The sequence below is a fragment of the Rhododendron vialii genome, chromosome 10a (genome assembly GCF_030253575.1).
Source record: "Rhododendron vialii isolate Sample 1 chromosome 10a, ASM3025357v1".
NCBI lineage: Eukaryota > Viridiplantae > Streptophyta > Magnoliopsida > Ericales > Ericaceae > Rhododendron > Rhododendron vialii.
The window spans coordinates 19,502,120-19,574,208 of record NC_080566.1 but is presented as its reverse complement, the minus strand read 5'-3'; the positions used below and the strand labels follow the sequence as shown (position 1 = coordinate 19,574,208).

Here is a 72,089-nt window from a genome sequence, read left to right as displayed (position 1 = left end):
CTCCAGACCTGGAAAACCAGGTATTGCAAATGGCACGAGAAGAAAACCACCTTGTCGAGCTGGAAGACTACTCGTGAAGCGATCCTGCTCATTGACTTCAACAAAGAAGCTCCCTCAGGCAAAGCAAACCAACTTTTGGAGCTGGAAGAACAGCAGAGGCAGCTAACCGGATGACTGTCCTCACATATACTTGAATCTTAGAACCTGGGGTTGGCGACCCCGTAGCTCAACGTCGAAGTACAACGATCTATTTATATTATAGACTAACAAACCGAACCACGCCTTCACGCACTAGCTGCAGGAGAAAGGATACGTAGGAGAATTGATAGATTCGGAAGTGAATTCGGCGGGGGATACCCGGGATGGGGGTACTGGCGTAGACTTCACTCTTAGAAACCTTGGGCTACTTTTTATTTAGTATCTGCCATAGCTAGGCGGAGGAGTGAGACCCGCGACACCCATCCTACAATATCTGATTATCCACGAACTCTCGCTATGGGATTCCGCATTTAATCGTAACCATACTTAAACATTAGCCCAGATTAGAATAGATTGTATTAGGGATATTGGGTAGCTATATGTCACTACGGTTGTTTCGGGAGACAACTGGGGCACCTTCTTACTTGAAGTTTAAATCAAGATGGAACCTATTATAAGAAATAAGATCCACGCACTCTCTTGCCGGGCTGCTAGGGGCATGAAGGTTGGTCTACGATCTACAGCTTTATAGATGTTTCCAAATTCCTCTCGTTCTGTAGTCTTAGGACTGGCTCTCTGCCCGCCTCTCTATGGATGGATAGGTCAAGCCTGCTTAAGTTAGAGAAGGACCTCTTGGCCATTGTCTCAAGAGCAGCTACCGATGCGTCATTGCTTTAGCGAATCAACCGTCTATTATGATAATAGCAGCGGCATCTTACAACCTATTTATTATCCTATGCTTATCTCTCTCTCCTACGCTCTTCGATAGCAGCTTGGCTTACAGGAACAACCATTCGACTAGCTACGAGTGATCGATCTAATCCATTCTAATAGAGCCTGGCGTGCTCGAATCCTACAGTTCGGACCATTACCGTACTCTTCTATGAAACAGTTATGGTGAAGAAGGGGGACGCTACTAGATCTCGTAACAAATGGAGTAATTGTAAACCTTTTTTTTCATTTTTTTAAACTTCGTTTCATTAGAACATGTGTTGTTATTTACACTCTTTTAAACATTACCATATATGCATCGATGAAAATATTATGATGTTAACCAAACACATCGCAAACTGGAGTTTTGTGTTCCTTTTTTTTTTGTCACTCATTTAATATTATGGGAGTCTATATATATCTTTAAAATGCTTTCTGTTGTTATTCCCCTTATAACTTTTGACTATTACTCTCTTTCAAATGTCAGATAACTTCTTGGGACTTAACTAATCATGGACAATCTAAGCGTCTATGGCCATGTGAGTTGAACCGTTTCATTTTATACCTTGGTCGTAATAATCAAATTAATTGTTTCCTATGCATTCGGTGAATTCTTCATTTTCTTATGCAGCTCGACGGTAACTTGCAGAAAATGTAAGAACTATTTACTCAATTGCATTGCTTAATCTGATTTTATATATTTGATTCATATTTGCTTTGTTTTATTTTTCAGTACAAAGGTTACGTGTCTTCGAGAAAAAAATGTAATTGTGGTGATTCATAATGAGCAAGAAGTTAATCGTATTTTTATGCATGTGGTATGCCTACCAATGCCATTATTACTTTACTCCCTCTGTACTATAAGGGGTCAACGAATTGATAAAAGGAATGTGGTGTCATACAATACATACCTTTCGAGAAAATATAATTCTCATATCAATGTGGAAGTTTGTCCTGGAATAAAATCTGTTAAATATATTCACAAGTACATCTAAAAAGGTCATGATCGTACCATGATGGTGTTGCGAGACGAATAAACAAGATATAGAATTAAGGTAACTATTATTAGTCATCATTTTACTTTTACAAGAAGAAATTCTTACTCATTAATTATTTTTTTAGGCTATTATTCATGTTCCTAATTGTACTTTTTGGATGAAATAGATATGCGTTGGTACAAAAACTCTTGAGAGGTAGATGGAGAGACAAATTTCAAGACAATAAGATCTATGTTGAACACCTTTTTTTCCCCTACGTAGTGTATCAGATTTGACTCTATATAAATTTTTAGATTTTTTATGCATGTTAAAATTGGATTCTATGAATGCAACATGGTATTGGTTTTGAGTTTTGTGGTTTGGATTAATATAGTTCAGTGTGTATCCTATCAATGCAATTAATTCGGTATATGTGATTAGGATTATCATTGGTAGTGATGTACACACGGGTAGAGGCTTAACAAATAAAACTTTTTGTTGCGGAGTGCTGCAGGCATAGGTAATTAGCATATAAAGTTTTGCAACAACAAAAATATACCGTATTTTACTTTGTTCCTACCCATTTTTTTCAACATGTCATCCCTTTGCTCATTGCTCGACCCGGAGCTTTAGTTGTCTTCAAAATGTGTTGCGCCGTGCCTTCAGGCACGGGTATTCACTAGTACCAAGATAAAACATGAAAATAATAAGGAAAAAGCATATAGAGTCAAAACAACACCTCCCGCGTTTCGATCAAGAAACCTCCTGTCTCGATTTTGCTGCACCTTGCCCGCACCACTCAGCTGTAAGTGCTCCTTAGTAGAAAATGGACAACTTAGATATATATATATATATATATATATATATTATTTGAACATTGAGGCCCTACTTTTCGCGTAAAATCGGGAGGCCTAAAGCGGCCACACCTCGGGCTTCACCTTAGGGCCGGCCCTATATATATAGAAGAACTCTCACTTGAGTTGGTGAGAGAAAATTCCAAATCAAACACTACGTACGTACGTGTGAAACTTGCCTTCCAAAGCCATGGCTAGCTACTGAATCTTCATCATCATCCATGCACAATGATATATCGATCTCTAGTACGTCCACCTACATCTCACTTCGGCCAGTACCCTTAATTCCCTTTCTAATGCGCGCCTATCATTTTCTCTCACGCACTCAAGCTCACTACTACCAATTATTTGTATCGGAAATACCAAAATGGTTTCGTACCTTAATTATTAGTAGTCAAGACCTTCTTGGCTTTGTTAATTGATGAATTGCCCACCCGCCAACACTAAACAATTAAGCTAGGCAATGTTGAAGTGGTAAATCCTGCATATCGCGCCCTTGGGTTCATCAATATCATCTCTTGGTCATGACCATAGTCCATATATGTTAATTGCTAATTCCCTCTCTAAAGAAACCTTGCCACTTCTTGTTGACCTTGCAACCTCTTCTCAAATTTGTAGTATTCTGGAGCCATCACTTGCATCGACTTCCAACGCACGAATTTTACTCCACATGCATATCCAAAATCTTTTTTTTTTTTTTAATTTATAGGCGATAAAAATTTTATTAAAATTTTTTTTGATAAAGAGAACATCAAGTTGGGGGAAAAAGGATGGGAATCCGACCGACTATTGAATAAAAACAGCAAAAAGGACAAAGCCCAAACACCAAACGGGCCAACCCCAAAACACCTGAAAGGGTGAAGCCCTAACAACCCCCAAAGGTCAAGCCCAAACAAGGGCAAGGCCAAAATAAAACACCTGATGGGCCACCCCAAACCCAAAAAGAAAAACCCTAAGCCTCAAACCCTACATAGCACCAACCACCAGTTGCAGCCTCTAAACACCACCACCCATCGCCGGCCACCTTAGTACCACCACATCCAGAGGCTTCACCGCAGCCACCACCGACCAGCAATCACCACCAACTGAAGAAACAGAGAAGATCCAAACTAATAGCACACAGAAGAACCAACGTAAACCTGCCATTAATGACCATCTGTAGTGCCCCGGACCACCCAACACCGTTAAGACCAAAACCGGGTGCACCCAACAGTACTGACAACCGACGGCGGTACAAGCGCGCCGCGAACTTTATCAAATGAAAGGTTTCAATCCTTAAAGTGGGCCTAAGTAGGACGCAAAATGTCAAAATTGGGCGATTTAGTTTTTTTCTTCAAGATGTGGAGAATCCTGGTTCAAGAGTAATAAAAGATTAAAGATTACTTATGCATGGTCAAAATTTTAAGTAATTAAAGGCATTTTTTCAATACCTCTAGCTATGTGATCAGCAGAGTTTTTGTTTATTTCATTTACTCCACGTATTTGTTTTATTGGTTCGAAAGAACAAGTTTTGGTCAGAGCTAGCATCGTTGTCAGCCTCTTCAAATTAATGGGTTTCCAGACTGTTTTTTGCGAGCTAGCTAATAGCCGAAAACCAACCTACATCAACCCTTGTTATATGGAGTAGTCCGTAATTGCTAGCTATAATACCTTAATTGCTTGTTTTATCGATATATCTCGGAATCCAATGAGGGATCCCGCAAGGCCTTACCGTGCGGGACTCCCCTTTTCCGATTGAATTGTAACGATCCGAGCCGCTCAAAGTGTGCAGAACGTGATTTTAAGGGTGCTCACGAGAAATCAGCAAAAAAAATGATCGGGAAGAGCTTGATCTGAGCAATTTTTTACTGAACCGTTCAATAAAAAATTGTTCGGATCAAGCCCTTCCCAATCATTTTTTTTGCTGATTTCTCGAGAGTACCCTTAAAATCACGTTGTGATTACTTTGAGCGGCTTGGATCCTCGCAATTCGATCGGGAAAGGGGAGTCCTTCACGGTAAGGCCGTGCGGGATCCCTTAGGAGATCCGGACTGTGTATATATATAGTGCTACATTACCTTTACCTTGCTTGTTTTATCGAGATAGCTAGGTCTCATGCATGTGTTTATTATTTCTCGAACCGTGCTACTTTTTATATATTTTTCAACATGTTTCTAAAACAAATAGTTTTAATTAAGAACAGTTTTTATTTTTTTGCAAAAATATATTTTTTCAAAATAGTTTTTTTATTAAAACTGTTTTCCCCAAAATTATTTTTTTTGGAAAAACAGTTTAATTCAAAAAAAGAAAACTTTTTTTTCATAAATTGTTCTTTTAAAAAAAACTTTTTTTATTCAAAAACTGTTTTTTGTTTTTTTACTTTTTCCAAAAAACTTTTTTTTAAATTAAAGTTTTTAAAAAAAAAATTCTCTTTTTCTAATAACCTGTTTTTATTAGTTTGAAAACTATTTTAAAAACATTATTTTCTATGTCACAATTTCTAGATTTTTATAAGTTGAAAAGGTAATGTGACAAGTTTTGGTTATTCAATTTTGATTGTACCATTGTGGATCTCTACATTGTTAACCTTAACAACCCTTTAAATAAATAACCAAAAGATGATGTGACAACTTTTGATTATTCCACTGTGGATGCTCTTAGACCTCTATGCTTATTGATTTGGTTATTGTCACATTTTGTATCGTGCATAACACAGAAAATAATTTGGCTGAAAGCCATGGAGCAGATTGGTACATGTGCAAGCCCTTCAGGCCAGAGAAGTATAAGAAATGTATGATTGACTACCCTACGGGGAGTCCAAAGAACTTTTGGAGCCCAAGTGCCCAATACAGATTTTGACCTAGATAGTGTTTGGCATGTTACTGCAATGAGCTGGGTGGTAGGCTACAGATGAAATGTTGTTCAGAATGACTCAGTTTGATTTTCTATTCTCGTTTATTGAGTATATTCTTATTGTTAGACAAGTTAATTATCCTCGTATTACTATATAGGCATTATATATTTTTCAGGTGCATAACAAGTTAGTGGGGACCAGAGTTGATGTCACGCCCTCAATTTTTAACATAAATAAATATTTCATTTCAATAAATGATCATTGCATAATATATATTATACCCAAAAGAGAATTCCTAAAAGATCACTTACAAACCAAGTCTCCGAATTTAGAGATTTACAACATTGGCACTACAGCCCAAATTCCATAGTTAGTTAAAGACAATAAATTTAGAGGTTACATAATATCTGAAGTTAACAGAGTTCAAATAAATTTACAATTCAATCCTTTCGAAAGATCATACAAAAAATGATAGAACCACTACCAATGCGGCTTTCAAAAGATATGATATCAAGCATGCACACCATGCACTCCACGTCAAGATCCTTGAGATGTACCTAAAAATGATAGGTTGAGCTACATTAGCCCAGTAAAGAATTTTATACTCAAACTATATGTAAATGCGAATAAATATGCTATAAGAATGAATGATTTCCAATGAACGATCGAAGATACCAAAGGCACAATGAACCGACGAACAATGACTATGGAATTCAATACGTCTTATAGATATCCCTAGCCATTCGTACAACAACTAGGAGCAGCTTTAAGCACAAATCAATCTAATTAGCCCAATACTGATTCTCAAATCATTTTAAGACTCCTCAAATGAATGCCACATTTATCTTTCCTCATTTCTTATCATTTACCATCAAGCCTCTTTTATAAAAAGAAAACATTTTCTTTTGGTTGCCAAAATAATTTTGAAAAAATTCTCGACCTTTAAGGGTCAAGCTCCGTTGATTAGCTTGAATATCGGAATCCGTTAATTTGTGCCCAAATACCGAAACCGTTGATTCGCTTAGGAATACCGAAGGATTTTTAATAAAAATCCCTTTTTCCAAGACCAAGTTTCTTTCTTTCAAAAACTTTAATGAAATCAATTGTTATTTTCCTTTTTCAACAATTAAAATCTCAAGCAATACATGGCCCAAACAAAAACATGAACTTCAATAATCAGTCAAAACTTCATTCATCATGCGAAACATTCAACTGTATTACCACACCTTGCGTTACAGTAAATTCTCTCCACCTGGGTTTCCGCATTACCACACCTTACATTGTGGGCCCTCTAGAGTCTCCGCATTACCACACCTTGCATTGTAGGACCCTCAATTCAAGATTCACAACTCACACAAACATATAAGCATTAATAATCTGAATATAAGAAGACAACACTTCCCAAGGTCACAGTCTTTCATTCATCATCATTTAATGTAATATAAACACACACAAAATGTTCTTTTGTACATTATTAAATACCTTAAGTTCACATTATCCCTCAAAATCTATCGCAACGCCCTACGTCATATACCAAACCCATAATGACTCCACAACACACCACCCATTAGATCCTAAACGAAAATATTATAAAATGAGTACCCAAGGAAGCTAGAAAGATCAACAAGACGAAGCACGAGAATACGGGTTACCCTATTTTCATCCGAACCGCTAGGAAAACCCCCACAGATCAACTATGCACCCCATGATATACTTTATAGCCTACGATATTCTATAACGGCTCGATAGTACATTTTTCAATCCACCAATCATCATGTCATGTTATAGTGCTTAACAAGTTTATATCGATTATTGAGACATGCCACAACATCTACTTCAATAAACTAAAAGCATAAATAATGCATGACTATCCCAATCATTTAATTCTACACTTTTCTAAGTTATGACGAGAGTCCAAGGAGATTGATTGGTCAATGAATCTTTCGAGGTACAAACAATCAAGCTTGGAAGTGATTTAAAGCTATTCAAAAGGTGTTTAAGGTGTTCGAGGTTCGAACGGACACGAGAAGAAACAAATGAACCAAATCTGCCCCGAACAGAAGGGGGATATTGATACCCCTGATGGAGGTATTGATACCTGGCCAGAGTCTGTCCAGAGGAGAGCGGGGTATCGATACCCCTTTTGATGGTATCGATACCACGGAATTTTTTTGCAAATTTTTCAGCTTTTCGACAACGAAACCTCAACAACAAACAACGAATCAAGGCACGATCAAGACACATAATCAACCCATAAACACATAGAGAGAGTAAGAAATTCTTACTTTGAAGTGTAAACACGAAGTTCCAACCCAAACACGAGAGCCCTAGCTTTCAAACTCGAAACTCACCGCGAAACTCTTCCTCCGAGCCCTACCCACGCAATCCACGAGTCAAGAACACTTCCATACGGTGGAGAGGAGATGCATCTTCAAGCATTCGAGGTGTATTGCAAGTTTTGAGGTGGAACGAAGAGAGAGAGAGATGTGCCGAGAGGGGGAGATGGCATCGAGTGGTAGAGAGAGAGGAAGAGCCGGCTAGAGAGAGAGGGGAAATGGGATTTATGATCCCCTACACACCCACCCACCTATATATACTAATACATATACAAATCACATGTATACTCTCTCAAATAACAATCCTTTCATTTAGGCTCCAAATCAAATAAACTCACAAATTTCTCATTTATTCAATACTTTAGCATTTATAAAACCTTCAAATCATTTTTCAAAAATACGGGTCTTTACATCCTATCCTCCTTAAAGAAATTTCGTCCCCAAAATTTGTTAAGCCAAGTTCAACCAAATCACCAATCGCAATACATAACCTCATGCCACATTTCCATAACCATAACTTCATCCTCCTTTCCCTACGTAGACCTCCCCTTACCCTTTTTGCTCCACAAAACTCCTCAATAACGGTATGGTCCTACCACTCAACAGTCAATCTCGTATGCCTGGAATGCTCTCTGGTTTCACTCAAGAACTACACCCACCTCTAATCGCTCTCTTGAAATTTCAACCTTCACAGACACTCAAAATCACTCTCTCCAAGATTCAACAACTTATACTCTTTCATTCCCCAAACTCGGAATTCTACGTTTTCCTTTCTCAATCAATGCCAACTATCAATCTAAAAAATTTCGAGTAATCACTACGGTAACTAAACCAAGGAACCCAAAAATTCAACGATTAGACCACGCAATAATCATCACCCTCTATTCAGTTATAACATCAACTCTGTAGAGACCCGTATTTTTGAAAAATCGTTTAAAGGTTTATTAATGTTAAAATATCGAATAAATGTGAAATTTGTTGAATTTATTTGATTTGGGGTCAATGTGATAGGGTTGAAAGTAGAGGGAGTGCAAGAGTGGTTGGTGTGTGCCCTAGTATATATGTGTGTATGAGGGTGTAGAGGATAAAAAAAATCCCCAATCCTCTCTCTCTTCCCGATCTCTCTCTCTCTCTCTCTCTCTCTCTCTCTCTCTCTCTCTCTCTCTCTCTCTCTCTCTCTCTCTCACACACACACACACACACACTCCAACACCCCAAAATACTTCGAACCCACCTCAATCCGTCGTAAGGTTTTCGCATTCAAGTGTTCTAGAGCTTGGAAATTCGTGGGTTTGAGCTCGAAGAGAAGTATTCGGTTGATTCAAGGTTTTCGGAGCTAGGACTTGCTTGATTGAGCTTGGGTTTTGTTCTTCGACTTCGAGGTAGGGATTTCTCACCTCTATTATATGTTTATGTGTTGATTTGGTGTTTGAATCGTCCCTTAGATCGTTGGTTTCGTTGTTAGAATTGTTCTCGTGAAATCTGAAAATTGTGCATTGGAAACCCATGTCCTACGGGTAGAAACGTTGTTGAGTAGTGTCGTTTTGTGAAATTCTGGTCTCCCACCGATAGGAGATTGTGTCCTACCGGTAGGAAATGAAAATTTTGAATTTTTTGTAAAACTCGAACGAGCATAATTTTTTCATTCGAATTTCATTTTGGGCAAATTTTTTATCAAAATTCATGTACCGAAAATCTACTTTCCAATGGTGGTGGTCTCATCTCCTAATTCTTAACCGATAAAGTTTGGTAGCCAAAATAAGATAGACATGTTCGTATACATTGGGTATTCCTTTTTCCTTAGAATCGTTGAGCGAGGCACGGATGTTCTTAAGTACGCTTGAGTACATAATTGAATAATTAGACGAGGTTGGTGATATGCTTAAGGCTTTATAGTGGTCGTTGGGTTCCGTATGAGTCTATTGATACCGAAACGAGGGTTTAGAGAATATAAGGAACATGGGTAAGCAAAGGTTGTATGTGTTGACATGCTATGTGAAAAACGAACACGTAGGACACTCATTTGAGTTAAGCAACGCTAGGCGTGGGTCCGTGAGACATTTTCCTTATGTTTGATATATGGTACATTTTTTGCGTAACTTGTACGGTTTCATGAGTTGCAAGGTGAAAATCTATGAACCGTTGTGAGAGAATATCCTTTGATATGTAAATGCTTATATGAAGAATTAATGGTGTAATGATTATGAGTTGACTGAAGTAGAATTATCCTTATTACTACTACTGCTACTACTATGTGAATAAGTCTTCGTTGTGAGTTCACTATATGTGATTGAGAAAAATGACTAAATTGTAAAGTGTATCGGAGGAATTGTGGTATGGTGATCTAAAATGAGTGATTTGAATTAGTTCCATCAGTGAGGGAGGTACTAGCAGGGGGTATCAGGATCCCTTAAATGGTTCGGCAGGAGCTTTTGCTCATGACACAGAATAATAAGGAAATTGTTGCACGATGTGAATAAAAAAGGGCTATCATTGTGAAAGTGTGAGTGGTATGAAAGACATTGGCGTTGCGATTCTTTGATTATGATAGTTTCACAAGTCAAGATCGTATTGGTGATTCGAAATAAAATGAAGGGCAGTGGCAGTCATGAGATAACCGTATGGATAGTAGGTCCTCGTGGTTGAACTAGAGTCTTGGTGTGTAGTCACGGTACTTCATTTATGTCGTCGATGTTGGGACAATCACTAGTCATGTTTTGTTTCTCTTTTGAGATACCTTACCTTATTTTTGTTATTCATTCTACCTGTCATCACATTTGCATATAATAGTTGTGTAGATTTTTCTACTGAGCTAATGTAGCTCAACCTATCATTTTTCAAGTGTGACCCCGGAGCAATAGTATGAAGTGAAGTACATGCATTGTAGTCCGTATTCTCAGAAGAGGCGGAAAAGAAGACTCATGGACTTTTTGGTAAAACATATTTTGGGAATGTAATAGAACTTTAACTCTATTTCTTTAAATGATGTAATTTGTTCAAATTCTTGGAGTTGGATCTGTAATTTAATGATTAGGATATGGTGAACTCTTTTGGGATATTATGTATGACAATGTGAGGAGTTTTATCTATGAAAAACTATCTTTATTTATGTTAAAAATCGAGGGCGTGACAAACTCGCTAAATTAAACTTCTCACATCTCCAAGCTATTGACATCCTTTTTAACTCCCAAAGTAAACACATCCCATAATCGATCCAATTCTATTAATAGTACTAAGGATTGACACCGACACCAACCATACGTATAACAAACCAAACGTACATAAAACAAACTGTTTGCCACGATCCCCAATACACACCTCTATCCACTCACCTAACTCTTTCTTATGAACTCTGCACAAACCTCAACGCCCCCTTGTCCATCTAACATTCAAACATTATCACTTGGATTTATCATCGATTTCTACTTTAGAAGACTAAACTCACTTCTATCGTAATGTGTCCTCCCTACGCATCTTAATACGACTCAATCTTGAAACCATTCATACAAACTCTCAAATCCACCATTCTTCTTACCGCCATCCACTAACCACTTCCCAACTATAGGTTGACTTATCACGGAAATCTTTCACCTCTAATTCTCTAATTGTATCATATATAGGAGTAGGAAAGACACAATATATACATGAAATTAAGTTCTACCCTTTTTAAACTTTACATCTCACTATGGTTTGTAAAAGAAAAGGACACACGCTAGATTTCAACAAAAAATTCATCTCCTCGTAGTACATACCCACACACCTCAGTGTCTAGTCTGTACCATATACTAAGAGCATATTTCACACATAAAATACATAACAAGTCAAGCATGCAAGTTACAGTCAAAATAGCAGCACATGTCACTCACAAAATATCTCAATAAACCAACCATACAATTTGATAGCTTACACAACACCGGCCATATTCACGATCAACAAACTCACTCAGTATTCAACAGACTCACCAAGAATCCACGGATTCACAAGGTATCCAACACTTCACAATTCATAGCTTTAGGAAACCCAACAATCATCTTATTTTTTCAACCTCGTAATACCTCACACGATGTCTATTCACTTTACCAATCTCGAGCATTCTCATTCATTTAGTCAAATCGAATCACATATTTCTCATATTCACAGTCTTAAACATCACATCACAAGTACACGTATTATCAATTCTAATTATTCCTCTATTTCAACAACTTTACAACTTAACAGCATGTCTATACTTCTCATTATATTCTAAGACTCCAACTACTTCATTATTTAAGAATCAATCTCACTCGCACCAACAACCTCTAATAGTTTCGCTCACCACAAGCTTCACCCCTCACAATTTCTCTCAACTAAGTAATCATATCAACTGTAGAGATCTGTAAATTTTTTCTATTTTCTTTAATCTTTAAATATGTATAAGATCGTATTTATATTAAATTATATGTTTATTAATAAGGTTATACAGATACGCCTCCTGTTGTTTACCGGACACTCAGAGAATAATTGAACTACGAGTTTTGATGTTGTAATAATGTGTGAAAGTGTTGGTAGCAATCGAGGTTTGATTCGTTGAATGTTGGCAAAAAATTCCAAATTTGTCCGTGGTGTACAGGTACAGCTTTTCCCAATACAGGCACACCTCGACCAGAAATGAATGTTGAATCTTCTAGGTAGCTGTACCGATACTGTCATTTTCCAGTACCAGTACACCCTTTAAAATTTTGAAATTTCAGCACGAGATTCAGACCACTATAAATACATCCCTTTACCATTTTTCACACCCAAACCCACGAAATAACCCTAGAAACACATCCTCTCACCTACCCCACTCCAATCTCACTCAAATCCTTTGATTTCTACCTCAAATTTTCAAGATCCAAAGGTTTTCTACCTCAAGCTCACTTGATTCTCACATTTGGTGAACAAATGGTAAATTTTGTGTTCTTGTTCTCACTCCTTGGCTCTCAATCACATTTTTCTCTCTCTCCTCTCAATCACTTGTTGATCCATGCTTGTTTATCTTATTTTTGGGTTATATACACTCTAGATTTTGTAGCAAAGCTTGGGAGAAGCTTATTCTTGGTAGATTCAAGCTTGTAGCACTTTGTGTACTTAGGGTTTTGCTCAAAACCTATTGTGGTAGAGATTTCTTACTCTTGTTATACATTTATATGATGTTTATGTACTTAGATCGTGCTTTGTCTCGTGCTTGAGGTTGGGTTTTATGTTTCTACCAAATCTGAAAAATCTGCTTGTTTTCTGGGTTCAACCCAACTTTGAACAGCCATAACTTCTTCGTCCGATATCCGTTTCATGCAAACTTTATATCGATTCGAAGGTCTTAAAGTCAGCTTTCATTTGCCACCGAAATCACCTTAAAACTCTTAGTACACAAAAACCCTAAAAATACCCCTCTCACCTACCACACTCCAATCTCACTCAAATCCTTTGATTTCTACCTCAAATCTAAGGGTTTTCTACCTCAAGCTCACTTGATGCTCACATTTGGTGAACAAATGGTAAATTTTGTGTTCTTGTTCACATTCCTTGGCTTTCAATTACGTTTTTCTCTCTTTCCTCTCAATCACTTGTTGATCCATGCTTGTTTATCTTGTTTTTAGGTTATATACACTCTAGATTTTGTAGCAAAGCTTGGGAGGAGCTTGTTCTTGGTAGATTCAAGCTTGTAGCACTTGGTGTACTTAGGGTTTTGCTTAAAACCCATTGTGGTAGGGATTTCTTACTCTTATTATACGTTCATATGATGTTTATGTACCTAGATCGTGCTTTGTTTCGTGCTTGAGGTTGGGTTTTATGTTTCTACCAAATCTGAAAAATCTACTCATTTTCTGGGTTCAGCCCAACTTTGAACAGCCATAACTTCTTCGTCCGATGTCCGTTTCATGCAAACTTTATATCAATTCAAAGGTTTTAAAGTCAGCTTTCATTTGTCACCAGAATCACCTTAAAACTCTTAGTACACGGAAAGTTATGACCATTTAAGTAGATGTGTGTCAGTCTGCTGATGTCTATAGCTACTCCTATGGTTGTTTTCGTTCTATGTTATGACTCCCTATATGATTAGAACATATTTAAGTTATTCTTGAGTATGATTGCTTGTGTCCTAATGGCTCGTTGTTCGATCTTGTCTATTGGCACTCGTTAGAGTATAATGTTAGTGTCGTCTGGTAGGGAACGTACTGTAAGATTGATAGGAGTACCATGGACGATAAAGGGTAATGTGGTGAGTGTTATGGGTGGATATGAGCTTGTCCAGTGATCCGATGAGTAGTATTGTGACTCGTATCCTTGTGACTCATCATGTTGAGCTCCCTAGGTTCCTTTGGCACTCGTTCTATAAGATTCTCGTTTAGAACCTAGCCGGTGATGTGTCGTGGAGTCATTGTGGGTTTGGTACATGACGTAGGACCTCGTGATAGACTTAAAAGAATAACTTGGACTTAAAGTATTTATCAATGTGCAATGGGGGTATGATTATGAGTTTGTAATACATTGTTGACGATGTATGAACGAATGTGAACTTGGAAAATTATGTCTGCTTATATACGGATTGACAATGTTTTTATGTTTACTTGAGTTGTGAATTCTGAATTGAGGGTCCTACAATGCAAGGTGTGGTAATGCGGAGACTCTAGAGGGCTCGCAACGCAAGGTGTGGTAATGTGAAAACTTAGGTGGAGAGAATTCAATGTGACGCAAGGGGTGGTAACACAGTTAAATGTCTCGCATGATGAAGAGAATTTTGATTGACTTCAGAAGTCTAGGTTGATGTTTGGATTGTTTGTTGATTGAGATTGTGGTTGTCGAAAAAGAGAATGAAAGGTTGATTTTATCAAGGTTTTATCAAAAATCCTCCGGTACTCTTGAGCGAATCAACAGATTCCGGTATTCAAGCTCGAATCAATGGAGTTTAACCTATAATGGTCTTGAGTTTTCTCTAAATTATTTTGGAAATCAAAAAATAAACTGTTATGAAATGAGGCTCTATGGTGAATGGTATGAGTTTAAATGTTGCTTCTAGTTGACGTATGAACGGTTAGGGACATCTGTGGGACATCCAGGATTCTCCAGTCTTAGTCTGTTTGTTCGTAGTGGTAACTCTTGTATCTCACGTTCATTTGTTGGAATTCATTTACTCTAGTTGCATGCTTCATCGCATTTTCATATAACTTGAGCATAGATTTCTTTACTGGGCTAATGTAGCTCAACCTATTATCAATTTCAGGTACGTCTCAAGAATCTTGACGCAGAGTGTATGATGTGCATGTTTGACCTCGCATCTTTTCGAAAGCCATCATTGAGAAGTGATTCAATCATCTTTTGTTTGATCTCTTGAAAAGATGTAATTGTAAATTTATTTGAACCATTTTAACTTTAGATATCATGTACCCTTTAAATTTACCGTCATTGGCTAACTATGAAATTTTGGGCCTTCGTGCCAATATTGTAAATCTTAAAACTTAGGGACTTGATTTTGTAAGTGATCACACGAGAACTCTCTTTGGGTACTATCTATGTTATGCGAAGTTCTTTTATTGAAAAGGATTATTTATTTATATTAAAAATCGAGGGCGTGATATCAACCTCAATATTCCCCCACGGTATTCGCCACATCTACACTCAACTTCGAGACCAACAACTTCCATTACCACCACCATCTCTGCTATCACTATTATTATCACTATTATTTCTTAATCTTTCTTAATCAAACTTATCATCTCAATAGCACACCTGAACATGTCATATACTGTCATTAGTCTAGCCTACATACCCGGTTATACCCCACACACGATCTCTACACTCCGATCCTTCAATTTACAACATATTATTTCTCCACATGTCTATCACTTCAAGGTTCCCACCATTCCCACTCAGGACACCATTTACATTTCACCTCATTGTAAACCTCAACAGTTCACATTTGTATCGCCCTCACTCCAAACAAGTTTTCTCACCACACACTTACTTCAATCACTCGATTCAAGTCACATCAATATAGTTCATCTCAAGTCTTGTTGTCTATCTCACAAAATAATATCTTCACTATTCCCTATCAATCTGTCATAACGACACCATCACGACATTCACCTCAGCAATGACAACTACAACACTATGACTCTTCTCAAGCCTAGAGATCTAGCCCCTATACATAATCCTAGTGTCCAATTGACTTTTCGAGACTTCCATTTAGAAGGAGTGATGATCAAGCGCCTCTTCTAACTGGATTTCATCGGTAGTCGCCTGGTATCTAGAAGACACATACCGTATCTTGACACCCTACCTATAACTTTCATCTTCCTAAATCAACCTCAAATACATATAGCTCCCTATGTGGGCTCAACTCGCCTTACCTATACTCACAGTCATCATCTCGGATATCTATAATAACAATAGCTAACCACAATTAGTATCACAAGAAGTCGTACCCTTTTTCAACACATGCAAGGCACACGCTAACTCACCTATTAGCTATGGTACATCCCACTCGCTTTCCGGACAAACTATGTTTTCTGTGACGTAAAAAAGAAATATTACCCTTCGTATACTTACACTCAATGTGGCTTACATCACATAAGATTTGACTAACGTAATTAAAGCCCGATATGTAGTCCACACAATTCAAATAAAGCAAATCCAACACTTAGCTCATAAATCTTATTAATAGTCTAGTACTTCTATCATATACTAACAGATATCAGCTTTCGCATATCGGTTTCGGAGCTACACACACCATTGCACCGCAATCCTTCACGGCTTTCCAGCTCATCTAAAAGGCACCTAACCATATAAAATCCGAGAACAAGACTGCTAACGACAACTACAACAATAGCAACAAACATTGTTACAACCACTACGCATAGGCCAAACTCTCTTCTTTTCTTTTGACACGGGCCAACAATATTCCACCAATCCACATGAACATAGATACAATGCTACATCGATGATCATACGTCGGTCATGCAAGCACACACATGTTTTTGTTAAAATATGAAATGATTTTTGAACCCATGAGACTAAGTCTCCCCACGGTCTCTAGGTATTCAAACCTACGCTCTAATATCAATTTGTCACGCCTTTGATTTTTAACATAAATAAATAATCTATTTTAATAAATGATCCTCGCATAATATATATTATACCCATAAGAGAATTCCTAAAAGATCACTTACAAACCAAGTCTCCGAGTTTAGAAATTTACAACATTGGCACTACGGCCCAAATTCCATAGTTAGTTAAAGATAATAAATTTAGAGGTTACATAATATTTGAAGTTAACAGAGTTCAAATGAATTTACAATTCAATCCTTTCGAAAGATCATCCAAAAGATAATAGAACCACTTCTAGGGCGGCTTTCAAAAGATATGATGTCAAGCATGCACACCATGCACTCAGCGTCAAGATCCTTGAGATGTACCTAAAAAAGATAGGTTGAGCTACACTAGCCCAGTAAAGAATTCTATACTCAAGCTATATGTAAATGCGAAGAAATATGCTATAAGAATGAATGATTTCCAATGAATGATCGAAAATACCAAAGGCACAATGAACCGACAAACAATGACTATGGAATTCAATACGTCTTATAGATATCCCTAGCCATTCGTACAGCAACTAGGAGCAGCTTTAAGCACAAATCAATCTAATCAGCCCAATACTATTTCTCAAATCATTTTAAGACTACTCAAATAAATGCCACTTTTATCTTTCCTCATTTCTTACCATTTACCATCAAGTCTTTTTTATAAAAAGAAAACATTTTCTTTTGGCTGCCAAAATAACTTTGAGAAAACTCTCGACCTTTAAGGGTCAAGCTCCGTTGATTAGCTTGAATACTAAAATCCGTTGATTTGTGTCCAAATACCGGAACCGTTAATTCGCTTAGGAATACCGGAGGATTTTTAATAAAAATCCCTTTTTCCAAGACCAAGTTTCTTTCTTTCAAAAACTTTAATGAAATCAATTGTTATTTTCCTTTTTCAACAATTAAAATCTTAAGCAATACATGGCCCAAACAAAAACATGAACTTCAATAATCAGTTATAATTTCCTTCATCATGCGAGACATTCAACTGTACTACCACACCTTGCGTTACAGTAAATTCTCTCCACCTGGGTTTCCGCATTACCACACCTTACATTGCGGGCCCTCTAGAGTCTTCGCATTACCACACCTTGCGTTGCAGGACCCTCAATTCAAGATTCACAACTCACATAAACATATAAGTATTAATAATCCGAATACAAGAAGACAACACTTCCCATTGTCACAGTCTTTCATTCATCATCATTCAATGTAATATAAACTCACAAAAAATGTCCTTTTGTACATTATTAATACCTTAAGTTCACGTTATCCCTCAAAGTCTATCGCAACGCCCTACGTCATATACCGAACCCACAATGACTCCACAACACACCACCCACTAAAACCTAAACAAAAATCTTATAAAACGAGTACCAAAGGAAGCTAGAAAGATCAACAAGACGAAGCAAAAGAATACGGGTTACCCTATTCTCATCCAGGCTGCTAGGAAAACCCCCACCGATCAACTATGCACCCCACGATATACTTTATAGCCTACGATATTTTATAATAGCTCTATAGTGCATTTTTCAATCCACCAATCATCATGTCATGTTATAGCACTTAACAAGTTTATATCGATCATTGAGACATGCCACAACATCTACTTCAATCAACTAAAAGCATAAATAATGCATGAGTATCCTAATCATTTAATTCTACACTTTTCTAAGTTATGACGAGAGTCCAAGAAGATCGATTGGTCAATGAATTTTTCGAGGTACAAACAATCAAGCTTGGAAGTGATTTAAAGCTATTCAAAAGGTGTTTAGGTGTTCAGGGTTCAAATGGGGACGAGAAGAAACAAATTAACCAAATCTGCCCGAAACAGAAAGGGGTATTGATACCCCTGATGGAGGTATTGATACCTGGCCAGAGTCTGTCCAGAGGAGAGTGGGGTATCGATACCCCTTTTGATGGTATCGATACCACAGAGTTTTTTTGCGAATTTTCAGCTTTTCGACAACGAAACCTCAACAACAAATAACGAATCAAGGCATGATCAAGATACATAATCAACCCATAAATACATAGAGAGAGTAAGAAATATCTTGAAGTGTAAACACGAAGATCCAACCCAAACAAGAGATCCCTAGCTTTCAAACTCGAAACTCACCGCGAAACTCTTCCTCCGAGCCCTACCCACGCGATCCACGAGTCAAGAACACTTCCATATGGTGGAGAGGAGATGCATCTTCAAGCATTCGAGGTGTATTGCAAGTTTTGAGGTGGAGAGAGAGAGAGAGAGAGAGAGAGAGAGAGAGAGAGAGAGAGAGAGAGAGAGAGAGAGAGAGATGTGCCGAGAGGGGGAGATGGCGCCGAGTGGTAGAGAGAGAGGGAGAGCCGGCTAGAGAGAGAGGGGAAATGGGATTTATGATCCCCTACACACACACCCACCTATATATACTAGTACATATACAAATCACATGTATACTCTCTCAAATAACAATCCTTTTATTTAGGCTCCAAATCAAATAAACTCACAAATTTCTCATTTATTCAATACTTTAGCATTTATAAAACCTTCAAATCATTTTCCGAAAATATGGGTCTCTACAGTTGGAGTATTTTGCAGTTTTAGTTTTAGAGATTATTTAGAAAATCTGTATCATTTTGAAGGTTTTAGGACCCACCATGTATATTTATCTTGAAGACTTGTAATTATTTAAGATATATATTGTCACACACGAACCATCCTTGGATTTTAGAGAGTAAAATATAATAATAGCCGACTACTTGTATCTACCCTCTTTCATCTTTCTCTTTTGTCTCTTTTTTGTACATTAAAGTCTTAAACCACCGAGATAAAATGCCCAAAAATAAAGAAAAAAATCAGGTTGAAAGAATGCCGAGTTTCATTTTGATAGATCGATAAACTATTTTTGTTATTTGTTGATGGGTGATTAATGTTAGAACGTGTAAATTATTTTGTAGATATTATGGATGATTAACATTGGAACACGTGTACTTTTTCGAATGTTAAATATATGTACTATGTATATTATTAGGGGTTGATCTATTCAACTTTCGCCACCCAAACTTAAATGTCGGCTTCGCTTCTAGCCATTGCAGTCAGATAATGGTGGGAGGAGATTAGGAGGGATGGAAAAAAGCAAATTATAACCAAGCAGAAAATAAAAATATTTAATACTAATGAAAATAGGTTTATTCGAGAGAGAGGCTAATGTAGTGGTTGACCAAGAGGTGCCAACGTGAAAATGAATGATTTTTAAGGTCTAATTTATCTCATTCTCAAAAGAAAAAAAGGTACCTCTATGGCCCATATTTTTAGTCCATCTTTTCATTTTTGAATGTTTCATAACGTATTAATTCAAATTTGACATCTAAAGAAAGAAAAAGTCATAGATTTTTTTTTTCTATTTGAATTGAATGAAAATTTGAGTATTTCACTCCTTATATTTTAAGTAAAGATAATATCGAAAGAAGTAAGCATAAGAAAAAAAAATTAGAAGAAGTAAGCTTTGTACTTTTTGAAATATAGTAATGATAATGCATTCTTTTTGTTGTACTTGTCCTTATAAGACCTTTCAAACAAATTTATACTACCATTTTAACAAAGAAATGTATTCTTAACAACTAATTTCTTTAAATGAAACTAAAATTAAATTAGGACACCCAGCGAATATAATTAGCTCAAACTTGTCGACACTAGACTTGAGAGTGATCATCCCTCTAAGTCAGACTCCATTTTGCCTAATTTATTGCGGAGTTTTTGGCATGGTCTTTTTAATTACTTTCTCTTGATATTTCCTAGATTGAGGAAACTTTTTTACATCACATCTTTCGATTATACAAGAGGAGATTAAAATTGTATAAATATAAAAATCAAAGTTTGAAAATTATCAAACAACAACAAAAAAAAAAAAAAAACTCCAAAAAAACCAAGAAAGTTGGCTAGAAGTTAGGCGAAGGAATAGTAGTAATCAATTTTAACAACCCATTTGGAGGAGCTTTGGATAGAGGGATTTCACAAAGAAAGGAAAAAAAAAATTGATGACTGATGAGTCAGTTTCTGGTCTTGTCAACCTACAAGCAACGACTTGACACCGATGTGATGCCTACCAATATCCCTCCGATGTCTAAGTCAATATTTTTGTGAAGAAAAAGTATGTAAAATTCTAGCAAATTGGAATACTAGAGTTGCATACATGTCCGTTAGAAGGGGGAAACAATATATATAGGCATTTCCAGGAGGTGGAGTAGAGACTCGTAAATTATTCTATTTTCTTTAATCTTTTAAATATGTGGAAGATCGTATTTTGATGTTGTAATGATGATTGGAGATGTTGACAGCAAGTGGGGTTCGATTTGATGACCGTTTGTGAAATTTCATTTTTTTTCTCCAGTCAGTACCGGTACTACATTTTGCCCAGTACTGGTACCCGTTGTCCAGAAGTTGTGTTATTTTGGATTTTGGGTTTCTAGTACTGGTACTGAGAATTGCCCAGTACCAGTACCCGCTGTGATTATTCTAAAAATTCAGCACGCATTTCAGACTTTTATAAATACCCCATTTTGCCATTTTTCACATCCAAAACTACGAAATAATCATAGAAACACCCCCTCTCACCTACCCCACTTCATTCTCACTCAAATCTCTTGATTTCTATCTCAAATATTCAAGATCCAAGGGATTCCTACCTCAAATTTACTTGAATCTCGCATTTGGTGAACAAATGGTAAGTTTTGTGTTCTTGCTCTCACTCATTGACTCTCAATCATGTTTTTCTCTCTTTCCTCTCAATCACTTGTTGATCCATGCTTGTTTATCTTATTTTTGGGTTATATTCACTCTAGATCTTGTAGCAAAGTTTGGGAGGAGCTTGTTCTTGGTAAATTCAAGCTTATGGCACTTGATAGACTTGGGATTTTTCTCAAAACCCACTTTGGTAGGGATTTCTCCCTTTCTCTACATGTTATGTGGTGAATTCGTGTGATATTAGTGTTTGATTGCTATACATGGTTAGGGTGAAAACACCTTATGACTTTAGGATTGCATATCTTTATGAAAGTTGTATTGTTGTCTTGATTGTTATGACCCATGAGGTATTTGTGGCGTGCTTGTTTATGTTGGAATGTGTGGAGTTTGTCGTAATGCAAAGGGGTGGAAATACAGAATCGCAAGGGGTGGAGTTTGCTGTAACGCAAGGGGTGGAAATACAGAATCGCAAGGGATGGAAGTTTGGTATAAGGAGTGTGTATGTGTATGACAGTGTTTTGATACTAATAAATGGTGGTAGTATGTGTAGTTATTGGATTTATTGATTTGTGCTTATTCCTTGAACTCTAATGATTTAGAATCATTAGTAGTTCACTTCTTGCAACAAGGACTTGTCATTTAGCTTGATTTACTGTGTCCATGTTTGTCATCTCATTACATATAGATTTCGTAGAGATTTTTTTATTGGGCTAGTATAGCTCAACCCAATCTTTCTTTTCAGTTTCAAATGCTGGACAATAACTTACTTGCATTTGTGTGCTCGGATGTAGAAGACTTTTTGAAAGCTAATTATATTTAGTTACTTAATCATCTTTGTAATTGACTTTCTTTTGATAAAGATGGGTTTGTAACTATTCATTCATGAATTTCCTTTTGACTAAACCGTTGTAAGCTATCAACTTGTTCGTATTCGTACATAAGTCTATTTTGGGGCCGGTGTGCCAATGTTGTAAAATTCTTAACTTGGGATTTGATTTTGTAAATTAAACAGGTGGGAACTCTTTGGGTATTATTTATGATATACGAGGATCGTTTGTTGAAATGAGATATTTATTTATGTTAAAAATTAAGGGCGTGACAGGTGGAGTCCTAGTTGGACTTGTTTGGAGGGTTCTTGGGGCGTCGATGAGGATGACACTCCTTGACTCCAGTGATTGGCGGCGTCTTCTAATCCCAATAAAGGAGGAACCTAGAATTGGACTGTTTGTAGGGGGTGTTCCTCTTTTTCCAAAAAGAACTTTTTGGAAAAAGAAGGTAATTTCAAGCTTAAAAATTATATATTTACGCAAATAATTTTCCTACCAATATAGATCTTGTTTGATAGATCTCATTAAGATCTTTTAAACGGTGCAAAAAAAATTGAAAAAATATTTTTCATTTTCATTATATTTGAGTTTGAAATTACCTTCTTTTTCCAAAAAGTACTTTTTGGAGAAAGAGGAACACATCCGTAGTCATTTTTATGGAGGCATAGATGATTTTTTAGAGTGTTGAGAATTAACCCAAAAGAGATTAAGATAGTTCAGCGACTTTTCTTTCGTTCCTAGGACTCCCGTTTGAGATGTATATCTTGGAATTCATGTTTATCCAGTGTAGCTAGGGGCTCTTGGCCTAATTAAGAATTCTAGTTGAGCAGGGCATGCATAGAACAATTTGAGCAGAGTTTTACCGAGCTGGATAGGTCCGCGATCGGAAGTCGATTTTGTATCTATCAATTACTTTTTTAGTTAAATTACTCATTTGAATTAGGTATGTCAATAAAAAATGGAGAGAAAAAAGTATAAAATAAATTTTGGGGGCCGCTATTCATAACCTACAATTTACTCCACATAACCTACTTTCTTCATCAAACCCATTAAAATTTTCTACAAACCCAATTTGCTCCACACAACCCATTAAATTCCTCAAAACTTCCCACCATACCCCTCCTTTTAAATCCTTTCCACCACTACCAGTCCTCCATAACCACCACCACCACCACCACCACCACCAGTCCTCCATAACCTTTATCACCACGACATCCTCCTCCACCACCACCACGACAATTGCCTGACTGGGCTTCCCGTCGCATTCTCTCTCGTCGTCATCTTCATCGTTCAATCGACCTTGAAACTTTGAAAAATTAGACATAGAAAACCTTGAAACCCATTCCTTGAAAAATCAGACATAAAAAACCTTGAAAACTACTTGATCAAATCGTCATCTAGTTAGCAAACATACGAAACCTTGAAACCCATTCTCTCTCTCATATTTTCTCTCATCATCATCTTCAATTCGGAAGTTAACTCCCGAATCCAGCCTTACAATTCGGCATTTAACTCTTGAATTTTGCCCTATACTTTAGGATTCAACTTCCGAACATAATCTGGGGCTCAACTTTAATCAATTCGGAAGTTAATTTTCTAGTAAAACCCCATAATTTGGAATTTAACTCCTGAATTTAGCCCTATAATTCGAAATTCAACTTCTGAACATGATTCGAGGCTCAACTCTGATTAATTCGGAAGTTAAGTCTCAAGAAAAACCCCAAAATTCAGAATTTAACTCCTGAATCTGAGTTTATGATTCAAAATTGAACTCCTGAACAATTTCGAACGGAACTTAAATCTGAAACTGAACTTTAGGTTTTTTGGTCTCATTCGATCAACCTTCAGAAATCAACATGGAGCTTTGGATCCTAAATCCTTGAATTCTCTACGAGATGAGAGTGAATTTTGATCGTAGATGAGAGGGAACTAGGTTTGGGAGATGAGAGAAAGCTTTGGGTTTCCAATGCGGACAATAGCGATGATAGAACTTTGGCTGGTGGAGGGGAGGGGAGTTGAGGAGGAAAGATGATGGCTAGCATCGATCTCTATTTTATGTTGATTCCGCAGCGGTGGCGACGGAGCTTTGTCTGGCGGAAGAGAGGGAATAGGAGAAGAGTTGAGGAGGAAGATGAAGATGAGGATAACTTTCATTTTGCATTAAGATGAGGATAACTTAGTCATTTTGCATTAGGGTATTTTTGCCTCAAGGCGAATTTTTTTAATGGGTTATATGGAGGGGTTGTTCGGTTAAATAAGTTAAATGACTTATTTTTTTGTTCTTATTTAATTTTTTTTCATATTTGTTAGTTTTTTGTCAATTTTTTGGGGATTATTGTTTCTTCATGACGAGAGGAATCTAAAAAGCAAAATTTTATGATCTAAATCTAATTTTTTTGAATGAAGACGAAAAATTGGCTTATTTTTGTCTTTATTCAAAAAAAATTGGTTTCGATTTTAATTTTTTACTTTTTAGATTACTCTCGTCATGACGAAGAAAATAATCCCAAAAAATTGATAAAAAACTAACAAATGCGAAAAAGATTTGAATATGGACAAAAAAAAATAAGCCACTTAGCTTATTTAGCCAAACAACTTCGGAGTAAATAGTGGGTTGCGAACAGCGGCTGCTTAAATTTTTTGGGAGTTTATAAATATAACTGCGAATTTACTGCATGCAGCCTTTTGCTAACTTAAACCACAAATATTATAAAAATTTGCTATCATACAACCTCAAAATAGCTGTAAACTTCCAGAATTATCCTTCCCTACTCCAACCAAGTACTTCGGCCAAAATTTTGAATCGTTCGCTCTCTGTTTTCTAAAACCCACTTTTGAAAACCAGTTCTAAAAACCCTAGAGTTTGAAATTTCGGCAAAATTCAGAGTTTTAGAATATGACATTATCCTCAATTTTCAAACTCTAGAGTTTGAAATGTTGGCCTAATTTCAAGTTTTATAATCTAACAATGTCGTGCCAGAACCAGGTTTAAAATGGAGGAGTGATTATTGTCGACAAGTTTCGAACTCTAGAGTTTGAAATTTTGGCAGAATTCTGAGTTTTAGAATATGATATTGTTTTCAATTTTCAAACTCTAGAGTTTGAAATTGTGGCGTAATTTCAAGTTTCAGAATATGACAATGTTGGGATAGAACCAGGCTAAAAATGGAGTGTTGAGCTACCTCTTGCTGTGATTTCGGCTCTAAAACTACAACATCCATGGCTCCCTCTTCCTTGTTAACTTCCATTTCCTTTGCACAACTTTTCAATCCCAAATCAAAATGCACATTACTCTCATATGTTTGGTCAAAGACTTCTTCTTTACCAATGAAGGGAGAGGAAGCAATGGAGGTTTCCATTGAGAGTTAGGAGGTGAGAGGTGAGAGTGCGGAGGCAAATGTCGACTAGGTTTATGGTGGGAGGTGGGAGCTCAACAATGGTGGTGGCCTGGAACGGCCAGAAGAACCAGAAGCAAAAAAATTTCCCCCGAAAGAAAATGGAAAAAAATGGAGGGAAATGTGGGTTATGGGGTGTATGTGTTTTGGATGTGGTTATATGTTTGCGATTGTATGTATTAAAAATAGGGGTATTTTTGCCCATTTTATAAGGATATTTTTGTCTGAATATTATTTACTTAAAAACAAGTTACATGCAGTAAATATTTGCAGTCGTAAAACTTTCGATTTTTTTTTTGGGAGGCTTAATTATTCATCCTAGAAGCTTAATAGACTTAAGAATTCGTCCCCCCCCCCCCCCCCTTATTTGATCTTTATGATTCCATCCTCATAATAGATATTATGTCGTTTCTGCCCTTTTACTGCTGTTTTAGTGTAGAGACCCGTATTTTAGGCCTATATTTTTTTTTTATATAATTGTACGGCTTGTCGAGATAAACGGTGTGGATATATGGAATGACGTATTTGTAGAAGGATATAAAGGTAAATAGATAAGAGGTGCATGGGTGAGTGTGTGGTGTGAGGGCATGGGATTATTTCCCCCACCTCTATTATTCCCAGGGAACACTTTCCCCTTTTCATTTTTTTTTCTCGGCTGTCTCTCTCTCCGGCTCTCATCTCTCTCTCCCGACCTCTCCACCACAGCCCACCAAATTGGTGCAAAACCCATACAAATCCACCTCCATTTTGACTTCTATACGCGACTCTAGCCTTGAATCTCGTGGGTCTTGCTTGGAGGAGGAGTATTCAGTTGTTTTTCGAAGTTTGGAGAGCTAGGGCTTGCTCAACTTGCGTGGGTTTCGCTTCTCGACTTGAGGTAGGGAATTCTACCTCTCTTTATATGTTTTATGAGTGATTTGGTGCATGAATCGTGCTTGTAATGTCGTGTTTAAGTTTGGATTGAAAATTCGTAGTTGCTGTCAGAATTGTCTGTTTTTCCTGGATTCCTACCGGTAGGCCCGTCCTTTCTACCGATAGAACGTTGTTACTTTACCAGAAAATCGATTCCCTACCGGTAGGAACTTTTCACCTACCGGTAGAACGTTTGAGAAATTTCGTCAACCAGCTCAAACGTATAGCAGTAGCTCAAAAGCTGCTCTACGCATCTAACTTCTACCGGTAGGAATTCCATACCTACCGGTAGGTAAAGCATAAATTTGCCTTCTATCTTCTGTTTCTACCGGTAGGACTTGTTCACCTACCGGTAGGGTCTAGGTTCTACCGGAATGTTGGCCTTTCTGTTTTCAAGTTCTACCGGTAGGACTTGCTCGCCTACCGGTAAGTTGCGTTGCGTTTCTATTTTCAAGTTCTACCGGTAGGACTTGCTTGCCTACCGGTAGGAAATCAGGAGTTTCAGCTGCTTCTTTGAGCTACTGCAGTATCTTTCAGCTGCTTCCATATATCTTTCAACTCGCATGTCGAAGCTTTTCATTGACTCTAATGGGTTTGTTTACGCATCCTTCCAAGTGTTTTGGTGAGTATTACTCGTTTCTCACTTAGAGTGGTATTCAATGGACTAGAGTGAACATGTCTAGGGATTCGACGAGTAGTATTGCAATCCGTTCTCTCTCTCGACTCGTAAAATTCTTAGATTTCTTAGTACATGCGTTTACGGACTCCGAGTATAGAAACTAGATAATCGGGCATCGTGGAGTCTAGTCGCGGGTTAATATGTGGCTTGTGAAGGTATGGGAAATGTACTCAGAGGTACGGTGAGGACATGTGAGATTATGGTGTACTTAAAGGAAAAGGCGTGTATTAATTAATTAGTCAGAGTCTTGACATGGATGACAGTTAGGAACGGTTTGAGATGTAATCAACGTGGTGGATTGGTAGGATTATACATACGGGCTTGATACGCTATGTCTGATGCAAATGGGTAAACTAGTGAAAAGGCATGAACATGTACATTTGTGGAGTCGCGTAATGATTAATTAAAATTCAGTGGTATAACCGTCAAATGGATGATGAAATTGATTATGAAATGATGTCGATTGTGAAAAGTGTGAAAGGTGACCCAAGTGGTCGTTATTGAGGGAAAAGACTCAGGGTGACCCTACGCTCGAGGGAACTAGACCCGAGGTGACCCAACTGACTCATATTATTGGAGGAAAAGACTCGGGGTGACCCTACGCTCGAGGGAACTAGACCCGAGGTGACCCCAACTGATTATTATTGTTAAGGGAAAAGACTCGGGGTGACCCTGCGCTCGGGGGAACTAGACCCGAGGTGACCCTAGTGATTATTGATGGGAAATACCAGATTAAAGGAAAAGAGAGGTTTTGCAATAAAAGGATTTAATGAAGGTCAATGTGGACACGAGAAAGATTGTACTACCGTACGAAGAATAATAAGATATTTTGATTTGATTATAGACAAAGGTGGAATGACGTGAGTTTAATAATGTAACTTGTTAAAGAAGTAAACGGCTAGTGACATTGATGTGAAGTCTAGGACTATTAGGCGATAATTTGCAGCTTGTTGGTAGTCACTTGTACTGTAGGCGTACCTGTCCATACTCATTCATTCTCGGTGTATAATTCATTCAAACTACATATAGCTTGAGCTTAGAATTCTCTACTGGGCTAGTGTAGCTCAACCAAATCTTTCTTTTCAGGTTCTGATGCCGGGCAATAGATTGCATGCATTGTGTGCTTGACAGTAAAAGACTTTTGGAAGCTGACATCACTGGTTATTTCGTCATCTTTGTGAAGATCTCAATTCATTAAAGGTGGTTTTGTAAATAATTACTATTGAATTTTCTTTTGACTAAAGTTGTAATTATCAAAACTTAAGGACTTGTTTGTAAATTAAACAGGTGGGAAACTCCTTTGGGTAACGTATATGATATGCGAGGTTTCTCTTTTATTGAAATGTATTACTTAATTATGTAAAAAAATTCGAGGGCGTGACAACTTGGTATCAAAGCATAAGTTTAGAATACCTTGAGACCGTGGGGAGACTTTTAGTCTCATGGGTTCAAAAATCGATGCATCTTTTTGCAAAAATCACATGCGTGCTTGCATGAGGAGTCAGTATGTCGATGTGACATTGCATATATATATCACAATAGAGTGGCACAAAGTTGTTGACTTCGGTTGGAAAGGTTTGAGACCTGTAGCACATAATTAGGTGGCTAATGTTGATGATTTCATTTCTTATGCTTCCATAGTAGGATGTCTTCGAGACGTGGAAATAGGTGTGGTGAGACCGAGGATCGTGAGCACCAAGGCTATAGTGCATACGGGGAGAATGAAGCGAGCCAATGTACCAGGGATGAAGCGATGTTTCCTGAGATCGTTGAGTGTGCGAAGAGTGTTGACATTCTGGGGAGTGCGCAGAATGGTGTGAATGTGGGGAAAACTAGGCATCAAGTCGTTAGCACAAGATCATCTTCAGAGAGTGTTGAGAGTTCAGGAAGGAAGAAACCTAGAGTATCAAATCACTTTATTCAGGACCAGCAGGGCTTTAAGCCACCTCTTTATATCGGGACTCCAAGAGCTCTTCTCAAGTGTCAGACTGTGTGTTATCGATGTCGTCAGTTTGGTCACATTCGTTCTCAATGTCCATGGCGTGGGGGATCTTGTTATACTTGTGGCGAATGTGGCCACATGGCAAGAAATTGTCCTCGGGGATTGGGAGTACCTAGTGAGTCGAGCTCAATGCAGCAGGATACACAAACGTCGAAACAACAACAGATGCAGTTCCGTAGCTAAACTACCACCCCCTCTATTCTCTAACTCTTAGAAGCGTCACTTGTGTGAGGTATCAATTATTCCTAGTTGCTCTACTCATTCTCTACAATACTTTTGATTTGGAAGCATTTCACTCATTGAGAATCCTATTCTTGTCCATGTTTGGAATAGAAAATAAGAAATCTTAGTCCACGCGTGTTGAGAAATATCGATAGATCATATTTGCCGAGATTAGAGGTTAATCATTCCATATTGAAGTGTTGTCCTTAACCTCTTTAAATTGCTTATATCGAGATTTGGTTTGATTTGGACAGGGATTGTTTGTATCCATGATGATTGGTGACATCTCAAATGTGATTTTAGAAGAGTTGTTTCTTTTATTACCATCTTTCATTGGCCAAGCTGAATATTGTTAGAATTGTATCGTAATTTATTCTTCTGTGAAATCCAGTGGGTGGATGACCCGTTATAATTCTCAGTATTTGAGTCAATTGTCATGCGATCCCTTCCTAGCTTTTCTTGGACATATTCAAATTCTTGTAGCGAAGTATCTTATGACACTGTTGCTATCAAATTTGACAAATGTTCCTCGTTCCCTATTCAAGGTCTTATTTTGACATTACCCTACTTAAGATAAATTTTCATTGGTCAGTTTGGATTTCCTTGATGCGATTATCATTTTCGTCGTTTGCTTGTAATCGTTGTTCCATATGAGTATTTAATTTGCAACATCAATCTATTGAACCCAACCTTTGGCTATGTACCGTATGAAATACAAATTCGTTAGCACTATCAAAAATTTAGACCTTGTTCCCACTATTGTTTGCTTGGGCCATCATCCATTTTGGTCCCATGACTAAGAGGTCATATGATTTGAACTCATATCCGCTTTGTATCTATTTGTTTGCCCTTGCCTATTCGGTTGGTTCGAATTTCCATTGTTGGAGTCAATCTTGTGGTGACATATCTATTGATGTCTATTCATTGACACCGTTCAATACAAATTAAATTGTGGAAATTACTTTAAGTGTTATTTTACTCTGTCGTGGTTCCTTGACTTTGGAGGCACATGACTCATTCTGTAACACTCAGCCTTAACTTGTTGGAAGGTCTTACCATTCCCGGTATTGGACAAATTTTTGATCTTGTATCAGTTAACTTACCAGAGATTTGTTTCACTTCTTGTATTTATCCTTAGTATCGACATCGTTCAGTTGCTAAAGGTTATTCATTGACTCTGTTGACTCGTAAAGCAATAAGAAAGTCATGATCAGTTATTTCAAATTTCTTGGGTTATCATAAAAAGGTATTTTGAATTGTTGCCAAACCGCCCTGAAGATTCCACGTGTTCTTTGAATTTCAGATGCCTCGTTACCATTCTTCCAATTCTTGATTAACGCTGCTTGAGTTTTGTAGCTTATTCATTTCGTTTGAGATAACAAATCGAATCCTTCTCGTAATATAGAATGACCCAACCTAGAGTGAAAATTTGGTGCGGCTTTTAGAAGAACTGGCTTGTGTTATGAACCCGCTAAAACAATTAATTCGATTCGCCAACGATATTGGGAAGCTCGAGGGAGAATGACCGAAAAGAGAAAGGTAAAGATCGTCAAAGATTGCTAACTGCGGAGGGCCGACCAAAGGATTGTGTTGACCGTCGACGTCACCCAATGTTATTTGAAGAAAGGAAATCATGAATTTCGTAAAGCGTACTTTCGTTGGGGTTTGTCTCGTTTTGGGCAAAAAGGAAGCGTTCACCAAAAAGATAGTTTAAGTGTCGGACACTATGTGCGTGTTTTGGGATACCCAGGCGACAACCGGTGAAATCCACTTGGAAGAGGCGCTTGATCACCGCCCATTCTAGATGGAAGTCTCGGGAAGTCAATTGGATTATCTGGTTATACTTAGGAGGTAAGATCTCTATGGTGAGATAGATAATTGTGTATAGGATTTGTATAATAAAGAAAAGTTTAGAAACTGTGAACCGTTTGACATTGCCGCCTAACTTTTTCAAAATATATGATGCATTATGTATACGGAGATTGAGGAGGTATGAAATAAATCTATTGCATGTGTTAGAAAGGTCCGAAATTGAATTAGGAGCTCAAGTGTCCTATGATGAGAAACCGATGCGTACCTTAGACTCGCGTAGTCCATTGTTGAAAGGTAAGCCTATGTTGTTAGTGCATGGTTACGTGGAAATGGGGGTACGAAGTTTGAAAGATATACGCATGTTTGTTGTGGTTTGCTTGATATGAATCTAGATGTAGACTTCGATGATTATTGAATTGTTGTGTGATGGATAGTGCTACGGCTCGAGTATGTTGATATGTTATTTGGCATGGCTAGATTAGTTTTAGCAAATTTCGAGGACGAAATTATTTTAAGGAGGGTAGGGTGTAGAGACCCGTATTTTAGGCCTATATTTTTTTTATATAATTGTAGGGCTTATCGAGATAAACGGTGTGGATATATGGAATGATGTATTTGTAGAAGGATATAAAGGTAAATAGATGAGAGGTGCATGGGTGAGTGTGTGGTGTGAGGGCATGGGATTATTTCCCCCACCTCTATTATTCCCAGGGAACACTTTCCCCTTTTCATTTTTTTTTCTCGGCTGTCTCTCTCTCCGGCTCTCATCTCTCTCTCCCGACCTCTCCACCACAGCCCACCAAATTGGTGCAAAACCCATACAAATCCACCTCCATTTTGACTTCTATACGCGACTCCAGCCTTGAATCTCGTGGGTCTTGCTCGGAGGAGGAGTATTCAGTTGTTTTTCGAAGTTTGGAGAGCTAGGGCTTGCTCAACTTGCGTGGGTTTCGCTTCTCGACTTGAGGTAGGGAATTCTACCTCTCTTTATATGTTTTATGAGTGATTTGGTGCATGAATCGTGCTTGTAATGTCGTGTTTAAGTTTGGATTGAAAATTCGTAGTTGCTGTTAGAATTGTCTGTTTTTCCTGGATTCCTACCGGTAGGCCCGTCCTTTCTACCGGTAGAACGTTGTTACTTTACCAGAAAATCGATTCCCTACCGGTAGGAACTTTTCACCTATCGGTAGAACGTTTGAGAAATTTCGTCAACCAGTTCAAACGTATAGCAGCAACTCAAAAGCTGCTCAACGCATCTAACTTCTACCGGTAGGAATTCCTTACCTACCGGTAGGTAAAGCATAAATTTGCCTTCTATCTTCTGTTTCTACCGGTAGGACTTGTTCACCTACCGATAGGGTCTAGGTTCTACCGGAATGTTGGCCTTTCTGTTTTCAAGTTCTACCGGTAGGACTTGCTCGCCTACCGGTAGGTTGCGTTTCTATTTTCAAGTTCTACCGGTAGGACTTGCTTGCCTACCGGTAGGTAAAGCATAAATTTGCCTTCTATCTTCTGTTTCTACCGGTAGGACTTGTTCACCTATCGGTAGGGTCTAGGTTCTACCGGAATGTTGGCCTTTCTGTTTTCAAGTTCTACCGGTAGGACTTGCTCGCCTACCGGTAGGTTGCGTTTCTATTTTCAAGTTCTATCGGTAGGACTTGCTTGCCTACCGGTAGGAAATCAGGAGTTTCAGCTGCTTCTTTGAGCTGCTGCAGTATCTTTCAGCTGCTTCCATATATCTTTCAACTCGCATGTCGAAGCTTTTCATTGACTCTAATGGGTTTGTTTACGCATCCTTCCAAGTGTTTTGGTGAGTATTACTCGTTTCTCACTTAGAGTGGTATTCAATGGACTAGAGTGAACATGTCTAGGGATTCGACGAGTAGTATTGCAATCCGTTCTCTCTCTCGACTCGTAAAATTCTTAGATTTCTTAGTACATGCGTTTACGGACTCCGAGTATAGAAACTAGATAATCGGGCATCGTGGAGTCTAGTCGCGGGTTAATATGTGGCTTGTGAAGGTATGGGAAATGTACTTAGAGGTACGGTGAGGACGTGTGAGATTATGGTGTACTTAAAGGAAAAGGCGTGTATTAATTAATTAGTCAGAGTCTTGACATGGATGACAGTTAGGAACGGTTTGAGATGTAATCAACGTGGTGGATTGGTAGGATTATACATACGGGCTTGATACGCTATGTCTGATGCAAATGGGTAAACTAGTGAAAAGGCATGAACATGTACATTTGTGGAGTCGCGTAATGATTAATTAAAATTCAGTGGTATAACCGTCAAATGGATGATGAAATTGATTATGAAATGATGTCGATTGTGAAAAGTGTGAAAGGTGACCCAAGTGGTCGTTATTGAGGGAAAAGACTCAGGGTGACCCTACGCTCGAGGGAACTAAACCCGAGGTGACCCAACTGACTCATATTATTGGAGGAAAAGACTCGGGGTGACCCTACGCTCGAGGGAACTAGACCCGAGGTGACCCCAACTGATTATTATTGTTAAGGGAAAAGACTCGGGGTGACCCTGCGCTCGGGGGAACTAGACCCGAGGTGACCCTAGTGATTATTGATGGGAAATACCAGATTAAAGGAAAAGAGAGATTTTGCAATAAAAGGATTTAATGAAGGTCAATGTGGACACGAGAAAGATTGTACTACCGTACGAAGAATAATAAGATGTTTTGATTTGATTATAGACAAAGGTGGAATGACGTGAGTTTAATAATGTAACTTGTTAAAGAAGTAAACGGCTAGTGACATTGATGTGAAGTCTAGGACTATTAGGCGATAATTTGCAGCTTGTTGGTAGTCACTTGTACTGTAGGCGTACCTGTCCATACTCATTCATTCTCGGTGTATAATTCATTCAAACTACATATAGCTTGAGCTTAGAATTCTCTACTGGGCTAGTGTAGCTCAATCAAATCTTTCTTTTCAGGTTCTGATGCCGGGCAATAGATTGCATGCATTGTGTGCTTGACAGTAAAAGACTTTTGGAAGCTGACATCACTGGTTATTTCGTCATCTTTGTGAAGATCTCAATTCATTAAAGGTGGTTTTGTAAATAATTACTATTGAATTTTCTTTTGACTAAAGTTGTAGTTATCAAAACTTAAGGACTTGTTTGTAAATTAAACAGGTGGGAAACTCCTTTGGGTAACGTATATGATATGCGAGGTTTCTCTTTTATTGAAATGTATTACTTAATTATGTAAAAAAATTCGAGGGCGTGACATTTAGCTATTATATATATATATATATATATATATATATATATATATATATATATATATATATATATAAAATATTATATCTAATATATATAGAGAGAACCGATTTTAGGGACGAAATAATAACTCCTTTCGTCCTCATGAGATTGTCGTCCTCGCGAGATTGTCGTTCCTTCTGCGAAATCCTTGCGTCCTCGTCCCGTGATTGTCGTGATTGATATCAATCGACATATCCATCCCAAACGGAAATAATCCTATCGATTTTGGTGCTGAAAGTTTTTGAAAAACCCTAATCGTTATAAACCCAAACCAGTCGGAGAACCCAATCCCGTTCGTCCTCCATTTTTTCGATTACCGGCGGCGCGCAACTGTGAATGCACTCACCCGTCCTTTCCGAATGGGGTTGAAGAAACCAGCGGGGAAAAATAAGCGATCAATCAAGTCGTACGTGGTTGAAGAAACCAGCGGAGAAAAAGGTGGCGAAACCGACATGGTCAAAATTCGTAAGTATATCCATTAAACCCCATTTTGTTATTCGGTTGTGTTGTTTGGTTTTCCTAGTTGGAGCTAGGTTAAGCTTATAGAACTGATTTGCTTATAGAATTGATTTGTTTATGGCCATTGTGCTAAAATTTATGCCCATTGTGCTAAATCAGTAGGGTAATTGGCTTGGTTCAATGAGATTGAATATGATATTCATCAATTCATGATTTCGTGTTCCTAATTAAGATTGAAGCCTGTTGCATTCCATGGTTTCATTGTTAACAGCAATTTATTGTTGTAATTGACATGGTAATGTTACCATGTATCGGAGTGGTAATTTAACCATTTATCCATGTAAATGTTTGAGCATGAATTTTTTTTTGTTAGGGGTAATTTGACCATGATCCGTGTAACAAGATACATGGAAGAAATGACTTTTTGTTGTCTAAAGAAAAGTCAGAATGAAGCTAGATTAGGAATGGTAATGTATCGTTGGAATCGTCATGGTAATATAATCATGAATTGTCATCGTAATTTAACCATTTAACCATGTAACTGTTTGATTATGATATCTTATATACGGTTTTGATGGTAATTTAGCCATGATTCGAGAAACAATAGCAATGGGAAATATGACTATTGGTTGTCCGATTTGCCAACTTGATGAATGAAGAAGTCAAGCAAATATGTGGTGAACTTACCATAACGTTGTTATCGTTATGGTGGTGAACTTACCATAACGTTGTTATCATTATGGTAATTTAATCGTGTAATTCCATGGTAATTTAACCTTGTAACGGCCTGATTATGTAATGTTATTTCTTGTTTTGATGGTAATTCAGCCATGTTTCTTAAAACAAGATCAGCGGGATATATGAATTTTCGATGTTTGGTTGGCCAACTTGGTCAATGAATAATGCATGCAAAAACGGGATCAAGTTATCATGTTATCATAGTCAACCGTGAAGTGATGCTAGTAGGTGATAAATTTGCCATTTTGTAGTAGCCAAGACTAGTCTACTTGAAAGTAGCCAATAATTATTTGTTAGTGTTTCCTCAAACATGGTCAGTTTTGAGTGTAAAATTCAATGTTTCATACAATATCCAGTCTTGTGTGATCATGAAAGCTTCGTGAACAGTCTTCAAATTTACCTCCCTTTAAATGACCTAATGGACTGTCCAACAATATTTCAGGAGGTAAGACAAAACAAACAGAAGTGGATTTAGATGATGTTGTAGTTGAAGATACACCACCCTCAAAGTTAAAAGGTATGAGACCACAAGAAAATAATGATGTGGAAGGGTCCTCGAAGGTTCGCACAAGATTTGGGAGTGTAGCACGAGGGATTAAGGCCAAACATCCTCGACTTGATGTGTAAGAGTCCATGTTGAAACAAACAAAATCTAGGAGTGTAGCGCAAGGAATTAAGGCTAAACATCCTCGTTCGAAGAGAAATCGAGATGTAAATGTGGAAGAAATACGAGAGACAGCGTATCGTGCAAGCCTAAATGGCATAAAGACATTGATTGAGGAGCTGAATTTGAGCGATGATCACAAGAAAATCATGAAGAAAACTCCATTCTGGAAGATTTTCAAGTCCATTATTAAGAACAAGTTGACATCCGCTCATTGTCGAAAAAGCGACAAAATGATTATCGGGATCATCAATGCATATGATCCTGACGTTGGTGGGTTTAAATTGGGAGGCAAGACTCTTAGGATAACACGGGACGACATATTTAGTATATTTGGCATAACAGGGGGTTCTGAAAAGGTCAGTTTCAAGTATGGATCCAGAGAAGGCGTTGAAATGGTGAGAAGAGGTTATATCGAAGCAAAACGTTTATCGAGTTCTTCGCTAAAGGAACTTGTGAAACAGTATGCTGTTAGAAACAACAAGGCCAGAAGACTGGATTTTGTACGGCTATTGTGTGCCTACCTGTTACATAGTCTTTTTTTCCCCGTCAGGACAACTGTGAAATGGGTATATTTGGAACATGTTGAGGACTTGGCACGGTTACGAAACTATGATTGGTGTGGGGCGGTTCTGGATGAACTTATGACGTCAATAAGACAGCATCATGACGACCCACGAAGGGTGTCAAGGTGTGTCGTGGTTCTTCTGGTAAGTAGTTAGGAATTTTAAACTACATTTTGAAGTTGTGAATAAATATGATGCAGTTACCATGTTTCTTTTGAAATTTGCAGTACTGGCTATGCGAGCACACCAATCTGGTGAAGCCCCTCAATCCCGAAGAATCACTCGGTATAATTAAGTGGAGGACGATGGATTTGGTAAATGTGTGTAGGGAAATAGCACTCAATGACCTTGAATCTGATCAAGTATGTGTTTTGTTTAACGTACTTGGCAAAATCCTTTTTCTTGGTTGTTAGATTCGACTCGTGTTAAATCCTAGTTTATTGAAAATGATCATGTTTGCAATCTTGTAGTCATATAATCTTGTTAATTTAATCATAACGTTAAACTGCAGTGACATGTTTGATTTCCAATTCATCAGGTGGTTTCACGGCAACAAAAGGATCATGACCCACATTCAACAAAAGGATCATGACCCCAATGTGGTACCTGGGAATGTAGACAATGGCGATGTCGGAATGTCAAAGGAAAACATTGGAAGTGAAGGGAGAAATGGTTCAGCAAAGTATGGTAATGGGACTCAATGTAGTAAGCGTAAACATGCATTGATGACTGGTAAAAAGGGGGAATCAGCGAGGATGATAAAAACTCAGGATAGTGTGCCCACGGTGGAGGATTTTCTTGAAACATGGCAGTGTGCAAACGGAATATGGTGCCGAAATTGCATCACGGGTCAGTTATATTCGAGACAGTGGTCCTAGTGTTGAATACATCGGTAATCCAACAGAACATGATCAGAAATCAAGGCTAATTGGTGAGCTCCGTGACCAAATAGCAAATATGAAGGACCGTATGAAACAGATTGAGGAGATACATGCAGGTGAAATTGCAATGAAAGACAAGAAGATTGAAAGCTTGGATGAAACTGTTTTGGTCCTATTAAGTGAAAACGGTCAGCTATGGGATCAACTTACGGAGATAACGGTACACGAAGTGACACAGAAATACAGACCCATGACACCGGAAGAGCAAGAGCGTTCTATGATTACCCGTCTGAGAGCGAAGATGAAGAAGGACACCCAGAAAGAAGAGTACAAGTATGGACATAAACGTAATAGACGCACATCAGAATCGTCAAAAGAAGATGCAGAAGTCGACCCCAAAGGAGTGATCGATGTTGATAACTTTATCGCAGGGCCAGAAAAGGGACCTTTTAAGCCTAAACCGATTAGAAACCTTAGGACAAACGCAGTGCATTGTCTACTCTCGAGCGAGGAGAAAGCTAAGATTAAAAAAATTTGGGATGAAGCCTATACTAGGTAAAATTCAGCATCTGATCTCTTATCATTTGGTATTTCAGTATATATGTTCTAAATATTATGAAATACAAATTGACCATGCCACTCCCTCGTTTGTATGCAACACGATTATATGGTCAGGGACCGTTGTGGGATGTTCCGTGTTTGTTGAAGATATCCGTCAACTCATAATTGATTCTGCGATATCAGGGAATGTAAGTGATTAATGGGATGTCTAGGTTGTTATGAATTTCATTTCGTTTAATGATCTTCATTGTTTTTGACTTGTCATGCCATATAATGATAAGATTTAAATGCCATATGGTTTCATAGGTTATTGATGCATACATGGAGATCCTATCAAGTGAGCAAGGTAGTGTGGCAGATCAGGTGCAGGGTAATTGCACTCAAGTGACGAACAAGACGTTCATGTATTCACGTGTAGTTTCTTGGTAAGATGCGACCTTGCTGAGTATTCATTGTCGCATTATGAACTTTTATATGACATTCATCCGATGTTTATTTTACGTTAATGTCGGGTGCAGACAATGCTAGGGTGTAAGTGTCCTATAGAACGCAAAAAAATACTTGAAAGAATGGTGCCACAAACGGCTTCTTACCGATACTTGATGTTTCCAATCCACTTTGGTTATCATTGGACATTACTTGTCCTCGACAATGAAGAAGGAAACCGGAGTGGATGCCCACTGTAAGGCAGCGGAACAACTGGTAATATGTTTTTTCATAACTTGTATGTCATAATATGGTGTTGGGTAATATGTGGGTAATTTAGCAAAATCAAAACATGAAAATATATGGTCAACTTATCATGTTATATTCACCAAATGTTCACGATGGTTTTGTGTCAGAAAAATCAAGTGGAGAGTTATTGGAAAAGCATGAGAGATGGATTGCTAACCACACAGGATTGCGAACCCATAGTGACAGTCCAAGACAGTCCTCAACAGGAAGATAGTAGGTGAGTTGTTCACTCCACTAATCTACATGACACGCGATGTCTAAGAACGCTCAACGTAATATGGTCAACTTATCATGTAACTTTTATTTTTTGGTTTCAACCTCAATTGCGGTGTTATTGTGTGTTATATCATCCAACAATACTATCGAAACGAAGAAATCGCGCCGATCTTACGGAAAGCAGCATGTCATAAAATCCGTCTGAAATAGTTAAAGCATTCCTAAGTGGTGCAACCCATTTGTGGAGTTAGGATGGTATTCTTGACATTGACTTTGCTAACTCTTTGAACTTAGGATGATGTTAGTTGTTTATGGAACCTTTTTTGGGGATAATTGGATGTTTAGTGTTTGTTCTCTGGATGATGTTTTCAAATTTTGCATGCATCAGGCATGATTGTGAATTAACTTTTGGTTGGATGCTTTGCAATTGTTGGGATAACATGTCCAGGTGGTTTTGGGCATTTGGTTCACTATTATTTTGATTGCCATTCAGAATGTATTCTTTTGATTTTGGGCATTTGGAATTGTAAAGTAAAATTGAGCACAGATGCGAGCAACTAAACCTGGATTATGTTTGCCTCTGGATAATTTTTTAATCATGAAAAAGTTAGCCAACATTTCATGGTTTGTTGGTAATATTCTGCAAGGTTAGATCATGTTGAACGGTTCATGATAAACAGGACTCTGGTCATTTCCATTGCAGAATATACAGGTCATGTTATATTCATCCCCCACTAGGAAAAATGAATAGGTATTGGCCAACTTGAAAACATTAAACCGGATGTGTTAGGTATATTGGCCAACTTTAAATCATTAAACCAGACGTGTAAGATAACCAAACTTGTGTTCTAATAGTTCCAGTTGTATTGTATTATGGCCAGTTTACAACAAAAAAACTTTAGAAAACATTCAGAGAATTGAGATTCGCCACCTTTTTTCATGAGACATGACATGATAAGTTTACCACCATTGCAAATCAAATTCGAATCTGATAAGTTTACCACCATTTCAAATCAAATTCGAATTGATAAGTTGTTCCCAAACATCTTATTTTTTTCATGGTCATATTCTTCAGTGATATTATGTCATGATACATTGTTTTATTACCATGAAAACAGTGTTAGTTCAATGAATCAAGAATCGCAACCTTGCTGAATGAGAAATGACATGATAAGTTGACCCTAAATTTAAAGCGAATTCTAATTGATTAGTTGATCAAAAATTTCTCACTTGTTCTTTCCCTGGTCAGTGATCTTCTTTCAAGAACACATGGTTTTATTACCATGAAAACAGTGTCAGTTCAGAAGTATAGACAATCATATCAGGCCAAATAAATCTGCACCTTTGACATTAACAAGGAAACTCCTAAAACAAAGTCTTGCTGCATACGACGGAACATGAAACCACAACATAAATAAAACTTGCTTCCTACTAAATAAACGAGAACCTAAATATGCGGGATAACCGCACGTATTATTTAATAACTTAAAAAAAATTGCAAGAGTTTCGTGCTAAAGGCACTTATTTAGAGTTCCCGAGTTCCTTCGCAACAATTTGGGCCAAAGCTACATAGCATCTTTGCAAGTTTGGCGATTGTGTTTTCCCATCTTGCCACACCTCCCACACCTAATAAAAGTTACGTTCTCCCCCCTAGAAGGAATTCGCTTATTCTTGGGTCGCTCGGGTGGCTTCTTGCAAAATGGAGGAAGGAGAAAATCCTCAACAACCAGACGCTCGGGCATCCACACAGTTGGTATCGGGTGGATTGAGGTGGAGTAAGAGGCACGGAATGTTTGTGAAAAGTAGTAGGGGTCAACATACTCGGTCATGTCCTTCCCACTCGAAGAAAGCACAATAACAGCGTGGGCACATGGAAACCCAGTAAGTTGCCATTTCTGGCATGAGCAAATGCGCCTAATAATGTCAACTGTTACGTTAGGAAACGAGTGCACCTGATAGACACCATCACCGGCTGCGCTGACTACCCATGTTCTCGACTCATTGAACGATGCCCTCATCCTCTTGTCCATTTCTGGGCAGATTTGGCACCCCCATTTGCCTGCTTCTTCTCTCCTCTCTGACATTAGGTTCATGATCTTCTTTCTCAGCTCATCAACAAGAATTGTGATCGGAAGGTGCCTCTCAGCATCGGTCCACGCATTGAATGATTCGGCAACATTGGATGTCATTTCGCCGTACCGTTGACCCCGGAAAAATGCATTGCTCCAATTTTCATGGCGTAAATTTGTTAGGAATTCTTCCACCTTACCATCATCATGACTCAAAAGCTTAGTCATATTTTGGTGGAAAATCTCCCGTGTAGGAGCATACGCACATCGAACAAACTCACTCACCACCCTCTCTCTATAAGCTATGGTTGTTCCTTTCAAATGATCTCTCAAATTCCTCTTCAAGTGGAGAAGACAATACCCATGACCGGACTCTGGAAATATGTCCCGCCTAACCATAAGCAACCCTGTATGACGGTCCGATATGAAGGTGATATCCCTCCCAGGCGCAAGTATTGATCGTAAATGCTCCAAAAACCAATGCCAATTTTCGTAAGTTTCACCATCAACAATTGCAAAACAGATTGGAAAAATTCCTGCAATATATCACCAAAACAGAACATGATAACTACATCAATCACAACATTATAGGAGTAAAATCCACCATCATACAGATGAATACGACATGTTACACTAAATTAATCGCATATTTGAACTGTATATACCTTGGTTACCGTTCTTCTCGGTGGCTGCCATTATTGTCCCCCTATACCTCCCTTTAAGATGGGCTGCGTCAAGGAAAATTAAAGGCCGACACTGATTGAATCCTTGCACACATGCACCGAAAGCAACAAACAACCTTTTGAACCGTTTAATTTCCTCGTCAATTTGCAATTCGATGTGGCTGCCCGGGTTTGTGCTTTTAGCTGCGCCAACATACCATTTCAAACACGAGAAAGATTTCACATAATCACCGAACACGAGACTCCTGGCCTTCTCAATTCCCCACCATGCTTGGTGGTACGAGATATTTAGTCCATAATCTCTTTTAATTCCTTTAACAACATCAACAGGCTTTGTTTGGTGTTTGCCCCGAACATCATTGCCAACTAAGTCAGCAACCAACTCCGCGGTGGCATGTGGGTTTGTAAGCGTCCATACGGCAAAACCACATGTGTGAGCTAGGTCCATACCTAAGATATGGAAAAACTCATTTCCCGGCATTATTCTAGCATGCACATGCCACATGCATTTTTTGACCGTTTGATGTTTGCACTGGGCAGTAACACGAACCTTGTCATTTTTTGACAAAGTATATTCGAACCCCCGCTCGATAGCAAACTTTCGCAACACGTTTTTGAAATCCAAAGCGCCACCCTCAAACCTTTGACCAACCGCTGTAATACCATCTGACCAATCAGAAGATAGCAACTTCACTTTTTTGTGGGAACAGAACGACGGAATGACGTCATCATCGTCGACAATCATGGTCTGCTTGCCCTTACCGGTATTAGATTTTGCAGTTGGGGTAGCTTGAATGGCCTCATCCATGAAAAACTTTGCACCATCTCTGACCGTGATCATAATATCATCGATACCAGCAAGCTCAGCATTTTGGAACATGGTTGTCAAATCGTCATCGTTGTCCAATATTATATGATCTGTATCGTTGAGAGAGTAGTTCAATATGACAGAATCCGGGTCAAGATCGGACCACCGGGCACATATTTTATTGATGACAGTGCTGAAATCATGCCCTGGATTCAACCGAATGGTTGCAAACTTGCCATCATGTTGACACATCATGATTAATTCACTTGCCATGTCAGTCCTACATGGAATACAAATTGTCAGTTAAACCACATTTGTACATAGTGTTAGAATGGAAAAAACAAACAAACTCATTTTACGGTAATGTAACCATAAAATGAAATGATAATTTAACCATATAATCACGATACGATTAGAGTAACTACTTTTTTCTTGTGGTAATTTAGCCATGAATTTTTTATTTCCGGTTGGCCAACCTGAACAATAACAAACAAAATTGCAAATTTGTGGTCAATTGATCATGTCGTATTCCTAAAATCGTTATGGTAATTTAACCATGTAACAGATTGATTGTGTAATGTTATTTCTTGTTTTAATGGTAATTTAACCATGTATTTTGAAACAAGAACAATGGGAAATATGATTTTTTGTCGTTCAGTTGGCCAACTTCATCAATGAATAAGGCGAAAAAATGTAAAACCAAGTGAGTCTGCTAAGCCTACACCAAAGATACATGGTGACTTTTAAGCAATATATGGATTGAGCAACCAAACCCGTTTCATGGTAAATGATGCAAACAAGTAACCATGAAAAAACAAAAAACAAAGGCGTTTGCTTAGACTACAAAACCAGGAAAATAATACAACAAATTACCATGAAACTAACACCAAAAACACTACAATTTCATGAACAATGGTCAGGAGCGTACCTTGTTGCAGAAAAGATGATGAAGAAGGACGAGGATGAATAAGGACGAGGATGAGTATGAATAAGGACGAGGATGAAGAAACAAACGTGGGAGTTAAATATGGAGGAAAACCGTCATCTAGCATCCGAAATTAAAGGAACTGAGAAATTAAAGGGGATTGTGGGAAGTTTGAAAGTTTGAAATTAGGGATCTCTTCCTTCCCCCTGTTCAATCTCTAATGTATTTGAAACAATATTTAGCCGTAACTGTAGGGATTGGAATTCATCCCTCCCCCCCCCCCCCCCCCCCCCCCCCTCTCTCTCTCTCTCTCTCTCTCTCTCTCTCTGTCTCTGTCTTCATCCGTCCCCCCAGTCTCTCTCTCTCTCTCATATGTTTAATATCTATATATCAATATATAAAATAGAATGAATATAATAAAATTGAATAAAGGGTAATAAAGGTAATTTACATACTGCAAGGATGAAATCATAAGCATGAAAAAAAAGAAGGATGAATTCTTACATAATATGAAAAAATAGGATAGATATTTAAATATTCCTTTTTTTTATTGTACGACTCTCCCTATTTCTCCTCAAATCTCATTAAAAATGGTAAAATTGAGTGGGAAAGGGTTCCTTTATTACATCAGATTTTTGACCTTCCAAAGAGCCTGCAGGCAACTGGTGTTCCCGGATAAGAAGAGGGAGGGGGGAGAAAGTGTCGCCGGTGTGATAAGACAGCGCAATATGTTGGGCAAAGGCGCTTCTTTGTCTCTTAATCCTCGTATCCTCACTACTTTTGCTGGAGACTCTCGCTTGATTCGATCGACGCGGCCTCTTCCTGCACTCCTCCGTTCTAACCCAGGTCCCTTTCTTCTTCTTCTTCTTCTGCTGCTGCTGCTGCTGCTGCTTGGTTTCTTCATTTCGCTATGCTTTTTACTTATTCCTATGCGTATCTTTCGTTTCTATTGTTACCAAGTTCGCTTCTTTTGCAACTTAAAGAAAATGATACTCTCTCCGTCTCATTTTGTTTGCTCATCTTTCTACTTTGGACCGTCCCAAAATGTTTACTTTATTTCTGAAAAAATAGCAATCAAAACAAAACAACCTTCCAATCTTATGGTTTAAAAAGTTTGATTCGACTTGAAGTGCATGGGGTTACATTTGTTTTTGAAGGGTAATTCTGGAAATCTCAACAATTTTAAGAGGACTCCATAGAAAGTTGGAATTTCCGTAAAGAACAAACAAAATGTGACGGAGGGAGTATATAGAAAAACAATTGATTGTCGAATGTGCTTACAATATAGTACCAGTAGGCTTTCTTTATGTTCTTGACTTTCAGTAAAAAATTGCATAACATTACCCACAAGAAGGCATGGCAAAATCACAAATAACGTAAAAAAATCAGAGTTGTGTAACAAAACTAATACCATAAATGACCTAACATTTATCACAAGAATGCATCATATTTTCACCGTATGAAGCATATCAATTTCCAAATGGCGTAGCATTTTCAAAATCGCTCATGGTACCGTGTCCCACGTTGTAACATTCACCACCAAATTGTATAACAAAAAGGCATGACATTTTATGATTGGACACACCATAAGGTGATTAAGGTGGGGGACTTAGAATTTCCTTCCTTCTATGACCAAATTAATATTTTGGGCAATTTCCTATTGTTGTATTAAAGGCAATCATGAATTGTACGATTGAATTCTTTGGCACCATTTAATCAACTTGCTAATGAGCCTGTAGACTTCCTACAATAATTGCTTTGGCGTTCAATGCTTGAAGATATGAATTATCTTAGGGTTGATGAGATTGAAGATTTTGTCACGATTTATGGTTGGGATTTGCTTTCATAATTCTAACAATAGCTTTTAAGAGTTTAATAATCAGTATCATTTTTATATGGATTGAGCTCTGGTTTCTGAAAGTATATGCCCTGTGTCATGGAATAGAGTTAATGGTTTTTTAGGATTGAAACCTCCTTGGTGTAAATGTTTGAAAGTTTGATTGTTTCTGAGTTAGCTGTTTGAATGAGGTTATTCGGCCATTAATTGAAGCAAATGCAGCACTACGGTTTCAAAAAATTGATATTCAAAATTTGTATTTTTGCGAGTATATTGAAAGGGAGTTAGGAGTTAGTGCATGGTCTTTCTAGGGGATCACAAAATTAATGGGGATCAGAAGCTCTTATCGATGTGGGTTCAGCTCTATATGACCTCCGGTAGGTAGAAAGTTAAACTCTTCCTTTAAGGCATAAACATAAGCTTCAGGATTCTGTTCGTGGCTTATCTATCAAAGGAAGGATCACTTTGTGTGGCATGGTGGGAAATCGGAAAGCGTCGAGGTTGAATTACAATAGTGACTGAGAAGAGGAGCTTTAGAATTGCAAAAGGAGTTTGTTCAAGTCTGATTATGTGCGAACTCCCTTCTGTCAAAGCGTTACTTTTTACCCTTGTTGTGGAATGCATGAAATAGGTAGTGACAAATTGTCATGGCATTATGAATGACATTCCTCTCTTTTAGTTGCACCTTCACAAGACAATTTTGGTTCTTCTTTTATTCATAAATAAACTAATGGATTCCCCATGCTTGTGATGGTTTATCTAGCATGTTTGTTGGATAAGTATTGTTGAGTGTGCTCCCTTTATGGCAAGTTGATTGACGAACATACCAATGGGATCCTTCAATAAGGTCTTGATTACCACCACCCCGTGGCGTAGCCAGGAATGTGTTTTAGTGGGGGTACTACGTCACGAGAACTTCGACGATAGCCAAGCTCCGACAACAACCCACACACCCATGAGTTGATGGTTGTTGGCGATGTGACGGCGGCTTGCGGCCAGCGGTGTGAGAAATGAAGGGGAGTTGTAGACTACTAGAGTGTTATTTTGGGTAAAAATTACTCAAATTTGCGTACTCCACCTTGGTTTTTTACTTCGATAATAAAAAAAATCCATTGCAGGGCTTGATTTTTAAACAATTCAAGCAAAATATTTAGTTAATCCCTATATCTGTTGCTATTTGATTGAATAACACGTGTCTTGCTTTAAAATAATCATTCAGATTTTAGACAAAAATTTTGTATAATTTGCTCAATCATTTATGAGTGCAATTCATATGATATTTCTGAGGATTGATCAAAAGATTAAGGCTTACGAAATAAACCGTTTATATCATTTGGGTGGGTTCCTGTATGAATCCCAAATGAAATAGATAATATTCATCTATTTTTTAGTGAGTGAACAAAATATCCAATTGGATATGTGCGTATTTGTGCGAAGAAATAAATTATTAGTTATTTTAAATTTTAAATTAAAAACTAAAAGTGAAAAAAATAAAAAAAATCCAGTGGGGGCACGTTCCCCCCACTGGTCCCTTCGTCCCTCCGCCGCTGACGCCACATGCGGAAATTTGTGGACAGGAGCTTTTCGAAATAGGTAACATTCTATGAACTATGTGCTAAAGAGATTCACATTTTTGACATTTTAATTGTAGTTATTTGTTAGGGGATTCGGCTGATCACATGTTTACTTTCAACAAAATGAGAATCAGAGGAACGCATCTCTGGAACATTGGGACATCCATATCATCCTTCTGCTAGTGTATTTTAATTTGGAGAGTATCTCTCCATGGTAACCTTGTTGCAGGTGAAGCTAGTTATAGTATCCACAAGACCTGTAACATCTGTGACTTGCTTTTAAGATTCAGTTGTGAGAGATGCATTGGTAACAGCGTATACTTTGTCTCTCGCATGCAGGAATCAAACCTGTGTCCATGCAGTTGTCGAGAACGTTATCTGGCATTACCAATCTCTTATTCAATAGAAGGTTTGTGTTCAAATTTCGTTTGTGTTTAAATATGTTCTTTCACTGGTCTGAGATCAAGTTTTCCTCAGGCCCTTAAATCATGGTGTTTAAAATTTTTTTCATAGCATGGTTTCCTGGATTTTGAAGAGTGAAAACAAAAAAGTGGAGGTGCATGCACTATCTGCACTTCTATAGTCCAAAGTGACGGGAGGCTATTAAATTGGTAACCACTCTCTCATCTAATAGCTTAAGCTGTTAGACGCAGGGATAATTTTTGTAATTTATGTCCTAACATAGTCAGGCTCTCTCCATTGTCGAACTAAAAACATGCAAGTATTTTAATTATCAGGTAGGCGGTGAGTTCAAACACTTGGCTGCTCTTATAGTATGTAAAAACTTTGGCTCCTACTCCAATGATTAAGCTTTTAGGTAGAGAGGTCTCTCACACACAAAATTATAAATTCATAAACACTTCTGATACTCAAGCAATGTGGAATTGTATTTTCTTGAGTTTGTCATCGTAGGCTGTGGGCTATGTTATGTATTTTAAAATTTGGGACGGAATGGGTCCTGCTTTGATTCCATGTCATATCATTAATCAATACCTCCTTTACAAGTTTAAGCTGTTAGAGAGAGTGAGATCTGTTACTTGTACGAAAATTATATCATCAACATGCCCCGTCAAATGCAGCCAAGGTCCCTCCATAACTGAGCTAAACAGAGAGTTTTTATTATCAGGTAGGCGGTGAGATTCAAACATAGAATCTATTGCCTGGTCTGAAACAATATTTGATTGTTAACCACCATATCATTTAATAGCTTTGGTGGTTAAAAACTTTATAGGGGCTTGAGCTGTAACTGAGCTGGGTTTTTTTTTTTTTGATCCTAGCCTTTTCATTGAAGCGTGCTTCGATCTCAAGTGAAATTTCAGCTTTTCTCCCCCTTTGAATATGAACCATTTTTATGACCGTGAACTGTGACTCGATATATTGATGGGGTGTAAATCTTGGTTTCTTATAATTTCAGACTTTATGCATTTCTTTATTTTATCCCCTTTCAATATTAGCTTTGAGCTTCTTGCTTGTGTATTAAATGCTGTGATTATCAAATGAAATTAGCAGCAACGTTGATGAATTACCTGGAATCAAGCGTAAACATCTACGGCCCGGAAAAGTATCTCCTCGTCGACCTGTTCCGAGTGACATACCACAACCTCCTTATGTCAAATCTCGAAAACCACCTGGAATTGTTAGCGGACCTGAAGTGCATGATGAAACGGGGATAGATTGCATGAGAGCTTCTGGGAGACTTGCTGCTCAAGTTCTTGAATATGCTGGGAGTTTAGTCAAGGTGACATTTTGAACAATGCTTCTCTTCCTTTAATGGCTTTTAAGTTCTTTGCTTCTACTTAATGGCTTTTAAGTTCTTTGCTTCTACTTAATATAAAGAGCAGAGGTGACCATGGCAGTGAAGGCATTTGTCTCTTGTCATTCAACTGTTTTGCTCTGTGAACATTTTTGTTACACTTCCCATCATCAAGTAAATTGTGGCTTACCGCTTATTTAAGTTCTGGGTGTCCGTAGTCCTCATTGTTGTTCTGTTTGCTTCACCATGGTTGTTTTTTATCCAAATATCTATTTTCTATAGCATATATACTTAATGAACGATAGAAGTATGGAATTTCATGGGTGTTCTCTGTAGACAGTAACAACAACAGCAGCAGCAGCAGCAGAATCCCATGTTCCACAATCATTCGGGGTATGGGCGGGGGAAGATTTGTGACAAACCTAACCTTCGACAATATATGTACAAAGTGGCTGCTCTCAAAATACCGTTGAAACAGTGGCCCCCCTATACCTCCAAGAGCTGAGGAGCTAACAGAACGTTTTGCGGCGGAACCATGCCCCCAAATCAAAACCAAAAGGCATCAGAGAGAGTAGGCGTAGAGACCCAATTAATTTTAGTGCACATTACCATATAGAGATAATTTCCTAGTCTGTATGTAAGTATCTATTTCGTTTCTGGGGTTTACATATACTTCAATTTGTTGTTACACTCGAAATTGGGTAAGCTATTTGCTTGTGGGCAAGCTGCTTGTATAATATTATTAATTGGCTCCAGTCTAGGATGGGTGTGTATCAAGGAACAAGAAATAGAATGTATGTTTGTAGGCATCAGCAGGATCAGAGAGTTTTTTTTTCACCTGGAGATTTTAATTTTTGCTTCTATTGGCAGCCAGGCATAACTACAGACGAAATTGATCAAGCAGTTCACCAAATGATTATTGACAATGGAGCATATCCTTCACCTCTGGGCTATGGTGGATTTCCAAAGAGTGTCTGCACATCAGTGAATGAATGCATTTGCCATGGAATTCCAGATTCTCGTGCACTTGAGGTTTGTCTTACTGAAGGTTTTATACTACTTTCTCTTCTTATCCCAAGTTATCTGATTTGCATTACAAAACTCTCATAACTATATGTTGACATGTGCAGGATGGTGATATTGTCAATATTGATGTGACTGTTTATTTGAACGTAAGTAGTTCTATGTCTTTTACCTTGAGTTTTCACTCATGCTTCCTGTTCCCATGTTAAGATTTAAGTTTTTTTTTTTGCTTTGGAAATTGCATGAAGTTCGAAGAGGGCACTTTGATTCATGCTTAAGACAACCCATTTTATGGTTTTTTTTTTTACACCCATAGAAGTTCTGTTTTGTAGATTTTGTGACCAGATGATGTCATTATGCTGTTGTGCTGATTTTGTTTAGTTCTTATCTAGTGCGTGGATGAATTTAGAAGTTTGTTTGCGAGGGAAGATGTGAAATGTGATAGCTTAACTTAATTATGGCCTTTGATCGTGCAGAATCGTAAATTACGTTTGGTTTGACCGGCTGCATATAGCTTAGACAAAACTTTGTCGAGATAATGTTGTCAATGTTATCATCAAAGTGAGGTTTTTATGACCATCCATTTAGATGGACATGGGGTACGAGCATTGGTTGTGTCAAACTTCAGAATCCTCAATGTTTGATCTTACAAAATACAAATATGGTCCAAAAGTTGGGTGCAGGTACATACTGACTCCTGAAATGAGGATCAAAGTGTTTTATTTTGGTACGGAGGTTGGATAGATATCCTTTACCCTTACAGGTCTTAACTTCGTCATGTCAGGTAGACAATGGTGCCCTGGGAGAAATAGAATGGTCTATGTAACACCGATGCCCATCTCAGAGTGAAATTTTTGGTATTTTCTTTTATTGATTACTGGCATACTCTTGGGCATCTCTTTACCTCATTTCAGTAGGGGGCAATGGCCAAGTCATTAAGCACTTTGACGATCCTGTACGTTGAGTTCTGCTAATAAATTTTACAAACCAGAGTTATAAATCTTCTGAGAAAGCTTACATGCCATGCTTATCTAGTAACTCGACTGATTGCCACTTACTAACCTGGTTGCCAATCTGACAAAAAGCAAAAATGGCCGTCTACTGTTGAGCAGGTGGTGATTCTTTTGTTGTTTCAAAAATATTTTGTTTTTACTAGCAAATTACAATCGTAATGCATAACCTCCTCCTCACATTAATGCAATGAAAAAAATACGATGCATACTGCGGTCACATCTGTTCTCAATGTTAAAAACTGTCAGGGAAAACTCTCTCCCCCTCCCCACCCAAAAACAAACAACGAAAATAATAAAAGATAAGACAAAAAGTTATTAAAAACCCACAAAAGGGACAGCAAATGCAGCAGAAAGATCCTTTCTCTCAACTTTAGTATCTCTCTACCTCTTAATTACCAGTATTGTAAACTATGGGGAGTATTATTGAGTATTTGAGTGTGTTGTGTTGTTACCCTTATTCTAAACTATTGGGAGTATTATTGAGTGTGTTGTGTTGGTTTGTAAATAAGTCATTACGAATCATGTGCACTGTTGGACTGTCTATTTTCTTTTTGTAACATTGTATTAAACTTGAACAAATGCTGAAAATTCCACCTTTATGGGGACGGAATTGGGTGTCACAAAATTCCAAACTTTTACAGCTTTGTTCGCTTCACAATTTTCTTTTTTCCAAATATGCTTATTTACTGGGGTTATTTTATGAATACTCTGCGCCATGCCTTTTACATGCCTACGGTGAACATACACGTGTCTTGACTGTAATTCACAGGGTTATCATGGTGATACATCAAAAACTTTCTATTGTGGGGAGGTTGATGAAGAAGCCAAAAAATTGGTTCAGGTATAGTTTTCTAAGGTTTAAGCTAAGCCTAGTCCTATGGATCATAAATTTTTCCTTGTCAACAAAAACAACAGCAATAACAGAACCCATCTAGTCTCCAATCATTGGGGGGTATGGTTGGGGGAGGATTGAAGACAGATGTAATCTTTGGCAATATATGCAAAAGTGACTGCTCTTAGAGTACCACTGAAATAACGGCCCCCTGTACCTCCAAGATCCGAGGAGGTAAAGGGATGTTTTGCTGTGGAACCATGCCCCCAAATTTTTCCTTGTCATTGACATTATTTATGCTGTTGTCATACAATATTGCTTGTGACATGAGTAGGCTCCTTCCATCATTTTCGGATGGATGTTAGTAAGCTTCTAATAGTTCTCTAATTATCATGAGAAGTTCTATAAGTAACATTGATGGTGTCTTAGAGGATTAAAATCTTCCCAACCTGACAAATAGAAAGATAGAGGCTAAGGGTGTTTTTAATCAGCTAGGAATTGTGAAAAGGGCATGGCTTTGATAGACTAATTGAGGTGTTAAAGTCGGGCTTTGCTTTGTTTTTGAACTTAGTTATTAGAAGGAAAAAAAAGAAGAAGGAATGTTGTGTAATTTGGAAAAATGAGAAAAAAACAAATGTATTTAGAGGTACATGGACATGTTTGGAGATATTACTTGTGATGTATGAATATTTATGAATGCTGAATAATTAATTTGACCAAGGTTTATCATTTATTCATTTAATGGGTCAATTGTTGTAGAATACTAAAGTTTATCTTGATGTGAACCAAAAGTTACCATCTAATGTCAACTAAAATCAATGTTCATATGCACGTTTACATGTGAAAGATCCGGAAGAATATAATAATAATGAAAATAACAACAATGACAACTACCACAATGGAAACACACAAGCTTCTCCTCTCTCCCTCCCTCTGAGTGTGTGTGTGTGTGAGAGAGAGAGGGAGAGAGAGATTCTGGACTAGTGTTGCCAAAACTTATTGTTCCCATGATTACATGTTCACGTCCAGGGTTTTGTTAAGTGTGTTTAGATGGAAACATTAGAAGTTCATTATTCCATCATGGCTTTGTTTTGTTTCCCACGAAATTGATACATCTTTGCTGTTTTATTGTTGTGAAGTTATTGGCCCTACAATCATTGTGAATAGCACTTAGGTTGTCAAATCGCGAATCGAATGGAGAATCAAATTCACCCTTTTGCGAATCATGAATCAAATTCACCCTTTTCCGAATCATGAATCGTAATGATTCGGTCAAAATTTCAAAAGTACATTGGAAATTATATCTATGCACCTACATAATAAGCATACATTGTAAAGTTGTAAAATTAAGCTTAAATCAATCTTGGAGTCTGTTTTCTAGTGTTAATAGATGATCGCGTGGTCTAATAGGAAAGAAACTTGTGCATAATAGAAAAATAAACACTATTGTGAAATGGATATGTGCATATAGATGTTAAAGATTCATTATAAAAATGAAAGCTTGGCCTTGACACAATAATGGTTTGTAGCCTAATAGGTATGAAATTAGCTTATATGGCAACATATGTGAGTTGGTCCCGACTCTCGAGGCTCTGAGGCTCCGTTCCACTAAGGAAAATAAGTACTTATTTTTTGAATTAAAGGAGTTTTGTGAGAGAATGACTTGTCGAAAATAAGTACTTATTTTTTGAATTAAAGGAGTTTTGTGAGAGAATGACTTGTCTCGTAAAATGGAAAATAAGTACTTAATAAATAAGAACCTTAGCGGAACAGGGCCTAAGCTTGCTCTTGTTCTATCAATTTTATATGGCAACATATGTGGGTTGGTCCCGACTCCCGAGGCTCTGAGCCCTGTGCCGGTTCATACCGTTTTTGGTGTTAGGTTGTTAGGAGCTTGTTGTTGGGGGATAGGTTGCCGGTTTGGTTTTTATTTTTTTACCTTATTAGCTTTTTTTGTTGGTTGGCGGCGCTTTTGTGCAAGTAACAATGATGTGGGTGTATTGCAAACATTAGGTTTATGATAAATTGGGAGGTGATTGTCCTGGTATTATTTTGTGAGGGAGGTGATTACCAATGGTGGTTGTGATATTAGTTTAGTATTATGCTTTGCTTTAGGTTTTTTATCTGGTGTAGCGGGCTGTTTGAGGTGATTTGGGTGATTGTTGAAGATTTTCTCGAGTAGCGCAAATGACATTGCTCAATTGACCGTAAGATCATCAATAGTGGTCTTGGATTTACTGAGCATCTAAACTTGTGCTCTATTTTTTGCATTGCTCATAACTTTCGTTACATAGCCAAAAAAAAATATGGGGGAGATGATCATTGGAAGAACCCTGTTGCTTGGATACTTTGGAGGGGAAGAGAATGTTTTTTTTGCTATTCCGTGGTTAACTCACAAAAAATCAATGTCCTAGCTGGTATGTTCTTGTAAGTTCCTCCAGGGCCAGCCTTGGTATTTTGGTTTGGAGGCCTAAGAGCAAGTCCAATGGGGGGATTGAAAATGAGGGGATGGATAGTTATTTTAGTGTCAAAAAGTGGTTAAAAATTAGTTAGATGGATAATAGGACTCCCTCCTATCCAATGGGGGGATGGAAAATGAGGGAATGGATAGTTATTTTAGGATGAAAAATTGATTAGCTAACTTTTTTTCCATTTTATTTTTTCCCCAAATTAATTCAACTTAATTACTAAAAAAACTACAATGGGCAGATTTAACATTTAAAAAAAAAAAAAAAAAAACCTACAACGGGCAGATGCACAAAGGCTCCAAACCAACCTCCCACTTCACATCTCTCTCTCTCAAAAAACAAAAAGGGGAATAATAACGATCGACAGTGATAAAAGAAGGGATGATCTCGTACACACACTCTCTCTCTCAACCCTCATCTCGATCGACCCTCCGATCGTCCAAAACTTTTCCCAATTAAACCCTCTCTCTCCTCTCTCGACCGACTGAGATGAAACCCCCCCTCTCTGTTGACTCTCCAACGAGGGTTGTTGCCGGCGTTCAACCTTTTAGCTGTGGGCAGATTTTCAGATTATCCGGCGATGTAGGGCAGATTTTCCAAATTCCGGTGAGCTAGGTTAGATTTCCGGCGAGTCAGGTATACTCCGGCCGTCCACTTTTCTTGTAAATTAGTTTCTTGCTGAGCTGGAAGGGGATGGAAAGATGCATCTAGGGATGGATATATCCATCCCCATATAACTCAAAGCTATTTTCCATCCCCGGATCCATCCCCCATTGGAAAGCTGTTTTCTGATTTAGGGCTGGATAATAACTATGACAACCCCCTTTCCATCACCATTGGAGTTGCTCTAAAGCGAATTTTAATATGAGGCCCTCCCTAGTTCGTTTAACCAACAAAATTCAATATAGGTTGCTAATATGAGGTAAAATGATTAAACATGGTATTTTGAGTTTCCTAATTTAACAACAATAAACTTTTAAAAAATTTCATACGTTTAGAAAAATATTAATTCAATATGATGAAATACGGCACACACTTGTGTTTTCTCTTACGAATGTTTTAAAACATTTTTTAAGCAAAGTTTGTTGAGTAAAAATAAATTATTTGGTTTATTTTAGTAAATTATTTGGGAATTTGACATTAAATTTAAAATAAAAAAACTTATCTAAATATTTATGGTGTGCAAAAGATTTGAACATTGGTCTTGAGTAATATCTACAATCACTAAAGGATTAGCAATTGATAATAGTACAAGAGGTGCAAGAGTCTTATATTATCTACACCTAGATCCAACAAAAAAAAGGAAAAAAAATTAGCTTGCTGAAGAGGCTTCCTGAGTTTTGAACTAGCTTTAGCTCTAGGTCTGATAACTTTGCAAGCACCAATGAGGCCAGAAGTCATCTTGTGCTGAAACATGAAAAAGCTAGTATATATATAACATATATATTTCCCAGTAATCTTTCTATTCCTCCAGATTTGTTAACCACCTTTTCATTCTCTGATGCCGACTGGGCTGACTGTCCCAATAGCAGACGGTCCACTATTGGCTTCTGCTTATTTCTCAGAAAAAACCTACTGACTTGGGTTTCCAAAAAGCAACCGACTCTTTCCAAGTCTAGTGCCGAAGCAGAATACAAGGCACTTGCATTAGCATTAGTGCTAATTAGCAACTGCTCTTTTTGGAAGGCAAGGTACTCATGTGTGATCGCGAATTCCACGGTAGCATTAGTTCTACCTCTACATATATAGCTGTATTATATGGAAAATGGGGCCCTAGTTTTTGCAAAAAGTCCGGAGGCCTAAAGTAGCTACACCTCCGGCTTCACCCCTAGGCCGGCCCTGAGTTCCTCAACTAGATAACTCAGGACTCTTGTATAAATGACAGGTACAAAATTGCAACGGATCAGCCGCGAAGTGCAGAGGAAGGATTTGATTGCATAATTCAAGGCCTATGATGCACCGACACTCCTCTAGGTCACCATATCGGTGTGTCAGGACACGAGGACACAGGGGGGACACAACTAGAAACGTGTCTGACACGCCACGTGGCGTGTCCAATAATTTAATTTAATTTTTTTACGGGGACACGGGGTCACACAGGTGGGACACGTATGTCACACGACGGGGGTGCATCTGTAATTTTTTTAATTTTTTCGGGGGTACATATGTCATTATTCAAATTTTTGGGTTAAATCATAATTAAACATATAAAAGAACATATATCGACTGGTTTAAACCCTAATCAGTAGCTCTCTCACGAATCACGATCGACAGCAGCTCAGAGCAATCTCTCTACGAGTCTCTCTCTCTCTCTTTCTCTCTCTCTCTCAGTATGTATCTTTCCCTCGCTATGTGTATATATATATATGTGTGTGTCTGTGTGTTTGTATTTGATCTGGTCTCTCTCTCACTTGCTTTCAGTATATATGTATATGTGTGTGGAAAAAAATTCAAATATATGAGTTAGGTTCCGGTGAGGGATCCCTCATTTTATTAAAATGCGGGACTCCCCTTCCCGATTGAATTTCGATGATCCGAGCCGTTCAAAGTTATCAAAACGTGATTTTAAGGGTCCCCGTGAGAAATCAGCAAAAAAAATGACCAGGAAGAGCTTCATCCGAGCAGTTTTCATTGAACGGTTCAAAAAAAACTGCTCGGATGACGCCCTTCCCGGTCTTTTTTTTTGCTGATTTCTCGCGGGGACCCTTAAAATTACTTTCTGCACACATTGAACGGTTCGGATTTTCAAAATTTGATCGAGAAATGAAAGTCCCTCATTTTAACAAAATGAGGGATCCCTCACTTGAAAATTCCTCTATATATATATATATATATTTATTTATTTAAATATACACGTGGCTTGTCTCCCGCTGTGTCTGTATCCCCTTTGTTTTTTGAATTTCCATGTCTGTGTCCGTATCCGTGTTTCAAGTCCCTTCAGATTAAAAGGCTGAAAAAGAAAAATTCACGCCATTGAGGGTCGCCGAAGAGGTTATGGAGACTTCGGCCAGTAATACGTTAACGTAAATTAGAAGTGGCTCATGAGATGGTCCGTGTAATTATGTTAAATAGATGACAAATGCGGTGGCAAATCATATTTGCTAATATAGTCTTCATGTTAAATAGATGACAAATGCGGTGGCAAATCATATTTGCTAATATAGTCTTCAAGTGGCTATTGAATGACAAAAAACTTTTCCGACTCAGCCTTGAGTGTGGCAACAGATGACATCTTCCCCCGCAAGCTTTTGTTGTGAACCTATTCTCCATAAATAGAAAAGAAGCAAAGGAAAAGTTTACAAAGAAGTTAGGATTTTGAATAGGGAGGAAGGGAGGGAGCACTCCCTTATTTTTGCCCTTTGTTCTATGCACTTCTAAAGGAAAATATCAAATCACTTTTGTCATATAGCATGGCCGTGCTTTTGAGTGCCCCCAACACGTTACCTTGAATGCCATGGAGATGATGTTACAGCCATTGTCCTTGGATGCCTGCTTTTAAGTGCACCCAGCGCATGACCTTGAATGCCATGAATATGATGTTAAGGCCATTATCCTTGAATGGCATCCAAGATGTTGATAGAAGTGCATGATAGATAGGACAATTAAAATAGCCACATATATATCAGGAACTCTCACATTGAACCTTAGAGAGTTAGAGTCTTCGAATACGTTACATATACAACCACCCTACGAAACGAATCAGTTAAAAATTACTACGTAATAATAACAAGTTGGGTGGTGCAACCCATAAGCTGGTTATGATCATAATCTGGGTTGACCCACAATAGATTTCAATGTGGTTGCTTGGATTTTGATACTGTAGCATTAGATGCTTGAGTCTTAGATTCGGGAATTAGTTGTTGATTTGGCAATCTTGCAATAAAGTTTTGCTAGTTACTTCTTATGTTTTCACCCTTTCCTCCCTTTGTCGTATTCATATTTCATGTAGCACTCTTGTGGAAAGCTCAACTATTCTTCATTCCAGTTATCTGTGTTTTCATGCTTTAGGTGACAAAAGAATGCCTAGACAAGGCAATATCAGTATGTGCACCAGGAGTAGAGTACAAGAAAATTGGGAAAACAATACAGTAAGTCATCTTCTATGGTCAATTTCTCTAGATTTTGTTTGTTTCCCTTTATTGGAAGACTATTCAAGGATGTTGATGATTCAGAATCTAAGTTTGATTGTAATATGTTAGTTTTTGGTTATCTTGTTGATGTCCAATGCTAACCGAGGGGGTTACCTAGTAAATGTCTGTCTGAACCGCTAATACATTCCCTGGTGTTGTTTCAAACTTGATCTGCTGTATATCCAGTTTTTACTGCAGGCTACGTGGAGATTCTTCTGATATTACTTTTATATCATAAAATAGTATGTTCCAAATTTTTGTTTTGTTGATGGCAGCATCAAGGGATTTTACCAGTTGAAATTCTTAGGTGGTGATGGTGATCATAATTTCTCTAATCAATGCTTTCTTTTGAAGGGACCATGCAGATATACATCGCTATGGCGTTGTGCGACAGTTTGTTGGTCACGGAGTGGGACGTGTTTTCCATGCTGATCCAGTTATTATGCACTACAGTATTTCTCTTGAGCGATCTCCTTTACACGTGACCTACAAGCATGTTTTCTTGAAAATTTGACGTATTGAGTATCCTTTCTATATAGGAAACAAGGATCCTGGACGCATGATCTTGAATCAAACCTTTACAATTGGTAATGTATTTTTTGTTTCTTGCAAATTACTTCTATTCCTGACCTTCTGCCTTGGAGATTTATATTATTTGATTGGAAATATAATTACTATGTGGCACCGATGTGAACACATGGCACAACACCGACATTTTGACCGGTGTTTTTTTTTTTTTTTTTTGAAAAATGGAGATCGCTACCCTTTGAAAAATATTTTTCATGCATTTCCATGGCATTATGGAATAATGGATCATTTCCTAACATATTTGAACTACATAAGCAAGGCTCTAATTACAACAAAAGTACGGTAAGTACGATTGATGCAGGAGAAGAGAGGAGAGGAGGAGGACAACAATTAAAATAAAGACAAATAACTAAACTACCAAGCACAATTACTGGACCAAAAGGAAGGAGGGAGGACAACACACAAGGGCCAAATAATATGAAGACAAATAAGTAAACTACTAAGCACAATTATATAACCAAAAAAAAATTAATTGTCACATTGCTTGACTGAGGCTTTCAAAGGGGAATAATTCACATTGCTTGACTGAGGCATTCAAAGGGGAATAATTGTCACATTGCTTGACTGAAGAGGCATAACGACACACATTCCATGGCCAATGGTGAATGGCACTGACCTTTAGCCTGATATTAGTGATCCAAGTGACATGATGAAGCTTGGGATATGACTCAGTTTTCAACCCCCTTGACTTCAATGTCTCCACCCATTTCCTCCTCTCCTTAAGATCCTGCTTCAATTTTTTAGCCCGCTCCTCCACACTCATAGGCCTTTTCCCCTCCTTGTTAGATTGATCGCTGGAAGTTGTGCCCTTTTTTGCTAAAGCCTTGAGGGTCATGATGAGCCCAACAAGGGAGAGAGTACACATTGTCAACATTACCCACAGCTAAGAGAGGGGTGGGGTTAGGGTTTTTAGCTCGTGCTTAGGTGGTTGGAGGAGGGAAGAGCTTTGCTTTCAAGGGGAGGCAACTCCTCGAACCATGGGGTCCAAGTGTCCTTCCCGCAAGCATCCTCCACGTCTAAAGGAGAGTACAAGGACTCTACCTTCGGTGAGTCAAGAAACGAGGTCTCCTCGGCGATAAGGCATACCTCTAAGGGGTCCGCATACAAAATGTTATCCATGTGCTCTTGCACCAGAGTGTTGATAAGACTTACTTTGTGGATGTCATCATCATCCTCCATTTGATTCCCAATGTTGAAAACATTAAGCTCTATGGTCATGTTACCGAAAGACATATTCGACAACCCATTCCGACAATGTATAACAGCGTCGGACGTCACCAAGAAAAGACTTCCGAGGATGATTGGGGTTTGAGCATGGGTGGTGGTTATGGGGTAAGTGTCCAAACAACAAGATCTACAGGATAGACAAAGTTGTCCACTTGTACGAGCACATCATCCACCGACCCACGTGGAATCCGGACACTACCGTCCGCGAGTTGAAGAGTGACCTTGGTGGGTTTCATCTCACCCAAACCAAGTTGTTGGTAAACCGCAAAAGGAAACAAATTGACACTCGCTCCCAAATCAAGAAGGGCTTTCTCAACCCTCTTTCCCTCAATCATGATGGAAATCGTTGGACACCTGGGGTCTTTGTATTTTGGCGCGATATTGGTTTGGATAATGGAGCTCACTTGCTCCGTCAAGAACACCTTTTTTTTCACATTCAACGTGCTCTTAACTGTGCACAAGTCCTTCAAGAATTTAGCATGCAAGGGTATTTGTTTGATGGCATCCAAAAGAGGGATGTTGATTTTCACTTGTTTGAACAACTCATACACCTCGGTGTTTGAACACCTTTTTCTGCACATTCAACTTGCACTTAACGGTGCACAAGTCCTCCAAGAATTTAGCATACGAGGGTATTTGTTTGATGGCATCCAAAAGAGGGATGTTGATTTTCACTTGTTTGAACAACTCATACACTTCGGTGTTCGAACATGGTTTGGGCGGCACTCTCAACCTTTGAGGGTAAGGTGCGGTATGGGAGAGATGGGGGAAATGGGAGCATTGGGCTCAACCACTTGAGATGCCTCTTGATTATCAGTTGGAGTGGGCTCCAAGATGTTAGAATTTGTAAGGTTGGGAAGAGGAGTCACTGGAGGAATGGTAGGCTTAGGAAGTATAGCTTTATCAACTTCCTTACCACTCCTCAAAAGTGGTGATCGACTTTGCATGCTCAACATTCGAATTTGGAGCCGAAGAGCTACTCATGAAGTGTTGACCCTGGGGGTTCGCTTGAGGTTGGGAAGGGAACTTCCCTTTTTCCTATTGGAGCACCCCACTGAAGTGGTCAACTTCGTTAACTGAGAACGAATTTCCCCTAACATCTAAGCATTTTGCTCATTGATTGTGGTTTGCCCATGGATGAACGTTTGAAGAATATCCTCCAAAGAACGCTTATGCGGAGGCTGATAACCTTCCGGACCTTGAGATGGTCTGGAGGGGGCAAACCCTTCTTGTTGGTTCGGGGGAAATTGTGGAGGCCCTTGGCCTTGAGGAGGACGGAAAGATTGAGATGGATTAGGAGGTGGACCTTGAGATGGTCCGGGAGATCGAAAGGCTGGATTAGTACGCCACCCGGGGTTGTATGTTTGAGAGTAGGGGTTGAAACGTTGGTTGACGGCGTTGACTTTTGCTTGGGCAGCTCCGTGGAGAACCTCCTTGAAAGCGGCAATTGTGGGGCAATCGCTCCTGGAATGCCTCGTCACTTCGCAAATGACACCTCCTCCACCTTGGCCACTGCAAGCCGCAGCCACCTCATTGTCTTTGTTCAACTCCATCGTTTCAAGCTTACGGGTGAGTTGAGCGACTTTAAGGGATAGGTCCCCATGCTCACCAACATTGAATTTCTCGGAACTACTTGGACCAAGATTAGCATTGGTCTAGTCAGAGGGGTTCGAGTAATTCCAGGATTGGTTATTTTCGGCCAAAGCATCAAGGTATTCCCTAGCCTCTTCGGGTTGTTTATCTAAGAATTTTCTGTTACACATCTTGTCAATAAGTTGACAGCTCTTATGGGAAACTCCGCCGTAAAAATATGCAACTTTTTGAAATTCTTCGAAGCCATGATGTGGAACGGAGTTCAACAAATCCTTATATTTTTCCTAACATTAATAGAATCTCTCTCTCTCTCTCTCTCTCTCTCTCTCTCTCTCTCTCTCCTCTTAAGGCCCCGTTCAATTGTTGGGAATGTTGTGGAAAATTTGTTCCCAGAAAAAGTGAAGTGAGGTGAAGTAAAGGAAAATGAAATTTATTTTTCTGTGTGTGTTCTCTTAACAAGAAATCTTGCAGTAAAACAAGAATTCCTTCCTTTTGGCAAGACCTGTTTTGCATGAAAGTGTTTCTCAGTGGGAAAGTTGAAACTCATAGTCCTACAACTTTCCTGGTAACTGAACATGTAGAAAGTCATAGGAAAGTTGATTTTTCCATCTGTAAAATTGGATGCCAGAATTGAGACCTAAAAAGGTCACTGTTATTTTCTCATTACGTTATACTTATACAACTTGAAACAGGAATTACACAGTAGACCTCTTTCTTCTAATCTACTTACATAAGAGATTAAGTGTAGATTACAACTAATTACATACAAACCCATAACTTAACACTCCCCCTCAAGTTGGTGCGAAGATATTAATTAAGCCCAATTTGAACACAATGAGGTGGAAACTCTTGCTACCAAGCCCTTTAGTGAATATGTCAGCTAGTTGATCTTCAAATCTCACAAAAGGCATACATATCAAACCCGCGCTCAGCTTCTCCTTGATGAAGTGCCTGTCAATCTCTATATGCTTCGTTCTGTCATGTTGAACAGGATTATGAGCAATGTTGATGGCAGCCTTATTGTCACAATAGAGTTTCATAGGACCATTATCAACAATTCCCAAATCACGTAACACAGTTTGGCGCCACAAGAGCTCACAAATGCCATGAGCCATAGCTCTGTACTCAGCTTCTGCGCTAGACCTGGCGACCACTGATTGCTTCTTACTTCGCCAAGTAACCAAATTTCCCCCAATGAAAGTACAATAACCAGAAATAGAGCGTCTATCATCCACAGAACCAGCCCAGTCAGCATCAGTAAATGTTTCCAATTGCAGGTGACCATGATTAGAGAACAAAATTCCCTTTCCTGGAGATGATTTGAGGTACCTTAAGATACGATAAACTGCATCCAGATGCGAAGCACGAGGATCATGCATAAACTGACTAACAACACTCACTGCATAAGTAACATCTGGTCGAGTGTGAGCTAAGTATATTAGTCGACCCACAAGTCGCTGATATCTCTCCTTGTCAGTGCACTCCCCCACATTGCCACTAAGACGGTGATTCGCCTCAATAGGAGAATTTTCAGGTCTACAACCCAACATACCTGTTTCTTCCAAAAGATCAAGTATATACTTCCGCTGGGAGATAAAAATACCTCTATCAGACCTTGCCACTTCCATACCAAGAAAGTATCTTAGTGATCCCAAATCCTTAATCTCGAATTCTTGAGCCAGACTAGATTTGAGATTAAGAATTTCATTCACATCATTGCCTATCATTATTATGTCATCAACATACACAATAAGGACAGCAATCTTACCAGCACCTCCCTTGATAAACATAGTATGATCTGCATGGCTCTGTTTGTATCCAAACCCCAACATAGCTTTGGAAAATCAGCCAAACCACGCTCTAGGTGATTGCTTTAGCCCATATAGGGCCTTCTTCAATTTACACACCTTCCCTTCAGTTTCAGAGGAAGAGAAACCTGGTGGTATGTCCATATACACCTCCTCTTCTAACTCACCATGGAGGAATGCATTTTTCACATCAAACTGGTGAAGGGGCCAATTCAAATTGGCAGCACAAGAAAGCAGAGCTCGCACAGTGTTCATCTTTGCTACTGGTGCAAACGTCTCCTCATAGTCAATACCATAGGTTTGAGTAAACCCCTTGGCAACAAGTCTCGCCTTGTATCTCTCAATTGTACCATCAGCATTCTGCTTAACAGTGAAAACCCACTTGCATCCTACTGATTTCTTTCCTCCTGGAAGTGATACTAGCTTTCAAGTGCCATTCTTTTTCAAAGCTGTCATCTCTTCTACCATAGCTCCTTTCCACTTAGGTATTATGAATGCATCCTGCCAATTCTGTGGAATACTTATAGAAGAAAGAGACGAAACAAAGGCATGGTACGAAGGAGATAATCGATCATAAGAGACAAATTGAGAGATAGGATGTTGAGTACATGACCTAACACCTTTCCGAAGAGCAATAGGAAGATTATCAGACTCAATAAGGGGAGGCTCAATAGGAGAAGATTCATTACCAGATAAGTCAGCTGAGGAATCCGGAACTGGAGCAAGGGATTGTAATTGACAAGGTGGTATTACACATGAAGACTTTCCTTTCTTCTGTCTAATGTAGGTCTTTAAGTTAGACCCTTTCAGCCGTTGTGGTAGTTCCTCAATATTGTCACCAATGTCATGAGTCGCTCTTTCAGCAGATATTGGTTCATCTCTAAATTGTTTCCTCTCCCCCTCACCGTGATTATGAAAAGAGGCAAACATCTCTTCCTTCCTCATCTCTTCTTGCCGATGCTCCCCCTGAAGAGATTGAGTGGAGGGAGAGTACAAGGACACGGTTTCCCAAAAAGTAACATCCATAGAGACATAAAACTTTCTAGAGTGAGGATCATAACATTTATAGCCCTTCTGGGTAGGAGAGTACCCTATAAAGACACACTTATGGGCTTTAGGACCGAGCTTGCCTCCAGGGGGATGAGGGGCATGAACAAAACAGACACAACCAAACACTCGTGGTGGGAGAGTGGTGACACGAGAACTGTGAGGAAGACATGCAATAGGTGTTTCGAACTGGAGAACACTGGATGACATACGGTTAATAAGATAAGTAGCAGTTAAAATTGCCTCTCCCCAAAAAAATTTGGGAACATTCATGGTGAATAAAAGAGAGCGAGCTACCTTAGCAAGATGACGATTCTTGCGTTCAGTAACTCCATTTTGTTGTGGAGTGTCAGCACAAGTCGTCTGATAAAGAATGCCATTTTCGTCTAGGAATGCCCTAAAATTCCTATCTATATACTCAGTCCCATTGTCACTACGGATAATTTTGATAGTTGTATCAAATTGAGTGCGTACCATGGCATAAAAAGATTTGAAACAAGAAAAAACGTCACTTTTTGACTTAAGTAAATACACCCATGTAACACGAGAATAACAATCAATAAAAGTGACAAACCATCGAAAACCTTTAAGAGAGGTAACAGGAGAAGGACCCCAAACATCAGAATGGATAACAGTAAAAGGAGACGCACTCCGTTTATTAATAGGTGCATAAGAAGAATGTTTATGTTTTCCAAACTCACATGCTTCACAAAAAAACTGACTCTTAGGACAATGCCTTATTAAATTAGGAAAAAGTTTCTCTAAAATTCCAAATGAGGGATGACCCAATCTACGGTGCCACTAATGTAACATATTAAGAGGTGCACCCGTATCTGCTTGCAGAGCAAGGCCACATGACATGGTTGGACGAGGTGCAGACTCCAAAAAATAGAGGCCACCATGTGATTTACCACTGCCAATCACCTTCCCCGTATCCAGTTCCTGAAAGACACAATGAGTAGGAAAAAAGGTCACGGAACAATTTGCAGAACGAGTAAGGCTACTAACAGACATAAGATTAGTGGCAAAGTTAGGAATATGTAAAACTGAAGAGAGAGAAATAGAGGGAGAATAGCGAACGGAACCCTTCCCTGAGATAGCAGAGAATGACCCATCTGCTATTCGGACCTTATCCTTACCAGAACAAGTAGAGTAAGAATCAAATACAGAAGAACACCCAGTCATATGATCTGAGACACCAGAATCTATAATCCACGGAATGGTAGAAGAGACAGTAAATGCACTAGCCGAGATACCTGTATGAGCAAAATATGATGAAGTAGGAGCTGCATTGGAGGGAGCTATAGTAGATGGAGAATCAGCCTGAGCCATAAGGCGCCTGAGAGTTTGTATCTCCCCCTAAGAGAAACCACCAATATGACCAGATGATGCCTGAATCCCAGAATCAGGCAAGGTGCTGACTGTAGACTCCGAAACATGGGCTTGGGCCCGAGAACGCACCGGACCGCGGCCATGGCCACTGCGTCCACCCCCGCGCCCACGAGTGGGCTTGCCGTGTAGCTTCCAACAAAAATCTCTGGTATGACCTGTGTTATGGCAATAATCACATTGGAGTGACGCACGATCAAGAGGCCTGCTGCTAGTACTTGACTGTAACTTGCCACCCTGGGGAATAGGCCCACTATCAGAATCAAAAGGACCCTGAGGAGTAGCAATCAGGGCAGAACGATCAGAAATAGGAGGGTGCAACATAGCACCCCTCCTACTCTCCTCCTGCTGAACAATAGAATAGGCCTCTCCCAAGGACGGAAATGGAACACGACCCAACACCTGTACTCTAATTGGATCAAGCTCCAGATCAAGACCAGCAAGGAAGTCATAAACACGCTCTTTCTCCATCCGTTTTAGCCAGTTAGCAGCATCCACGGCACAAACAGCTTGAAAACCCTGATAGTAATCAAATTCCCCCCAAGCTCCACTCAAGTCAGCAAAATACACAGCAACAGAACGATGATTTTGCTCCAATGTACGGAGCCTCTTCCTCAACTCAAAACACTGTGCATCATTACCTTGCTGAGAATAGGTTTGGGCAGCAGTAGTCCAAATCTGATATGGAGTATCAAGCAGTAGGAAAGTATGGCGAATATCAGCTCTCATAGAGTTAAACAACCATGTCATGACTAATGATTTCCGAGATTTAAATTTCTTGAGTTCAATCGCCTCAACAGGTGGAGCAACAGGACTCTCAATGAACTCTGACATCCCTTTGGCCTCAATAGCCAAGGTAAAGGTACGAGACCAAATCAAATAGTTGGCACCATCCAACTTAATATGGCAAATATCCAGAGAAAAATTATCTAGAGGCCCTACACGACTCAACTCATCATTTGTACTAGCGGAAGCCTTTTGTTTATCCTCCGACATTGCAACAAACCCAAATTACAATAAACAACCAAGAGTACACAGTAAGGTAAAAATAATAATCACCAACTGTTCAGTCCAGGAGAAATTAAAAGAAAAAAGGAAGGTCCAATTTTCTGAAACTCTTAAACAAAAACTTTAGCCAGTCCTAATCCCTTAAATACACCTGTACGTTATTACCCAGTGGGTGTCGGTAGGAACCCGAAGTTGTACAAGGTCAGAAGGTAATCGCCGGTGCCCGTCGAGCAAGATCCAAGACTGTCGGACGTCGTACAGTGTCGTAAGCCTCAACGGAAGCAGATACACGACCTGGTCAAAGGTCGACGGCGGCGGAGAAGCTGGAACGAGGCTCGTCGGCGGTGGATAAGAAGGTTCAAGGGCTGAAACAGTTCAGCGAGATCCAGATCCAGATCGGAACAACGTCCAGATCGTCGGTAGGTAAGAACAAGGCCTGCCGTGCGGCGTACGGCGTCGTCGGAGACAATAGGGCCTGTCGGTAGGTTGTATAGCAGCCGTTCAAGATCGGTGCTTTGATACCATGTAAAATTGGATGCCAGAATTGAGACCTAAAAAGGTTACTGTTATTTTCTCATTACGTTATACTTATACAACTTGAAACAGGAATTACACAGTAGACCTCTTTCTTCTAATCTACTTACATAAGAGATAAAGTGTAGATTACAACTAATTACATACAAATCCATAACTTAACACCATCCTTTCCGTGCAACTGAACGGGGCCTAAAAGATTGTATTTGCTCAATAAGGAATCTCGTTCTATGAAATGGGGAAGAACTTGAAAAATTCTCTTTGAAAGTCAGCCCAAGTCCGCACCGATTGAGGTTTGAAAGAATTTAGCCAAGTTGTGGCTTTCACTCTCACCGAGAATGGAAAAAGTCTCAATCGCGTAGACTCCATTTTTCCGGCTTGGCTTACCATTGTAGCCACCACTTCCTCGAATTCCACTAATGTGATTATAAGGGCTTTCATGATCAAGGCCATGGAAGTGGGGCAACAAATTTATTATGCCTGGCTTAACATTGAAAGTATTGGTGGTGTTTTTGGTTGGGAGGACTATGCTGGATGGTTGCGAAGTACGTCCGGGATGAAGGAAATGCCGCATAGTCCTCACGGCAGGTTGTCGTGCCGCCTCTTTTGTCATTGTTTCCACCACAGGGGGATCAATACTCACTAGTCTATTTAATCGATTTCTATGATAAACACGCATGCACTAGTGAGTGTGTGCTAAAAAGCAAAAGAGAGGAAAACTTACAGTTGGCGTAAAGCATTACCTTCGATTTTAGCTACCTTTGTCCCCAGCAACGGTGCCAAAAATGCTTTGTTGGACCTAAGTGTGTCGTAGAAGTGGTTGCGCCAAGCGGAGGGCTAGGTCGGTTGTAGCATGATAACTCGGAAGCCTGAGTGTTGAATCCACAGGGAGCCAATGTAGCTAGGTCGTAAGGTTTACCTAGGGTTTTGCCGTTTAGGACAGCCAACCTCTAGTTTTGATTTGAGGGTGAAATTCTCTTTCTACCTCCTAATTTTGACTAGAAAACGAAGTTTAAGCTCTAAATTAAAAGCCACAAGGTCTAGGGGTTTAATCAATCATAACTTAGGCCGTTTAATGCTTCTCTTTGATAACTCAAGTGAGATTCAAAGTCATTTAATCTCACTCAGAGGATTTAGCCATGAAAACAAAGTTTAACTCATAAAAGGGGTTTGGAAATGGAAGAAAACTCGTTTAGGCATATCGAACACCTAGACTGCCATGGTTCCAAGCATTGTGTGTGCCAAGCAACTTGTCTACACACAATTAAAGAAGTTTAACAACTTTAAGTTTAGACCAAAAGTTAGGGTTTCTATCCATTCACAAACCTAGATTAAACACAAAATAAGAGAAGCCATGAAACTACCTAAGTCCCAAATTAGGTGGTACCAGTACCAAAGCTGCTATTTTCAGTCCTGAGCAGTACCTTTATTTAGGCTGGTACCGATAGCAATCTGGGAATTTCTTCTCTTCTTTGCTTCTTCCTCGCTTGACCCTCGGCCGTTCCGCACCTCTCCGAGGCTTCTTCCAATGACTTTTGGGACTTGGTAGTGGGACTCCACATGGCCTTGGGTTCTTGGACACATGTGGGAGCTATCCATGGCTTCAATACGCACCTTATTATCATGATTTTCCTGTAACTATCACACGACACACCTTTGCGTAATATCAATCAAATCAAGCAATTATATGCATGTGTGCGTGACAAATGAGAGAGATTAGCCCCATTATTCACACTATTGAGGGCTTATCACACTTTTGGTTTTAAGTGTCGGACAGATTTTTGGAGAGTGTTCGTGGCAGACACCCGTATGTTGCCTCTGGCAAGGTGTCCTTGCTTAGGTACACTTGTTACTTGTGGGAAATTCGACACCTAATCTGAGTACTCTCTGAACTCGGACTAAACAAATGGCTTAAAGTTCATTATGAAAACTTTAGTTTTCCAATTACTTAATCTTGATGATCCTTCTTTGCTGGAAAAGTTTACTATTGTTTATTGGTCTTTTGCTATCTTGATAATCGGTTTCAAAAGATGGCCATTGGCCAAATAGAAAGAACATGATAGTTGAAAATTGAAATGTTCAATTGTGTATATGCTTAAACAACACTGTCAACTCTCTGGAGGTGAAACTATCAAATGTTTTAGAACTCTGTTGAGGAAACCTCACGGGACAATTTGTCCCCAGCAAACCTAACAGACTCAAATAACAATGTTTGACGGATTTTTGTAACAACTGTCCAGTGTCCACTGATATGTTTGCCTTTGTAATTGCTTGTATTTTGGATATCAACTGCGAGTGATATCCCGGTGATCTAGGCATCACGACTGTGTTCAGTTCAGGTCTAGAGACCCAACCCTTTCTTTGTGCGCATGGTCCCTAATAAATTCTCCCCAATTAGGCAATTATTACTCTCATTTCTCTATCTATCTCTCTCTTCTCGTATCCCAAAAACCTCCATCAAAATCCAAACCAAACAAAGTCATGTACATGATTCTTTTATTCACTGCAAGCTAATGGTATTGTAATAGTAGTAAAAAGCAAATAATATGTACTAATACATGATCCAGACCTTTGGTTTAGTACTTCATTGCATTTATCTATCTAAAGCAACTTATCAAATATCATTATCTTTCTTCGGAGACTGATTTTATCCATTATGTTAAATTAATTAACTGTCCCGGGCAGTTTTAGTTGTTAAGAAATGGACCCTACAATTTATATCGAGCTATCCAACACCCTCCTTCAAATGCAAGTCTGTCTTGGATGTGTAGCTGTACACATCCATACAAACAACGAAACATCATGTAAAAGGGAGAAACAGAATGCAAACAGACAACTAATGCCCTAGTGGTAATGTCTGGATGATGCCCATGTCTGGTTTGTTTCTTGTCATGCTTATGCATTTGTCATCAATATCGATATGTTCTTATGATGTTTTTGTGCAGAACCGATGCTGACAATAGGCAGCATAAATCCTATAATGTGGGACGACAATTGGACAGTCGTCACAGAGGATGGAAGCCTATCTGCACAATTTGAGCATACCATATTGATAACTAAGGACGGTGCTGAGATACTAACCCAGTGTTAAACATGACATTTAGTGATTTAAATAGCAAGAGATTCTTCCAGATCCTTATAACCTTACGGTTCTGAGTTACCATTTTTTTTCTTTGTTTTTAATTTTTTGTTCTTTTTTCGTTCGTTGTTGTAGGGAAGGTGTCGGCATTTATAAAGCTGAAAGTGATTGATTATTTGTAAAAAATTATGTACTTTGTCAAAATAATACTAGTAGCAATTTATGAGTTCTAATGACTCACCTTCTCTTGTACGGTGGATTTTTTCTTCATCTGTCTGTTCCCTCCCTGTTTGGCTTTTTCCTTTTCTTTTTGTTTGGTTTTGGTTTCCTATGCCTTTACAATTAATTAGCAAGTGCAGTTTCTGTAGCAAATGCCAGTTATAAAATTCTTGATGATAGCCACCTTCCAACTCTATGGAGAGTCTGACTATATCAAATGTCGTAGCAGTTCTGCACTGGAGGCGGAAACTTATTATATACTAATACTTGTACACCTAATTTTGCTATATATTCATCCGAAACTGGTTTCTTTAAACAATCTTTTACCAACTCCTACAAGAATGTTCAAGTGTTCCTTATTATTGAGGCATCACCTGGTGGGAATTACCCTAACTTTAATCTAGCCTTTCTACTAGTGGACGATAAGATTGGTGATCTCCTAAAAATTACTGTAGTCAAGATGCGCACAAGTTGATTCGAACACCGTGAGTTATCAGGAACAAGAAAAATTAGTACTTGATCATAATGGCTGAGTTGCACAATCTTTTAGTAGGACCGTACGTCCGCTACTACTCTCAATCATTCGCTCATGCAAATTTTAGTAATATGGAATATTTTCACAAAATTGACATTCCAACAGGTTCTGAAAATAAGACGTATTATTCTTATCACCAAGATTCAGCCACATTCTCGCGATTTTTGTCTCCAAAGAATTTCTTGTTTTCTATGGATGGAGTTCCCACTTCCCAAAGCTTCTTTCTTATAAGTTCGTTCTCCTTTTTCTCTTCTCTACTCAA

General features: G+C 38.6%; 4 protein-coding genes and 1 non-coding gene across 6 annotated transcripts; 3 read left to right on the top strand and 2 right to left on the bottom strand.

The window, feature by feature from the left end:
* Positions 1-36,695: 36,695 nt before the first annotated feature.
* Positions 36,696-37,884, top strand: LOC131302990 (uncharacterized). Its single transcript, XM_058329782.1, has 3 exons — positions 36,696-37,436; positions 37,520-37,654; positions 37,831-37,884. The coding sequence occupies exons 1-3, from the start codon at positions 36,696-36,698 to the stop codon at positions 37,882-37,884; spliced, it is 930 nt and encodes a 309-aa protein (XP_058185765.1).
* A 43-nt stretch (positions 37,885-37,927) lies between these two features.
* LOC131302988 (uncharacterized) lies at positions 37,928-38,931 on the top strand. Its single transcript, XM_058329781.1, has 3 exons — positions 37,928-37,974; positions 38,063-38,728; positions 38,849-38,931. The coding sequence occupies exons 1-3, from the start codon at positions 37,928-37,930 to the stop codon at positions 38,877-38,879; spliced, it is 744 nt and encodes a 247-aa protein (XP_058185764.1). The 3' UTR covers positions 38,880-38,931.
* Positions 38,932-41,250: 2,319 nt separating this feature from the next.
* LOC131302987 (uncharacterized) lies at positions 41,251-44,297 on the bottom strand. The gene is made up of 4 exons (XM_058329780.1): positions 44,174-44,297; positions 43,640-43,721; positions 42,420-43,525; positions 41,251-42,290 (listed from the first exon to the last, which is right to left on the bottom strand). Exons 1-4 carry the CDS (start codon positions 44,295-44,297, stop codon positions 41,251-41,253), a joined length of 2,352 nt encoding a protein of 783 aa, XP_058185763.1.
* Positions 44,298-44,728: 431 nt separating this feature from the next.
* LOC131303668 (methionine aminopeptidase 1D, chloroplastic/mitochondrial) lies at positions 44,729-71,343 on the top strand. 2 transcript variants are annotated; one of them, XM_058330644.1, is made up of 10 exons: positions 44,729-45,016; positions 47,921-47,990; positions 49,091-49,319; positions 50,205-50,366; positions 50,465-50,506; positions 52,140-52,211; positions 58,679-58,758; positions 59,155-59,252; positions 59,340-59,387; positions 70,940-71,343. In XM_058330644.1, the coding sequence occupies exons 1-10, from the start codon at positions 44,761-44,763 to the stop codon at positions 71,083-71,085; spliced, it is 1,203 nt and encodes a 400-aa protein (XP_058186627.1). In that variant the 5' UTR covers positions 44,729-44,760; the 3' UTR covers positions 71,086-71,343. The 2 variants fall into 2 exon arrangements, with proteins under 2 accessions (XP_058186627.1, XP_058186626.1); XM_058330643.1 differs by having other exon boundaries at positions 49,088-49,319.
* Positions 49,853-49,959, bottom strand: LOC131305845 (small nucleolar RNA snoR100). The gene has a single exon (XR_009193400.1). It is a non-coding gene; the product is annotated as a small nucleolar RNA snoR100 (small nucleolar RNA).
* Positions 71,344-72,089: the final 746 nt, after the last annotated feature.

Bases quoted from the DNA above. Each gene is read 5' to 3' on its own strand.
- LOC131302990 (XM_058329782.1), top strand. From the start codon at position 36,696: ATGTTGAAACAAACAAAATCTAGGAGTGTAGCGCAAGGAATTAAGGCT. The intron at 37,437-37,519 runs GTAAGTAGTTAG...TGAAATTTGCAG, and splicing joins GGTGTGTCGTGGTTCTTCTG to TACTGGCTATGCGAGCACAC. The intron at 37,655-37,830 runs GTATGTGTTTTG...CCAATTCATCAG, and splicing joins ATGACCTTGAATCTGATCAA to GTGGTTTCACGGCAACAAAA.
- LOC131302988 (XM_058329781.1), top strand. From the start codon at position 37,928: ATGTCAAAGGAAAACATTGGAAGTGAAGGGAGAAATGGTTCAGCAAA. The intron at 37,975-38,062 runs GTATGGTAATGG...ATAAAAACTCAG, and splicing joins GGGAGAAATGGTTCAGCAAA to GATAGTGTGCCCACGGTGGA. The intron at 38,729-38,848 runs GTAAAATTCAGC...TTATATGGTCAG, and splicing joins TGGGATGAAGCCTATACTAG to GGACCGTTGTGGGATGTTCC.
- LOC131302987 (XM_058329780.1), bottom strand. From the start codon at position 44,297: ATGCTAGATGACGGTTTTCCTCCATATTTAACTCCCACGTTTGTTTCT. The intron at 43,722-44,173 runs GTACGCTCCTGA...GTTATTGTTCAG, and splicing joins ATCATCTTTTCTGCAACAAG to GTTGGCCAACCGGAAATAAA. The intron at 43,526-43,639 runs GTTAAATTATCA...TATTCCATGTAG, and splicing joins AATCGTATCGTGATTATATG to GACTGACATGGCAAGTGAAT.
- LOC131303668 (XM_058330643.1), top strand. From the start codon at position 44,761: ATGGTAAAATTGAGTGGGAAAGGGTTCCTTTATTACATCAGATTTTTG. The intron at 47,991-49,087 runs GTTTGTGTTCAA...AAATGAAATTAG, and splicing joins AATCTCTTATTCAATAGAAG to CAGCAACGTTGATGAATTAC. The intron at 59,253-59,339 runs GTATTTCTCTTG...CTTTCTATATAG, and splicing joins TCCAGTTATTATGCACTACA to GAAACAAGGATCCTGGACGC.